Source organism: Metopolophium dirhodum, chromosome 1 (assembly GCF_019925205.1).
Source record: "Metopolophium dirhodum isolate CAU chromosome 1, ASM1992520v1, whole genome shotgun sequence".
NCBI classification, from domain to species: domain Eukaryota; kingdom Metazoa; phylum Arthropoda; class Insecta; order Hemiptera; family Aphididae; genus Metopolophium; species Metopolophium dirhodum.
Genome location: NC_083560.1, coordinates 37,332,081 through 37,404,169, shown reverse-complemented (window position 1 = coordinate 37,404,169; position 72,089 = coordinate 37,332,081). Strand labels below are relative to the sequence as shown.

Below are 72,089 nucleotides of genomic sequence, written 5' to 3'. Positions count from 1 at the left end.
GGTGTCGCGGAAGAATGCGAAAGCAGTCCCCGCGGCGTCGTCGGTTCAAACAGGAAAAAAAAAAAGATAATATAATTTATATTTTCTAGCCTAACCTAGCCGGGACTCGTGACTATATCATACATATTATATGATATATAATTATATAAATATATAACGACGTATAACTTTTGATAATAAATTCCGGTAAGTTCTTTAACTATTGATATTGCATGTCTGCTGTCAGTAGACAACTATAGACAGTATACTCCCCTGAAGTTTCCCGAGGCTCGCCACGGTTTTTTACCGCACGTAACCGCTTTTACAACAACAACAACAACGGACAACACTTAAGTAGGTATTTAATACTATAGTAATATACCTATGTAAGTAAAATATATTGTATACGGTCTTTTCTCAAATTGTAATTGTCTATATTTTGTCTGTATAAAAACCATTTTCGTGGCTCACGACTCGCCACTGTATACCGAGGAACTTCGCAGTGGTTGCGCATATCGTTATGACGAGCCACGAGCCGCGAGCCATGAGCCACGAGCCGCAAGCCACGAGCCACGAGCCGCGCCACGCGCCGTGGGAAGCAGGCCTTCAAAATGCGGTTTGTCGTTTGCTGTTCAATATTTTGAACGGCGCTATCTACATAATATTGTCGTATACGACATTGAACGTTTTTTTATTATTTCCAATTCTTCAATTTCACGACACGGGTCATAACGCATATAATATTGTCGGTTACGACGTCTATTGCGTAAGACTACTCCGACAAAACGGACTCCGGGTACCAGGGCCGCACGCGCTAGTCGCTACTCGTTCGTCAGTTTCCGCGGCGGCGGCGGCGGCGGCGGCACTCTAATGCACTTGTATAATATTATTATCATTATGCTCGTTCGACAACCGCCGCGAAAACAGCATACGCTCCTGTTACATTATATTCAGTTTTCCCGAATATTTTTCCAATAACCCAATAAAAAATTTAAACCTAACCTACAAAAACCTTCCTAAAATGTTCCTACCACAGAGTAATAATAATCCTACTCGTAAGATAGTATTATCAGCTATAGCCGTGACTCGACCTAAGTGTCCACATGATTTTACAACGTCGCACGCGATCCAAACAGTTCCGCGGCTATAATTTCCAATTTTGAAGGGTCTTAGGATTTTGGTTTCAAAAAAGTGGTAAGGTCGTTTTCAAGTAAACTTCATAATAAATTCAGATACGTATTCAGAAGTTTTATCCGATGACTAGGTAATATTAGGTATATTTTGGTAAAAACCGCAGACGGAAGAAATGTGCTTTTACCGTATTCCGTCTACCGATTCCGTGTGTACCATATGTGCCCGTGCACCGTGTGGACGTGTGGTTAATATTCAACTTTTCCAACGTTTTTACTTACTTTTCTATGTTTCCAACGTTGGTTAGGTGGTCATTATAATGATTTCTGAAATCGTTTTACCCGAACAATATTATTTAATTCGGTATTTATTGATTGATTCGGAACGAAAGAATTCTGATCACATCAGGCCACACCGTTTACACGGAGGCAGTGTAACCGTCGCTTTAGTCTTGGTTTTTACTTTAAAATTTAAATATATTTATTATTATTTTACTTACTTACCTATGCTAGTTAACTTATCTTTGTTTTGCTATTTTGAATAATTTTGGAGAGCTACAGCCGGAACCTGGTAAAAAACATTCTATTTTTATTTTTATTTTTTAAATAATATATACCTAGGTACTTAATAATTATTATAAATACGTTTTTTAAATTTAATTACATTCCTGGCTCCTTCGTCCTTCCGTCACCAATTAATTTGTTTGCAAATCGGTATATTGTCATCATTAGGTAGTCAATATTAAATATTTTATTGTGCTTCTATAATAATACAAGATAATATTATTATAATGGTAAAGTACATAATTAAAGACATTCGAAATTAAATTATATTAAATATAATAGGTATTAGGTATGGTGAAAATATGTTTCTGGTTGTTATTAATAATTAATAATTATATTTGAATACATTTCTTCACACGAATCGGGCATTTAGGCTCTATATTTAAAAATAACAAATATTTATGTATATAATATAACAAAAGCTAAGTTATATGTCTATATTCAATTCATAATGAAACTAAATAGGTAATAATTCATAGTACCACAGTGACACAGTTGCATTACACTATACGTTGATGTATAATATTTTATAATAATTTATATGTTGAAAGTAAATATTACTTACTTGCAAGTTCCAGCGTTTATTTTTTTTCCCAAGACGTCGACATCGACATAGTTTGTATTGGAATTTAATGATTTCATTTATCAAACGAAAATTGAAGAATATAACATTATATTATTATTATATACGATTTATAAATCATAATTAATTGTAATTTTAATATTTCGTAATCGAAAGGTATGTAATTATTATTAAGGCAGATAAGGTGACAAACATGGCCCAGTTACCTATCTACTAGTTGCCGTCCTACTTATCATTATTTCTATTTTCTATTGCTGAAATTTGTTGGTGTAAAAAATGTTATGACCTCATCATTTTTCTTACCTACGCGAAAATTATAGTTGGTGGAATAAGAGTTAAGTCCATTTAACAAGTTCTACACAACACAACTAAAAGTGGTATAATAAGTTTAGTCACTGTCATACCCTGTAACGCACGGATAGTCATGATTTATAGTATAATTTAAATAACACATTCACATACAAATTAGAATTTGGAAAATTGTATTTACTTTTTACAAACGGTTCATACTCACTAATGTTGTGTTGGAAATCATCTAGATAAAATTATTTTTTTAATTATCTTATCTAGATAAAAATAATTAAATCATCTAATATTATTTCATCTAGATAAATGTAATGATTATTTGTGGTAATTTATCTAGATAAATAATATAATAGTAAGAATATTTTTAAATACTGAAATAGCCAATAATTTACGAGAACCGAGTAGTGATTCCAAATTGCAATATTATTATAGTTAAAAAAGAAATGTTTACTGAAATATTGTCAGTTTTATTTTGTTATTTTATTTTTATTCAAGTTGTATTAAAAATTTTAATTGTATATTATTTTAGTTGAGAAATGACATTAAGGATTTATTAGTTAGGTAATAAATATTATCTAATTAGTAATTACTAATAAATTACATTATTTATAATATAATATTAAAAAAAATTATCTATTTTTTTATCTAGATAAATGTATGTGTATTTTTATCTTTATCTAGATAAAAAAATGATGTTATATTTTATTTAATCTAGATACATTTTGAATGAATTATCTGTTATCTTATCCAGATGATTTTTTGGTTATTAACTTTTATGGCTAAGGATTGAAAATTTAAAACAAGGCTCCACGTAAATAGGTTATATATAAATTACTTTATTCACAATAATATCATCAAATATACTTGGTAATATAATAGGCTGACTGACCGTTTTCGCTCAGAATCGTTTTTCTTATACAATGATACTATATCATAGAATTCAAATTTAACACCATCCATTACAGTGACCCACTTGTAACCTACTATACGGCAGAGCGACATCCACTTACTCACCTTTTTTTATGTTAATAACATCCTTTTCACAAGAACACACGCACTCGCGCATTCAATATGCAACGGAATTTGTGATACGTTTATGTGTATTATAATATCGTTGACAAGCATTCGAATTTTAAGGGTTCTGTACAGGCAAATTGTTTAGTCGATGTCATAATTTTTGTATACTTAATGCGTAGTAATAGGCAGTAGTTGGTGTGTGTCGTGTGTGACTGTACGTAAGACAATAAACCGTACGCACAAGTCAACACCGCAGCACAGCGTCTCGCGCACAATATAGATAATAATATGGTCACTTTCTATTAATTACTAAAAAAGTAGGTAAGGTAGGTAAATTCTGATTTCACCAACACGTCGAGCATAACAATTGTAAATTTTTTTCAAAAAATAAAGATCATTTTGAATTTTTTTTTACCATAACTTACAAATTAAGTTACATTAAGTTAATTAAGTACCATCAAATTAAGCTATATGAGAGTTAAAAACTTGTCAGTAGACGGACATCCACGTTCAAATTTAATGTACCTATAGGTATATTTTAACAAAAATGTAAAAAGCGTAAAACCTGCATAATATATAAATAAATATCGATTTCTCATGTGGCGATTTTCTTATTTTGTTGTAATTCCCATTGAAAAAAAATACAAATCACGATTCTAAATTTACTTAATATATAGGAATTATTACAGTAAACAAGACAATATAATAGGAATATGTGACATCTTAAATTATTGAACCAATTAAATAATGTATTTAATATTTATTAATAATTTTAGGTATATATTTTTGATAAACTTACCACAATGTTAATATACTGCAATAAAATACTTGTAAAGTAATATGAATACCTACTTTTAAATTGTATTTGTAATATACTAATAATAGTAACGTAATATAGTTTTGAAAGAATAATATTAAATACATATTTAAAATACTAATGACACCAAGTATTTAAATACATACGTATTCTGAATACATTAGAAAAGTATTATTAAAACAAGACCGAGTATATATAACTATATCGCTATATGGTACGCCAATTAAATAAAATAACTATGGCTTATAGGTATTATGCGTTTATGCAGTAATTTAATATCAATATGACAATTATTAAGTATAGGTACTTTCATGGCTAAATGTGTGTATCTACACTTTTATCTATCTACTCAGAAAACTATAAAACATTATTATTACGTATTATTTGTAGAATAAAAAGTATTTTTTTACTTTTTTTTTGCTAGGTGTATAGGTCCTGTACAATTTTAGATTCTGAGCGGAGGGTTGAATGTATCGATTTTACAATGTGTTACAAATGTTACAATACTTTTTTTGTGTACGCGATAGCGATAGTCAAAATAATGCTTAAATTTTCAAGTTCAGTTTTATGTTCGATGGGAAAGTGAAACTAGTTGATGCAATGGGGGGGGGGGGGGAATGCATTTAAAATTCCCAGTAGATTTGAAAGGTGCAGGGAAAAACAAAAAAAAAAAAAATTAAGGAAAAACTATAATTTTTAAGCAAAATAAGTTTTTGACAATATTGATTTTTGTTTTTGGTGTAACTCTAAAACAAATGACCAAAGATACATGAAATTTTCACTGGTGGTTTATATTAGAATTTTCAATACACGATAAATTTTTTAAAAAATATTGATATGTTTTGAACTGTTTACGGACATTTTCAGTTTCCATTTTTTTTAGTTTTTTTTTTCTATAAATATCAATAACATTTTATTTGTTGGGTAAAAAACTCTAGAAAATTGAATAGAAGGCTCCTAGGTTATTGTTTCAAAGGCAGATGAAAAAAAAAAAATCTTTAGTCACAGTTTTTGTTTATAAGCGTTAAAGTTCAAATCTTGACAAAATACGGAAAAATCACGAAAATTAGCAAATTATTTTGAGTTGAGAATTCATAAAAATTTTTCTTTTTAAATCTAAGATTTGAAAATGTAATAGAAGATTATCCATAAGTTTGTCAACCTTTATCAAAAAAAAAAAATGTCTACAAGAAAATTAAATTAAATTTTTATGATTGTTTGAAATTCGTATTTTTACAACATTTGATATTTACTCGATATCTATGCAACGGATTTTCTTATTTTATAGTAAATAAAAAACGTATGATTGTAGATACTTGATAATTTCACTGAATGTTTATATTAGCATTTTCTATACACGATAAAATTTTGAAAATAATTTGATTCTTTTTGAGCTGTTGACGGACATTGTCAGTTTTCAATTATTTTAGTTTTTTTTCTATAAATATCAATAAAATTTTATTTGTTGGGTAAAAAAGCGTGAAAGGCTCCTGATATATCGTTACAATAGCAGTTATGAAATATTGAAAATACATACGCACAATTTTTTTTTATAAGCATTTAAAGTTCAAATTTTGACAAAATTTATCAAATTTAAAATATAATAATTATTTTGTAGTTAAAAATGTATAAATTGTTCAACTTTTGTAGCTAAGGATTGAAAATGTAAAACAAGATTCCACGTAAATAAGGAAATATATAAATTACTTTATTCACAGTTATATCATCAAATATACCTACTTGGTAATATCATAGGCAAACTGGCCGTTTTCGCTCAGAATCGTTTTTCTTATACAATGATACTATATCATTGAATTCAAATTTAACACCATCCATTACAGTGACCCACTTTTAACCTACTGTACAGCAGAGCGACATTCACTTAACCACCTTTTTTTCTATGAATGTCAATAAAATTTTATTTGTTAGATCAAAAAGCTTGATAATTTAATACATTATTAGGCTCCTGATATAATATTACAATAGCAGTTAAAAAATATTGAAAATACATAGGCATAATTAAACATTTAAAAATGATTATTTAGCTAACTTTTATAAAATATTTAACTTGTGTAGCTAAGGATTGAAAATTTAAATCAAGATTGTGTAACCAAAAAATCTAAAAAATATAAAAACAGTCTTTTTGTATAGTTATTTAATTATTTTATGTTCAAATTTGGACGAAATTAGATATTTAAACTAAGCAGAACGATTTTAGTTTTGTATTATATTCCTAAATATTATTCATGGGCACTTGAAATATAACAAATATGATAATAAACAAATAATAATAATTCAACTTATAACCAGCTACCGTATTAATAATAACAATATAAATATAATATCCAATTTACTAGATCCCTATATTATGTATATTATATTTTAAGTTTTAACAAGAATATAATTCTGACTACTGATTCAACTCTAGAAATGTTCATAGAAAAAAAAATTTGGTTTAAATATTTTGATTAAAAAACTTTGTTTCACATAATGTTTGTGCCATTATTAGATTCTGAGCGAAGCGATTTTACAATGCGTATGTTTTGTTTCAATTTTATAATTTATTATTTATTTCATGATATAATATAATTTAGGATATATATAACCACCATAATATGTATAATCACATACGACATACTCACATGAATATAACTTATAAGTACATTTTTATAGTTTTGGTGTTAATAGATGAATAACCTAAATTCTAAAATATGTACACTTAGACTTAACTGATTTAACTATAAATACTTATCATTAAATAGAAGTTCTTAATAAAAAGGTATAACCGGTATACATTCATTGAGACCGAAATGTTATATTTTTAAAACCCAAACCCAAACCTAAACCTATATAATCATAAAGGTTTTAGTCCCTGTATATTATATCAGTAGTTCTTAATCTTTTTAGAATAACGGAACACTATTATTATAGTTTTAAACGAGTTTTGCGGATGACAGCTAGCCGCAAAATAAAACAGTACATAATATTATACATTATAGTATTGTATATTTTAAATTGCATCATATAATATGTATTTAAAATTGCACACATAAAAGCTAATATAGCACTTAATACTACGTTTGTCTATATTATACTGTAGTACTGTGCGCTGTAACGTATAAAATATACATTGGCATAATAAGAATAATTCGATGTATGCGTATAATATCGACTATATCGACACACGAAAGTCAAATTGTATTCGGGTGTTCTAATGCCGGAATAAAAATTAGAGTTTTCAAAACCGCTATTATTCGGGTTAATATTGGTTAATACGGGTGTTGAGTAGCCTAGAAAAATATAGCTTTTATAGGTCCCCCTACCTACCCCCCCCCCCCCAAAAAAAAAATTGTTTATACAATGACTTATTATGTTATGTATAATGAAAATAGCTATTGGTTATATTTGGATTTGTTTTATATACTAATAAAATGATAAATTGTATTATATTATATATGAGGTATAATAAGATTTTATTTTCAAGAAAATAATTATTGAATTTTAATGTGATTGATTGTAAGATTGTTCCTGTTAATTTATTATTATTATTAAACGCAATTAACATCAGAATCGAACTCACCACAAGGAATACATACAAAATTATATATCACAATATGAAGAGTTTGTAAAAGACAAAATTATTCGGGTTTCGGGTTAACCTGAATGATTTATTCGGATTTTGGTTAATACGGATGTTTTGAAAACAGAATCATTCGGGTTATATGGGTTTCAGGTGTTTGATTTTTAAAGGTGTTTAGGGGTGTTAGGGGTTTGGGTTAATTCGCGTGCAAGGCCCTGTCAAAAACGAAAAACCGTAGATACTTGAATTAAAAATATTTATTGTATCATTTAAGATTTCCAATATTAATATTATTTCCAAAATATTTAAACTCGTTTTGAGCCATTCTCAAACATTTGAAATTTTAATTTTTTTTAGTTAGCTAATTTTTTTTAAAAGTCAATAATTTACTTTTTGTTGGGTACATATGCTTGTAAATTTAATACAAGGTTAATTATTTTCATAAATAGTACAAACTATAATATAGTTTGGACCAAAAAATCTAAAAAATATATATAAATAGGTAAAATTATTTTTTATAGACATTCTAAGTTTAAATTTAGACGAAATTAGATAATTAATTAAATAAATTATCTAAACGAAGATTTACGTTTTAGTTAGGTACTTTGTTATAATTTAAAAATATTATCTGTGGGTAGGTAGGTACTTGAAACTTTTAAAGTATAATATTATTTTATTGTATACATATAAATAACGTTTTTAAATGCAATTTTACCGCAAACATTAATCTAACCTGCTAGAGTAGTGAGTACTAATGTTTAATAGTAAAACAAATTACTTTAATAGCAATAATTACCTACCTGAAATATACTTGGTAATATTATAGAGTGTCAGAAAGTCTTCAATCAGAATAATTGTTTTTCGTTTCCAATGATCCTACCTATATAATATAGGCAATATTTTAACACATAACTACATTACAGTGACCCATCACCCACTTGACACAATATTATACTATATATATCATTACGTTTAAAATGTATACTAGGGAGTTGATTAATAATATGTAAAATGTATGCGTGACACCAATCACTGCACCTTAACTCATTGTACAATATATTTATATTCATAAAATACATAATATGGGTATTGTATATTACCTAATATTTAAAAAATATTGTATCCACCCTTCGCGTGCGTACCCATACCTAATAAATAATATTTGATTTTGTTTCTCTTAATATAATAATATCTAAAACGATCATTTATAGATCTCGTGACTGTACAGCGTATCATTAACAGGAAAATAATATAATACACTGCCAACAAAAAAAGACGATAAATATTTATTTTATTTTTCTAACCGACAATCGCACGCCAACGCTTTATTTTGCTAAATAGTCGTTGACAGTTCTGTCGTGACTCCCATTGATCGCGTACCTACCCACTTACCGAACACAACTGTCGAATGATTAATTCAATTAGGCCTTAATACCTATTGATATTTGAATATTAATTTGATGTGTGTAATTACCATCTCAAAGACCAAAGTATTCAAACTTTAACAAATAAAAAAATAAAATTGGCGACTCGCCTTTGTTTCTTATCAATGGACATTGATAAGTCATTATAGATATATATGTTGTATGATTTTGTATAATATGATCTAGGATTATTTTGTATGATAATAATATGGTTATTCTCATATAGTAGACCTATAAACTAATGGACAGCGCATTCCTCTCCGCGCTGCCGTCAATGCACGGGAATCATATAAGAGAAAGAAAGAAGAAAGAACGAAAAGAGAAAAGAGAGAGAGAACATAAAGGGGGTAATCATTGACGTATGAAACTAATACTATATTTCCCCCACGTTCTCTTTTCTCTTTTACTCTATATCGTTACCCCCGACCACTCTGTCACTCACTCTCTCTCTAAGCGCTGTCCGTTGGTTTATAGGCCTATGGTTTTTCTCATATCTATAGCTGATAATTTGATTATCAGCAGCTGCTGCAGCTATGCTCATTGCTCGAAAACAAGATTGCACACGGACACAATAGTACGACGTTTTCGACTTTCGTTGTTGTTACTTGTTGCTATAATACTATTGCGATGTGTTTGTTGTATTAAGTCTATGATTATATTGAATTATATTTTCGTTGTAAGAGACAAGTAGTGTTTTTATTATTATTGTATCTTAGGTACGCTCAAATCGCGACGTCATTTTTCGTTTACCCGTACGTAAGCGCGGATCGCAGCAGGAAATATTTAGAAATAATATTTAGAAGGTTAGTCATTTGATTTTGTAGTATTTGTAACAGCTCTAATAGTTGAGATTCCATCTATTATTTACGAGTGTATTATTTAACGTGTTATAGGTCAGAGACAGCTAGCCAGTCTGCTCACCGACAAATCCGTGAGTTATTGTTTATTATTATTATTTTACGACCGCATCAAGCGATCACTGCTGAAGAACCCACATGTGCCATCACTTATATATTATCGCTTAACATAGTTTCTATTTAGCTACCTACATTTACTAAAATGTACTGACTAAGACTTAACTACTAAATTTTGTTACACATTACCTAAATGTTTATATATGTATTATTGTATGAAGAGGACATCGCACCCGCATGCGTTGTCTCCGTCTTACAAATGTACAATATAGCAGAAACTGTTTGCGGAAAAGAACCAATAGAACTTGTGTTTTTCAAACTTTAATAACTTTTTATGAAATTCCGATATCGAAAAAATTAAAACGATATTGCACAGCAATAGTTACATGCAAAGTTCTCCTTTTTATGTGGTGAAAATGTTGGTCCTTACTTATGACTGTAGCCTTCTCTGTTCTTTCCCGTGTCAAAACAGTTTTTGCTATGCTGTACATGTATAAGTTTCAGACAACATGCGGGTGCGACGTCCTCTTAACATAATATTATGCATGATACAACAACTTATATTATTATTATTACTTATCGGTTTATTTACTTATTCACTCACACACAATAATTAGCACAATCAAACATTCCTACAATTATTATCATAGGTATATACATAGTACACACTAAGCATTACGCGGCTTGTCAGTTTTGCCTGGTGACCCCTAAGTAAAATCATCAAGGTATAGGATAGTCAGGTAGCATTAGGCTTTTCCTCCAAACCATTATATACAGTCCACTCAAGTAGAGGTAAGCTAACTATTGTTAATTAGCGATCAGCCCCCGGATAAAACAATATCATTTTTTATTTAAACTTAACACATCCATTACAGTAACCCACACAACATATACAGTACAGCAGAGTGGTTCCCACTAGCCTACCTGTTTTATTCATTATTTTAAGCTAACATGTTTTATATTTTTATGGACATTTAGGTAGTATGGTTATAAAAATGAGTTTTTTATTAATTTAAATATCCAATTTACATTATTACTATATTAACTTTAATCTATGAGCGAATGGCAAGATCTTAATTTGCATGTCCAGTAACGCGTCATTAAACATGGCTATAAAACGCTAAAAAGACTAATGGAATAACCTATCATCAATGAACAATATTAATGACCTAATGGGTTTTGTTGAATTGTAAATTTTATTATTTTTTTTTAAATTAAATATTAATAGATATTCAATATTATTATAAGAAAAGCTGATATTGATATTATTTTTAATTTCATAGAAGAATATTATTAATTAATTTTTTCGATTCTTAAAGTTGACATTTAAATTGATTTCATGCACATTTTTTAGTCTCAAGTATTCCAAGGACCAGACCTAATTTATATACAATTGGCAATGCAAAATACAAAGCAAATTCCGGAACCCAGGCGATGTGAATCAGCTAAATATGAGTATAAAAAATCGTCTTATGTGGAGATATTTCAAGTACTAAAATCCTTATGCAAATAAGTAGTAATAGTGATTTAAGCTGTTAGATAAATATTAGTAAACCTTTATGTTTTTAGAGATGAGATGTTTTGTGATTTTAAACTAGAAACCAATGATGGTAAAATTATATGTGGTCATAAAGTGGTTTTAGCATCAGCTAGTCCATATTTCCATGCAATGTTTAAAAATTGTGAAGAAAAAAATCAATATCTTGTTATTATGAAACAGTTAGATTCAACCGCCTTACAGCTGTTAGTAAACTTTATTTATTCCGGGGAAATCACGGTCACTGAAAATAATTTACAGGTAATAACTAATAATATATGAAGTTTGATTTTATTATAGACAAAAAATAGTTTAAATTGTGTACCTAATGTTTATTTCTCAAGGTTTTGTTGCAAGCTTCAAATCTCTTGCAGTTACAAGAAGTAAAAGAGGCATGTTGTAATTTTTTACAGGCACAAATGTGTCCTAAAAACTGTATTGCTATAAATGCTGATTTACATAGCTGTACAAAATTTTTAACAAGTTCAGAATTATATATTCAGCAAAACTTTTTGTATGAAATATTATTTGTTATTATGTTTCTATAAGACAATTTAATTAATAATGTTATATTTTGATACTTAGAGACGTGGTAGAAGGAGAACAATTCCTATCCTTATCATCCGAACAAATGGTTAAGTTGATCGCCTGTGATGAGTTGAAAGTTCCATTTGAAGAAAAAGTAGGTAATCTACAATTTATTATTGTTTTTTTTTAGAATAATGGAAGGAAAAATGATTTAACCTACTTCCATAAATATAGTATAATTAATTTATAAGAATATTGATTGTTGTAGGTATTTGAATCTGTAATTTGATGGGTAAAATATGATTTGGGTTCCAGAAAATGTATCTTGCTCCAATTAATGAAGCATGTACGTTTACCATTAACATCCAAAGACTACATATTAAAAAAAATAGTTGAGGAACCTCTTGTTAATAATTCTCTTAAATGTAAGTTTTTTCTATAAATATCCGTTTTTGTGAGTAATTAATTTATATTTATATATTTTTTAAGCTAAAGATTACGTAATTGAAGCACTACATTTTCATTTACTTAAGTCAGATGAGCTTGTCACCATTCTACATCACATCCGGGCAAAACCTGGACAACCTGGTGGTTCGGTGGGAGGTATGAATCTTAGTATCAATATGTTCATCTGCTATATTTATCTTCAGAATCACCTTATTGGAAACCATCTGTTGACATGTTAGTTAAATGTCGACATTTAGGAGTTGGCGAGATAAATAACTATCTATATGCCGTAAGTTATAATGAAATATTACTCATTAATTTCTTAGTAATCTCTGTTATAAAGTAGATACATAACATTTTTTATAATAAATTCAAGGTTGGCGGTTCTGATGGTAATAGTTGTTTTAATAGTGCAGAAGTTTTTAACTGCATAACTCAAGAATGGCGTATGGTATCTAGTATGACTACTAGAAGAAGTAGTGCTGGGATTGGAGTACTATATAATCTTTTATTTGTGGTAAGCTAATATTGTCTTTTATGAATTAAAATTTGTAATACCTACTATTTGTCATAAATGAAATCTGAATAAATAAATTCATCCAAATAAAATCATGGAATATATACCCAAAATAAAATATTTCACTAAATTAAATTTTTAAATTTACATATAAATATCGTACATACTCAAATATTTGTTTAAATACCTATGTATCATGTATCAATGTAAATCATAATGAGAAAATGATTATTATCATTGGCTGACTAAATAAAAGTATTAAAAGTCTTATATTTTTTATCCAGTTTATACATAATAACTGGAGCTTGGATTTTAATGACCAAAATGTCATTAAAATATGCATTTAAAAATTTCAAAATATGCTAATATTATATGCCTTTAAATATATCAAAAATATACCTATTTTTCAACAAATATATGCAAAAATGAAAAAATATACACAAAAAAGGTGTTAATATTAATTCTGAATAAATTATGAACACTATTAAATGTATACTACATTTTATATCTATTTTAAACAATTACAAAAAATAGGATGATAGTGATTCAGAATAAATTTTGTTTTAAATGATTTTAAAATAACTTCATTGCAAAATACATAAAAGAAATAAAATACTATAAATATAAATATATAAACTAAAATACATATTAGGTAGTAAAAAGTGTTGTGTTTATATTATATTTAAATATTTTAAATGCCACTAAATCTAGAAATTAGTAATATATGCATTTATATCTTAAATATGCAAAAATATTCAAAAAAAGTTTGCCTACTTCAAGAATCAAATTTATATCTCACTCCGGTGTAATTCTGGTAGCGCGAAAAAAATGTGCCAAGTCATAAACATTTGAGCTCTAATAATTACAAATTATCTTCTTAATGTCATTACTAATTAATATTAATTATGTAAGAAATGTTTGAAAATGACAGGGCTTTGCGCCAAAATCATTTTTTCGGGTGTTGAAAGAAAATTCAGACTATTGAAGTGTTACGAGTTAATACACTTTTCTGGTTATGGGGTTATGGTTAAATGCAAATTTATTCGGTTTAATTATGGTGGTTAAATTTGGTAAACCCAAATGGAAATTCAGGTTTCGGATTATTTCGGATGTTAATTTTTTTAATCGGTTTTGTACACACGGGTTTTGGGTTATGTTCGGGTGCAAAGCCCTGGAAAATAATAATACAAAATGTATAAAAGTAAATTGAATTTTATTCAGTGTCAAGTTATATTCAACATATTTTTATCTTAATTTTTTAATTTTCATTAAATATTGATCATTCATACTTGATCAAGTATGATTTTTAATTTCTAATAATTGTTAAACATATACAATTGTTAAATTTGCTAAATTAACTATAAATAAATAATATATGTTTGTAATTAAAAAAACAATGTATTTATTAAACGTTTCATAAATATGTATTCTAAAATTGAAAAATTGAAAAATCAATTGAAATTGAAGTGACTTTTTCCGCAAGTTGTATTAATTCAGTTCACTATCGTGTAGGTAGGAGGTGTTGATGGTTTATCAAAGCAGAGATTAAACTCTGTTGAATGTTATCATCCCAGTCTTGATAAATGGACGCCTGTCACTAAAATACGTGTACGTCGCAGTGCTGTAGGTGTTGGTGATGGTGGTACTGATGGATTTAAAGTTCACAAAAGTGTTGAAGCATACAGTCTAAGTACAGGAGTTTGGACTTCCATTCCAGATATGCATTTGTGTCGACAATTTCCAGGTAATTAATCTTTTAAAAATTCTAAATGATTTTATAAAACAATTTTTTTTTAAAAATATATCTACTTATTTAATTAAGATTCATTTTTTAATATAGGAGTTGCTGTATTAGATGGATTATTGTATGTCGTTGGTGGAGATGACGGAACTTCTACTTTTGATTCTGTAGAATTTTACAACCCCAAGACTAAAACCTGGACCATGGTCACAACATCTTGTATCTGATGCACGGACTGCAGCAGGAGTCTTAGCAATTGATAGGCCACAAAGTTTTAAAACTTATTAGTATTCACAATTTTATAAAAACCCATTGTTGAATGAGGATTATAATATGGATCGACAAAAGATTAAATATACAACACAATTAGTTATAATAAGAATACGTAAATTTCACTATAACTAATACACATAACTAAGTATGAAAAGTAAATTGTCTTCTAACAATGTAAGTTCTATGCTTACGAGACATACATGACGTACACATAGATAATACTAAAATGCAGTCCTGTTCCGTACAATTAACTGTCTTATATACTAATGACCCCTTTGACCCATGGCTCACGCCACTTTGCTAGCTTGTCTATTGGCTAATAACTATATTACACAATGTGGTGTGATTTACCTGATTGTGCTAAAAAACTAGGTTGTTGTTATTACACAATATGATGCTACTTTTATACAATATTAAATTATATTCAACACACCCCTGTAATTAATATTTTATGTACCCAAGAAAATTAAAGTAATTTTAACAATGATAATTTCTGCCTTAATTTTTCAAACCTATCTTTCGGAAGTGGCTTAGTGAATATGTCTGCATATTGTTCTTCTGTATCTACGTACTGTAGTCGAAATAAGTTTTCTTCAAACTTTTCCCTAATGAAATGGTCCCTGACGTCAATGTGTTTAGTCCTCTTATGAAACTCTGGATTTTTCACAAGTCGAATTGAACTTTGATTGTCCACATATAATGTCGGTTGTCCACCCGTTGTATTAATGCAGATTTCTTTGACTAATCTGTCAATCCAAATCAAACCTTTGATTGTTTCACATGCCGAGATATATTCTGCTTCAGTTGAACTGAGAGTTACTATGGGTTGCCTTTGCGCTTGCCATGATACCGTAGATAATCCTAGCATGAACAGATGACCTGAGGTTGAACGTCTTGTTTCTAAATCTCCTGCATAATCTGAATCTGAATACACATTTAAACATAAATTTACGTTAGATATATAATATATACCAAATTTAGTTGTTCCTTTTACGTAACGAATTATTCGTTTTACCATGGTCCAATGTACCGTTGTTGGATTATTTAAAAACCTACTAACATAGTTTACAGCGAATGCTATATCTGGCCTCGTGACTTGAGATAAAAATAATAAATTTCCTACAGCCTGCCTGTATTATGTATAAATTGATTATCACTCGTCGTTAAATTTTGTTCTACACCATGCGACCTATCAATTGGTATTGATAACTCCTTCGCATCTAATAAATTAAATTTACTAATAATTGTATTAGCGTAATTTGTCTGATGTATATATTATATTGATCCATAAGTACATCTAGTTATTTCCATACCTAGAAAATAATCTAAATTACCCTGTGTTATCTCAAACTGTTGTTCAAGACCTTGCAACAATTTATCTGTTTTTATTTTGCTGCTCGACGCTATCAGACCATCATCAACGAAAATAGCTAAAATTAATGTTTCATTATTATAATGATTAAAATAAATACATGGATCCGATGTACTTTGTTCTAGCCTGAACTCTAATAGAAATTGCTTAAATCTATTATTCCAACATCTTGGCGATTGTTTTAGCCCATACAAACTTCTATTTAGTTTGCATACTCGTTCTGTTGAATCTTCGAACCCAATAGGTTGACTCATATAAATGTCTTCCTCTAGATTACCATATAAAAATGCCGTTTTTATATCAAACTGTTTTAAATCGTAATTTTCTGCTGCTGCAACGGCTAAAATTGTTCTGATTGATTCATACCTTACTACTTATGAAAATGTTTCCGTATAATCAATACCATATTTTTGTCTTGATCCGTTAATGACTAACCTAGCCTTAAAACGATTATTATGTTTTATTTTATAAACCCATGAGTTGTTTATAACATTTGCACCGACCGGCTTTGATACCAAAGTCCACGTTTCATTATCCACCTAATGATTTAATTTCATCGTTCATTGCATCTACCCAATTAGTTGCATTTTTGCATGAAAAGGCTTCTTTATATGTTAATGGCTCACTTTCCACATAATTGGTTATAAACGATTGTGCAACATACCTGTCTGGTGGTTTTAATCTAGTTCTATCACGTAGCTGCATTTGATGCTGTTCTTGTTGACTTTCTGTGTCGTTTTCCACTGGTTCTGATTTGATATCATGAATCTGTTGTTGATTTCCATCAAACACTGTTTCTTGTTGATTAATCTTGTTCTTAAAAATAATATCTCTAAATAAGCTTATATTATTTGTACCTGGAAACCATACTCTGTATCCTTTAGTATTATTGCTATACCCAACAAAAATACCCTTTTTGCTTTTAGCATCCCACTTTTGCCTTTTCTCTTTTGGAATGTGAGTGAATACTTCTGTTCCAAATATTCTTAAATGACTTATTTTCGGATCTTTGTTAAAATAAATTTCATACGGTGTTTTACCTTTAATTGAAGATGTACCTGTTAAATTCAATGTATACACAACCGTATTAACACTTTCTGCCCACAATGATATATCCAAGTTCTTTGAATGAATAATTGTCCTTGCAGCTTCAACTATTGTCCGATTGTCACGTTCAATTTTTCCATTTTGTTCTGGAGTGTATGGGACTGTTGTCTGATGACTAATTCCGTATTTCTGCAAAATACTGGTCACCTCATTATTAACGAATTCTAAACCGTTATCCGTTCTTAATATTTGAACTTTGAAACCTGTATCAGTTTTTATTTTTTGTATAACCGTCCCGATTATATTTTTAACTTCATTTTTATGTTTCAAAAAGTACACCATTCTGTAATGCGTGTAATCGTCTTTTATTAATAAGAAATACTTTGACCCACCAATTGGGTCTTTTTGCATTGGTCCACACAAGTCTGCGTGTAATATTTCTCCTACTTTATTACTACTAGTCGTACTTGATTTTAATGATAATTTATGTTGTTTACCCAACATACACGAGTCACAAAAAAATGTATTGCCCTTATCAGAAATCGTAATATTATGTTTTTCTAAGCAATTAATTACATACTGTATATTCTGATGTCCTAATCGTCCATGCCATAACTGCAGCGAGTCTTTAATTGCAATATTAACATTATGCACAGTATTATCTAATACTTTAACTTTGAACTGCAATTGGAATAATTTTTTTTTCCGCTCAGCTATACACACAATATTATTGTTTCTAGTAAATACACATTTATGTTTATCATAATCATTTTCAGTCCTTTATCTAAGGCCAAACCGCACGAAAATAAATTATATTTTAATTCTGGCACGTGTAACACATTTAATAAATAATTCTTATTCCAATTACCTTTAACAAATGACCAAATTAATATTTTACCTGTACCGATTGCGTACATAACTATTGATTTTCGTAAACAATGATTTTATATGATTTAAATTCATATTTAACACATTCAATACAGTAACCCACTCAACACCTACTGTAGAGCAGACCAGTACCTACTTGCCCACCTTTTTATATTTAATAATGAATTTATTCAAATTCCAATATTTGGAATTTTTTAATATACATAAAGAGTAAAGACCAAAAAAAAATCTTTTATTGAAGTTTTTTTGGAGTTTTTTGTACTTCTTAAGTAGTATCCATTATAACAAAAAATTATATTATTCAAATAAAAATCCTCCTCTTTTACTGCAAATTATTCATTGAATAATTTTTTTTTTAAATTTGTTAGGTACTACTTTAACAATATTTTAACATTACAAATACTATAACATGTCTGATGATTTGAAGGTAAACACATGTTAAGGTATTTAAATATTTAATTCACATATTTTTTAACTTATATTGAAATAATTAAATAACAAAACAATAAATAAAAAGTGGTGATAACTATATTAGTATAGGATAATAACTTAATATGAAACTATTTTATACTGTTTTTATAAATTAAATATAATTTATGCAATGTTGTTTTTTTTAATAATTTTATTATAATTTAGCTCCTAGACAGTAAGATAGACATTTATTCATCTTTGATACTCGTGATATTAATAAACACGAAATTACATTTTTGGAGACTGGAGTAAATACTTATAAATTAGGCCAATGATGTACGTATTAAAATAATAATATCAACACTGTAAACGATGAAAAATATTCTAAACATTATCTATTATTGTATTAGTTAATAGTTATACAGAAAATTAATACTATAATAATAAGTAATAACTAGGGCTGAGAACTTCTAGTACCTACTTATAAACCTGAAAATATTTATGCACTTATGCACTAAAAAGACAACAAATATGCACTTAAAATATGCTCTAAAAAAATGTAAAATATGACTTTTGGTATTTTAATTATACAGTTAATATGAAAACAAAAATATAAATGATTATTTACTTTATAAAAACTTAAAAAAATACCAATTAGCAATTAACATTACTTGCTAGGTACATATTATGTTGCAGTGTTATCGACCAGGTAATAGACCGATATTATTCTGCGATTAGTGTAGTATTATTTTTAAATATTCAATTTTCCAAATGTATACACTATAATAATCACTACCATCATATCATAAAACCTATAGTAGTTATGTATATTAGAATTAAATAAATGTTTTTGTAATAAATTGGACAAAGCTGGGCACTAACTAGTTAGTTTTAATTCATATTAATTGTGTAATTTAACTAGTTACATTTTTTATTTTGTTGTATTCTAATGATTGATATTCCAAGAAATTAAGCTTATTGTATACCTATCTGATAAATTGATCAAATTATCAGTTGACAGTTGATTAATTTATATTATAATGTTTTACATTTAAAAAAATGGTTTTTTAAATTTATATTTTAAACTAAAAAAAAATATAATGAATACATTTTATGTACGGCCGATTTGTGATTTTTCTTATATTATTCTATGTTTTGTGTAAATCGGTAAATTATAATAATACCGCTTGAGAAGTTGGTTGGCAAATAATACTATACATAGGTATTAGTTATAAGCATTCATACTTATTAGTTATTACTGTTATTAGTATTTGGTATTTTGGTCACAACTGTCATCAAGTGTCGATACGTTTTTCAATTTTGTTGAGACCATGTCTATATTTTATATTGCTATTGGCCATATTTTGTTTTATTTTATATGCTAATAAAGTAGTAAATTATATCTATCTATATAAATATTCGGTATAAGAAATAATTTAGTATTTGTGGATTTGGTTTAATCAGAATCAATTAATGATATTATTGGGTTTTATTTTCAAGAAAATAGTTATTGAATTTACCTATAATCGATTGTACAATTGTCCCTGTTAATTTATTATTATCATTATAAAACAACTAACTACAGAATCAAACTCAACACAAGAAATACATACACAATTATATAATTTCACATGAAGATTGTAAAATACAAAATTATTCAGGATTTGGTAGATTCGAGTGTTTTGAATACAGAATTATTCGGGTTGTATGGGTTTCTGGTGTTTTAAGGGTTTTTAGGGGTTCCGGTTATTTCGGGTACAAAGCCTTGGTATCAAGTCTCCTTTATGATCACGGTAAGGGCATTGCGCTTTACTGAGGTGTGTGTGGTGTTCAGTCGAGAAAGCCAGTGGTGACTGTACGCCATTACCAGAGCGCGCTGTCTCCCGGGCGCAGACGTCTCCGCGGCTAAAGACAGTATATAGGTGGCTGGGTCTAACTAGCTATTACCAGTATCGATGTGTGGTGTATATATACAACCGAACTCGTATCGAACAGTGTGAGGCGCTCGTAGTAGGCGGCGTCAGACCAGCCGTACGGCAGACCTCTGGCTACTAGTCAGATTAGTGTTCTTCTTACCTTGCATGCATCGTATATATAAATCATTCATAATAACTTAATTGCTCCACTGTGCACTACGTGGTCGGTCACCGACCGCGCACCGGAGCAGTCTTAACGTCCGCCTAACCACAAATCCGCCTCACCAAATTTTTTTTTGATTTTCAAAGCATTTTTTTTTTTTTATTTCGTTTGTCATTCTTTATGATCTACAACCAGTCTTGTAAAAGATACTTTCAAAAAAATTCAAGTCAGGGCTTAAAACCGATTGAAATAATTTCGGTTTCGGTTTCAATTTTGTACACAGGTTTTGAATTTTTTCTATTTCGGTTTCAATTTTTCAATACCGGTATTAGGAAATTTCAGTTTCGGTTTCGATTTTGTACACCAATTTTGAAATTTTACGATTTCGGTTCAACTTAGCAATACCGGTATTAAGAAATATCGGTTTTATATACCGCTTTCCAATTTTCTTTTGCGAATAATGAAATGGTTATCAATATTTTAATCATGATCTCAATTTCATTATGAGTATTAGTTATGTGATTTAATGGAATTTACATATTTAAAAACACGTCAATTAAAAAAAAAATAACGGTTTCCAATTTTTACAGATTTCAGTTTTGAATTTAATACCGGTATCCAATTTTTCCCGGTTTTGGTTTTTATTTTAATACCGGTATCCTATTTTTTTCAGTTTCGTTTATGATTACGATTTCGGTTTGTACCGGTTTCTAAAATCAGTTTTTAAAACGGTTTCAAGGCCTGCTTATTTTAATTAATATACCTAATAGCATAAATATAATAATATTCTATTTTAGATTTGTGATTCAAAATTAAAAATACTCAATGTACACTCACTTGTATCCTTATTATTTTTTATTTTCATACAAATGTTAGGGACATTCTGGTTAGCCTTTGCGTCAATTAACACCTATAGCAAATCCTACTACTGACGCTAAGCCACTGAAGTATATTATAATATAAAACAAATGGCAACTAGAAGTATATTATTGGAGTGTTAAAAATGTAGGTAACACCTCTTATAAATTGAGTTGTCTAACATTGTTTTGACACCAAATATTTTGGTTTTAGATCCTTATGAGCATTTTATGATGCTTAGATGGATATGTTTTTCTAAAATTTCGAATTTCGAGATGAAATGCACAATATTGTAGCCATATTTAAATTGGTAATTTAGTTTCTCTATTAGTAGGTACTTAAAACGGTTGTTTAGTAAAATAGTTAACAATGAATAACAAATTAATAAATAAATAATACAATTTTCGATTTTAAAGGACCTTAAAATTTAAATGTTTTTCTCAAAAGTCCTATGAACCAGTTGCATTACATATTTTGTATTTAATTTGAGCACATCTGATTTTAAATTAAAAAAGTGATTTCTAAAGAGCAATAGTCCAGAAGCTTATAAAATCAACTATTTTTTCGAAATTACAATATAACTTTAGGAAGTGTGTTTAATTTACTATCACTTTTAGTAGTATGTAAATAAGAATATATTTCATTTTTCGTGAAGTATATTGACATGTGCACGTGCAAAAGTTGCATCAGGCACGGCATTACAGCGATTCTAGGAAGCACACACTAATGTTCATTTACTACTCACACATAGTCCATATGTTCATGTCATGTGATTTGCCTAAATATTACTACTTAAAACATGATACACTGGAGCCTCCTTAACAATATAATATTATTTACACAAAACATAAAATAATGATTCATATAATATTTGTGACGGATCTTATATTATTCTATGTTTTGTGTAAATTGGTACTAAATATTGGCTGTGTATCATTTTTGAATCATCTGTTTACCTGTGGCAAGATATTGTACATTGTTTGCGTATCGGTGGAAGATTATCGCTTGAGCACCGTCTGTTGAGCACTTGCACCAAATTATCGCACATCATATTATGCAAATCAACATTTTAAACAATAGGGTATAAAAATGATTTTTGATTGAAAATTCAATGATTATTATAAATCTTATGTAATAAATAGATACGAATAATTAAAAATAAATAGGATTAATTTAATTGAATTGTAGTCATAATTGCATAAATGTGCATAATACATACATATTATATAGATAATGAATAATTTAAGATTTTTAAGTTTAAAAATAATAATGATGCACAGGCACAAGTCCAATAAGCATTTAAAGTTCAATTTTTGACAAAATTCATCAAAATCTTAAAAATTTAAAAAAGTTAAAAATTTAACATTCAGTTTAATTAGACACATTATAGTTATAGTTATAATACAAATATACATATAACATATAGTTTGAGAAAAAATAAATTCGCGGACACATTGTACGACATAAATAAACTAGGAAATATATTTTACAAGATAAAATTAAATTGCGAAATGTGATTGCGATCAGTATGAGACATGAGTTGGTCACACAGTACACAACCCATACACTATAATACAATATGAACCAAAACCAATCTACTAAAATTAATACAAAATTTTTTAAATATGGACAGACATGAATATACTATTTTAAGAATAAATAATTATAATAATAAAATAATTATAAATACACAATTACTTAAAATAATTTGCCATACTTTTAATTTTTAATTTTATATATTAGGTATGACTTATAATGACAGATGACTTCTTAAAAATTCACGAAGCCTGTTGCCTGTACATAAGCATTTCAGCGTGGTAATAGTTTTACGATCAGTTCTCGTCCAAAATGTACATAAAATTTTAAAATTTATAATACAAAACATGATCAATGGTCACAGTTACAATTTTAAATTTGACTCTCCATATGAGAATACCAGGAAAAATATAAACGTACATTTCAGATTAAATGGTGCCAATGTGTAATTTTGTCCACAAAAATACAGTAAGGGAATGATCTTGTTCTTTGAATTCAACCGAACTAGATGATTATTTTAGAAATTGTCAACGTAGACTCGCTTTAAAACCATCTGGAATATCAAATATTATATTACAGATGGTTTTAATTAATATATTAATATTACATTAAAATATTCAAATATGCACTAAAAAATAATTAATAAAATTAATACTTTTCTTTAAAAAAAATCTGTATTTTGTAGGGAGTTTTAATCTATAAGAAAAATAGGAATCAATTGTCCACACGGACATTTGTTGTCTTTGTCCTACATGTGCGTAACATAGCAAAATTACGCACAGTAGATAACGTTTAGCTCTGTTAGTTTAAAAATTAGAGTGAATCGACCTATTACAAAACTTGATGGTAAGGACATTATTTGTGTAACCAACATACGAACACAGATAGTGTACTTATCATAGTTTACGATAGTTCAATTTTTAACAAGTGATGCGTACATAATATAACGTAAATTAAAAATGATCATAACTCACTTAAATACTGTAAAATCGTAAAAAAAAAACACGAACACAGATAATGTTCTTAACCTCAAGTATTATTATAGGTCGATTCACTATAATTTTTAAACTAACAGAGCTAAACTTTATCTGCTAAGCGTAAATTTGGTACTTTGACAACTTTAAGTTATGGAAAAATATATTTTAAAAATATTAATAGTTTTTCAAAGAACGAGTGTCTTATATTAGGACTTAGGATCCTCCAGTAGACTCACTTTGTTTTTAAAACTTTTAATAGTTCTTCTAAACTATTTTCAAAATACCGTATACATTGTTCAAAGACAAATCTACCCCTACCACAACATTTTTCAATACTATGAATTTTTTATAAAAGATCGTTTGACTCTTTCGTTGTTGTAATAGGCATTTTAAAGAAATTCAAAATAATGTTCTAGGAATTTTTTACATAGTACCTAGAACATTATTTTTATTTCTTGTAAAATAAACCCGTGTTCATCCATTGTAAAATCTTCAGTATTCCAAAACATTGTGAAGTTCTTTTTTCAATTGGTTCCAAAGTAATGGACAAGCTATTAGATGAATCATCAATTGTCATGGAAGTATTATCTGAAAGGTTATTAATTTTTTCAGTATTTGATTTTAATGTTGGATTTAAATTACAAGTTGAAATGTTTTTTAGTAAGAATTTTTTATATAGTACCTTTTACATTGTTGTGTTGTCTTCTGATGACTGTTCAGCAGCTTCATTTACTATTGGACTTATCAATTGATCTTCACATGTACTTAATACAGGCACCTCATTAATTGACACTGTCAGCAAAGCATTAGGTGCTAATGATTTGAAAAAAAGAATTTTATTTTAAATTATTATATGGATTTAAAATTTTACTATAAAACAGAAATATAACATCAGAGAAAGATTATTTAAAAGGACATTCCCAAGCAGGGACGGCCTGGCCCACCGGGATACCGGGAGGTTCCCGGTGGCCTGGCCTATTGAGATTTGTCATTGGCCTGACGGCCGTACCACATTATTTTTTAAAATAATTAGGTAGTTTCTTTATACTAAAAAAATATATTATTAATATTTGTAAACTACTATACTACAGTATATAAAAATCCCGATTCGAACACCCGTAGCCTGTATTCCCGTAAAGTAAATTGTAATATTATAAGTTATTAGTGGTTATTAGTTATTACTAATAAGACGTAATAGAGAATTCCTCATGTAATATGGGTATTTTGGGATGTATAAAAGCATTATTATTTATTATTATTATTATGTATTTTTCGTCAGAGAGTCGTAGGTACCTACTTTGCTGCTCACGCACACGAATGCGGGTGTGGGATTTCTATCTAAATAGTAATTTTATTCATAGCCCATACCACCTACTCTATTTTTAGTCCGATCCAACTATATCGATAACTGATAACAATTATTACAATAATATAATTCTATGAAAATGAAACATATTAACACATAAACTACTTCGTAACATTACTATTTTTGTATTATGGTAAATGGATTGTTTATCGTTAATCGTTATACTAGCTCAATAGCTGGAGACCTGGAGTGTATTAATAATGTATAGATACTTTTGTGCTCTGCATCGTGATAAAGTCCGCTGTAGTTGGAAACTCATTTTAAAAGTTATATTATATTATACAATCCTTTTTGTATAATCTTTTTATTTAAAATGAAACCAGTAAACAGAAAAGGAGGAGCTGCTCGAGAAAAAGAAAAAAAGAAAAAGCAGTTATTGGAAGTCAGTAAGAAATGTGTAAAATTAAATTCATTTTTTTCAATGAATACTTCAGGTAATTTATTTAACTATTATATTTATTATTTAGGAAGTACTCTAGTTGGTAGTTTGTAATCTAGTCATCCGAATTAATCTAAATTTAATTAATCCAAATTAAACAGTTAACTAAATAAATAGTAAACCTATAGCCAAGTGCCCAATTAAGCAGTGTGTAGATTATTTTCTATTTAGGAGTTTAAACAAAATATAATAATCTAACCATTCTAACCTAGTACAGTATACAGAACATAGAAGTACCTAAGTACTTTTATAATATTTATTTTTATTTTTGTACCTATGTATCATAGATGGCCAACGTTTGGATGAGGTCAAATGTGTTTCCAACGTCTTACCCAACCTGAATCCAATCAATGAAATTATTTTAGAGGAAAATAAAACAGAAGCAGAAGAAATAAATGAAAATGGTAATTACACAATTAATATTTAATTCAAATGTTTTTATTTGTTAAATTTTGATAGAATGCAAACAAAATATGTTAAATACTCTAATTGTCACTGTGGATATAAGTGCACTGTGCATTCTATAATTTGGTAGAATTTATTTTAGTTGATTATTAAAACTGAATTATAAACTTATAACATAATATTATCTGTAATACATCTTTACCTACATTATTGCAATATTGTATATTATTATGATAATGTAGGTAGGTATTAAGCACTTTTATATTTATTTTATTTATCTTTGTACCTATGTATCATAGATGGCCAACGTTTGAATGAGTTTGGATGTGTTTCCAACGTTTTACCCAACCTAAATCCAATCAATGAAATTATTTTAGTAGAAAATAAAACAGAAGCAGAAGAAATAGATGAAAATGGTAATTACAAAATTAATTCAAATGTTTTTATTTGTTAAATTTTGACTGAATGTAAATACGGTAATGCAAACAATTTTATGTTAAATACTCTTATTCCCATTGTAGTCTGTGGAGTGTGGATATAGGTGCATTCTATATTTAAGTAGAATTTATTTTACTTGAGACTCAACTAAACTAAAAAAATAAATACCTACTATACAATATTGTCAATTTTATGAAAATGTATCTAGGTAACTAGATCTAGTATCATAGTAGCATATTAATATAGTAATATACTATCTTGTAATACATTACTAATTATTATTGTATTAGTAGTCATAATAATTTCTGTAAAAATAATTATGACCAACATTCTGCATAATATGTATAATGTATACATAATGAATAAGCATATTATATCATCTAATAGTATAATTTCATAATTATCATATTTAATTTGATTAGAAAATAGTTTTGACCAGTGTGGCTATATGTTAAAATATGTAATTACTAATATTGATTTTTTTTTTCTATTATTGCAGTTTATCATGATGATGAACATATTACCATTTAGTTTATATTATGTTGTGTTTTTCCATATGTTCTAATTTTGTGTGTATTTGTATTATTATATTATTGTTATATCTAGTAAATTTAAACTTAATCTGTTAATTTAAAATTGCCGTTTGGCGTTTATATATTATAAATGAATAAATAAATAAATAACATAGTGAATCCGATAATAATGTCATTGATGTTTTTAAGAAACCAAACTCAAATAATATGTCATTATTTTTAAAAATGCACCCGATTCAACCTACAAACGATACTGATTTACAATTTGTATCAAAAAAAGCATTTTTTCGAAAAGATGGTGTCAAAAGATTATGGATAAGTTTTTGTAAATCAACTAATAAACTTTTCTGTTTTGTTTGTTTGGCGTTAACTTCTCAAGATTCTGTTTTCATAAAAGGATTTGATGATCGGAAACATGTGTACCAAAGAATAAATGAACATGAAAATAGTCGCATCCATAGCCACTCATCAGAAGTTTTTTTTCTTAAATCTCAGAAAAAAGACATTAAAATGTTGTTGACGATCAATCAAAACAATAAAAGAAAAGAAGATGTTAAAAAAAATAGACTTATTTTACAAAGGATCATAGATGTTTTAAAGCTGATTGGAAAGAGAGGGTTGAGCTATAGAGGAAACCGAAACGAAGGTACTCACTCTTTAAATAATAAAATATTAGATCAAGGGAACTTTTTAGAAATTATGATATTACTTAGTAAATATGACTCAGTTATAAATGAACACTTAAATACCATAATTTCTTAAAGCGAAACAAAGTTTCTTGCTGGTAAGAAGGGCCGTGGAAATTTACTAACGTTTTTATCAAAAAATACATTACAGTCTATTATAACAATAACTTCTTCTTTAAGAACTCATCAAATTGGAACAGAAATTAAAGAATCAAAAATGTTTTCTGTTCTTATAGATACAACCCAAGACATAACTGTAATTGACCAATGTTCAATTGTAATAAGATATATTTTACACGATAGAGTATGTGAAAAGTTAGTAGCTGTTAAACCATGTCATGATTCAAGTCGAAAAGGAATGTCAGAACTTCTTTTGAACACTCTTCAACAATTAGAAATTTATGTAGAAAATTGTATTGGAAATTCGACTGATGGGGCTGCTAATATGCAAGGACAGTATAAAGGAATGACAGCATTCTTATCAAAATCGTCCCCTAATCAAGTACATGTATGGTGTCATAGCCATATATTGAATCTAGTTCTATGTGATGCAACTAGAAATCCTCTTTTAGTTGCATCATTATTTGTATTACTTAGCAAATGTGCTCAGTTCTTTAGAGAATCCTATTTGAGAATGGATGTATGGCGTGAAATAAGCTTACAAGAATTTGGAAAGAAAAATCAAAAAAAATTACAATTAATTGGTAAAACTAGATGGTGGTCAAAACAAATTGCTCTTGAACACATTTTTGGTAAATATCAACAATCCAACATATTCCATGCCTCATTGTAGCATTTTCCAAAATAATTAATAACCAAAAATTCAATCCGGATGTCCGAATAAAGACAAAGAATTTGTTAAATTAACTGTTAAAGTATGATACCATCTTGACAGCACATATTTTTTCTAAAATTTTTTATACAACTGGCCCACTGTCAAAATATCTTCAATCTAGTGGCATAGATTTACTCAAATGCCAACAGTTAGTAAAGGCAGCATTAAAACAGTTAGAAACATTTAGGCGTGGAATGGAAGGCATAAAAATAACGAGTAATTCATTTATTGAGTGGGCAAATAATAAAATAGATCAAATTATGGATGATGAAGAAAATATGTTATGTACTCAAGAACAATTTGAAGTAACACGTTTCAGGAAAAAAAAAAAATGCCCGGAGAGAATTTGGATGATGATCCTATTTAAGATGCTGAAAAAAAATTTACAGTGGAAATACATAACTACGTAATGGATACAGTAATTGAAAGTATGACGTCAAGATTTTATAATAATGATGAATTGTTGACAGACTTGGCGCTTTTGTCACCTATACAATTTTTAGAACATAAGAAGAAATTACCACATCAAGCTTTTAAAACTTTATCAAAAAATATATTGAAATTTACCAACTGTAAAACTGAAGATGAAGTTTATAATCATATTCATGAAGAATTAATAAGTTTTTCAAATAACTGGGAATTTTTAAAAATGTCGATTGCAGATGAGTATGAAATAATGAATTGGGAGATTGAAAATGACGAGGATGATTTGGAAGTTGACTCTGAGAAAATAAGTCAAGTTATGTGTAATAGTTGTAGAAACTGTACACTGTGTTGTTACAAGTTATTGATAAAATACAATTTATACAGTAACGCTTATTAAGTATTAACAGTTGCTTATAAGTATTTATTGTGTCTTCCTGTTACCCAAGTTACCTGTGAATGATCATTTTCAACTTTAAAGTACATAAAAAATAGGTTGAGAAGTAAACTTAGTAATGAAAATACTGAAGCTTTTATGTTAATGTCAGTTGAAAAAGAAATGTTGATAAATATTGATAATGATCAAATAATTGATTTATTATCACAAAAAAGTAAGCTTCTTTCAATATGTCTTTAAAATGTCATAACTTATAATTTATATTTAAAATATAAAATTAATTATAAAAGCTTAATTTAATAAATATTCATTTTGATTTGTTAGTCAGCGTTTATAAAATATAATTTGTTATAAAAAATTCAAGCATATAGTGGCTAATTTAACTTTTTGTTCAATTGTTTAAAGATAATACATAGAGTCATAGAAATAGGTGTAACTAGGCCTTTAGGCTTCAAGGAAATTGAATTGAGATGAACAGTCTCACTAAAATATTGATACTGATTGAAGGTCAATTTTTTTTAATGCCCTCTTACATAATATAATAAGATAAATAAATAATTATAAAACAAATAGGTAGTGTTGGTGGGGAGGGGGTAAAACATAAGCTCAGCCATCCCCTACACCCCACCACCACTATAGTTATGCCTAAAGGATTTAAGGTAAACATTGATATGTGGCCTGGGTAATAAATTTTCCCGGCCTGAATTTTTCTCCCAGGCCGTCCCTGTTCCCAAGTCATTGTCTTGGGTTAACTGATTTAAGAGGAAAAATTACTATATTTAGTATGTTTATCCAACAAAAATAAGTAAGTTTCATATTTTCCGCGGTCATTACGGATAGATTGTTGAAAATTAATTTGGAATTAATTAAAAAATATATATATATTAATATAAAGAATAGGGAATTCTTGTTATGAACTAGTGTTTTTACTGCATGGGTTTGCTTTATTCTAATTTATTAATAAAACTTTCTTTCTTATATTAAATCGTGAGATGTTTATAATATTGTTCATTTATACTTTTTAAAAGAAAAAGTTCAAAGTTATTATATTATATAGCAAAATAAAACCTTGAATTTACCTAAACTATAATAATACAAAGCTAATTAATAATTAAAAAGTTAATATAAAATAAAATAACAAATAATTAATTTTTTTCTTACCGTTATCTAAAAATAATGATAGAACAGCGCCTGGTTTTAATCTGTTCTTTAGTATTTTTCAGTATTCCTGAAACAATAGAGTTTAAAATGAGTACTATAAACTCTTATACCACATTTTACTATTTTAGCAGGATCATTTTTAAATCCACATTTTTCTCAGTTTGATCCATAAAGTTGGGGAATAGCATTTGAAAATAAAAATCGCTTTATTCCTGGCTTATAGTTTTCTTCTAAAAAATTATCACTACATAATATACGTTGCCATTCATGACAACGATCAGTTACTAAAACTTTAAGCCATTCCCTTCCCATGTATTCATTTTTGGGAATTCTATATTAAAACAAATATCAATGAATACAATAAATTATTATATTAGGAAAATAAACACAAAGTAGAAATTATTAGGCTAAACCGGGTACAAAATAATTTTCAGTATCCCGCACCAGGATAATGAACCATGTCAATAATAATATGATTCAAAAATCAATGTGCGTTTTTTTTTCCACAACAGTTTGAGCAAGTAAATTTCTAGAACCAATTGATACTCATTACTCACCCATGATAAATAACTCTTTCACGATTGACATTGGTGTTATTAGATCTATTGCATGATATATGCAGTTGGAACTTAGAAAAATGAACCCGATCAATGGACGTGGGTAGTCTCGATCACTCAGGCTTGGAATGTATACGATACCTGGATCTAGGTCTCCTATAGACCGATGATTGTGTTTTGAGGTGTACTTTTTCTCGTGGTAGTTAACACGTTGAATGCGTACTGACGCTATTTGGCACAAAGTACATGAATGAAACCTAGAAATACGTAACTTTTTGATTTTATAGTCACAAATATATGAGATATTATTTGTATTATTAAAAATTAATGTTTGAAAAGCACGTATTTATTATTTTAGGTAGACAAACACACAGGGTAAAAAAAAATATTATTCTGTCACGAAAACTACGAAAACAGTAGACTACCGACTAGTGATAAGCGGAACTCCTGTAATCACGGTCTTGGATTATAAATCAGTAACGAATACTTTTGTTCGTTCCATCGGTACATAGTTACAAATTACCAAATGGTCCCCGACAGTAGACTTCTGTTTTATCGACCGGCAGTCACCACGTTCGCCGTACGATTCTACAATCTAAAACATTTCACGTTTACACGAGAAAAATTACACACGAACAATTATTACGCAGAAATGAATAAATCGCGAAAGTATTTAACGGGAATAAAAAAAATTCGGGATAGTACATAGGTAATAATCCGGAAATTATTGGTGATCGCGTTCGTTCCCTCCTGGAAGTTGATGCGGACCTAATTGGGGCCGCGTGGGTGAGGTGAGGTTGAGGTAACCAAAGGTTATACGACAACAGAAAAAAAAAAAACCAAAAAACACAACTTTTGCACTGCGATGGTTAACTTTATTGTTACGGTATTTGCCCGGTCGGTAACCGTTTTAACGCGAGTCCAAAACAAACAAAAAAAAATAAGAGAAAAGACGATTGGCCGGGGACGTGTCGGTGTCCGTCTCGTGCGGGTCGTCGATGATAAACTGGTGACTTTTCAATCCGGTTCACCCAACGGCCGGCCGACGGTTCACAGCGCGGGTGTCGCGCGCTGGCGTCGTCCGTCGTCGATTGGCGGTTTGTTTGAGAAGCGAAGCGCGGCTTTCCGCGTAAAAGGCTATTTGAATTCAAACAGCTATTACGCGGGACCGCGTCAAAGTCTTGCGATTCCGTGATCGCCGTCCCTCCCATAACATAAATATACGTAAATTAGGAAAAAAAGGCTGGAAAAATACTTCACTGGAATTAAATGCACCAAATTCATAATATATTTTGTAGGTACTCAATTAGGTGCCTAAATGGTAGGTAGTAACTTGAGAAAATCACTTATTACCTAACCAAAGTATTGAATAAATAATATACTATATTACTATGTGAATCATAATGGATATCACTTAATTAACATACAAATATACAATTTTTTTAATGTTAAAATTTTATTAGAATATTATATTATTATTACATATTACATGTATATTAATTTAGATACCTAATAGCATAAACATAATATTCTACTTTAGATTTGTAATTCAAAATTAAAAATACTCAATCTAAACTCAATTGTATTCTCATTATTTTTATTTTCATATAGTAGTATAATTTATAATGATTTTAAGTATCTACTTTTCTTTTTTGTTAAAAAATTAAAAAATAAGTCATTGACAAAATAATTTTTTTCACAAACATAACTCTAGAGTGTAATGGTATAGTTTTTTTTAGCTAAATAAAGCAACTAATTACTTTCTGATGGGTGGTGGGGTAAACATATAAAAAATAAGAACACAAATTAAAGGAAATAAGTAGGTACCTAACCTATATATCAGAATATTCCTAATTTTTTAAGTCTTCATCAATTATGACCATTGTTGATAATTGAGGAATTGTAATAAAAGCCACTGAAGCTATTTGGTAATTGCAAACCTATTCATTTTTCAAAGAAATTTGTCTTTCCTCGTTGTAAATGGGAACGTGTTTGACGACCAGTAAACTAATAATTTACATATTTTTTTCAATTTGATAACTAATATTACTATGATCAATTTTTATTAATCGTTACTATAAGCATAAGCTAAATATACAATTAAACATTTAATACATTTTTAACTACAAGATAATTTGGAAATTGTTAATGAATTTTGTCGAAACGTGAACTTTAAATGCTTATGACAAATGGTGGCTATGTATCTCTCATATTTGTGAACAGATATTATAGAAACTATAATAGGATCCCTGTATTACATTTTCAAATTCTTTGACATAGCAAAGAACTTTTTATTGACATTAATTTTAAAAACAATACTTATCGAAAAAAATTAAAATGTATTATCCCCATAACTAGTTAAAAAAGAGTAAAATTGTTTTAAAAACTGTATGGTGTATAGAAAATGATAATAGGAACATTCGGGGAACAAATCATGTATCTATACCTAGGTATTTATTTTAGTTACACTTATAAAACAAAATTAATTTTTGTCAAAAATATAATAATTTTTCCTTAATTATCTTTTTGTTTTTCCGGACGTATTTGAAAACAACTGGGAACATTCAATCTTTACCTGATTAATGCATCCAACTAGATGCACTTTCCCATCAGAAAAGATACCAATGTCTAAACTAGTTATGTGTTCCTTTACAATTTAAATATGTTGAGGCCCTCTGCGTTATTTAAATTGAATTCTTGCTCAGCAAAATTGTATCACCTAAAAATTAAAACTTTGTTAAAAATATGTCAGTGCACTATTTGTCTTCTCTCTTTGAACAACAATCAACATGCAAATGTGAGTACAGTAGATCCAGTTTTGTACCATTAGTTTTAATATATTAAATATTAGAGTGATAATACATAATGTTATAATCAAACTTATAGGCAAAAATATTTTTTAAGAAATCTTATGGGGAAGCACATATTATATTTATATTTTATTTTTAAAACGAGTTATGGATATTATATAATTGTAACATATAATTTATAACGTATTATTTATTTGTTAATTTATTTTGACTAAACGGGCTGAGCCCTTAGATAAATATATGTCCACGCACACAAATTAGATATTATACAATGTGTCCTGTGAACAGGTGGGTATGTTGGTTAATAGCACAGTAAAAAAGATTTAGAATATAAACCTATCAACAATATTCTCACCTTTAATTTTCATGATTCGCTCCAATATTGTATGGCTTCATCTGAGTCTGTAGAATTATCTTCAAGAAAGTCAACGTCTGAAAAATTGTCAATACATTAGCTAGTTCCTTGTATATGGTACATCATATATTTCAGTTTTGAAAACGGTAATAAGTATAATCCATTGTATGAACTAAAAACGATAAGCTATTAAGTGACTTTTGGTTTTGGAAAATGTTTAAAATTGGATACTTGAGTGATATACTTACATAAGTGTGTGTGAATTATACATTATTAAGTATCTAAGGCTTTTCAGGGCGAATTAAATTCATCAACTGTAAGGCCTCCAAATCCTTTATTCGTCTGTTCATTTTGGAGAAACAAAGTTTTCTGAAAATGTCAAGTTGTAAAAAATATATAAATACCTAATTTATAATTTATGTTAAATGTTTTTATACCTCTTAGATGCAATTTCCTAGTCATGCTCGGAGTAGTACCAATGTTGCAGTAAATTACTAAAATGTATTTTACTTCTCTATCCCAGACAAGGGGTTTGGATTATGTTTTGACTTTTTGAGACAGCCTCTGACCATGTTTACTAATTTACTGAGGATTGTTTGCAATCGCTAATTATGAAATGATTACTGCAGATTATAAATTGGGATAATCATTTAATTCGAAGATTTTTAGCCATTATTTCCTTCTATTTCATTGATTTTTTGGAAATATATATCTGTGAACAAATTAGCAAATTAGACTGACTATTATTAAGAAATATAATCAGTACAACTAGAAAATAATACTTACAAATAAAAATTAACGTAATGTGACGAGGCGATACTTTAGATGTTTTACTAAAAAGAATACATTTATCCATCAGAATTTTTTACTAAAATGTATGAATAGAACTGTACGAATGTAGTCTGTAGTCTGTATTTTTTATGTCTGTGAAGATAGTTCCGTCCTAGTTAGCTCCTTTACCACTGATAAGATAATGCTTGATACCAGTTATATAAAGTTGCTACTAAATTTATTAGGGGCAACTAAAATTAAATTATTATAAGCAAAATTATATGTTATTAAAACATGTTATATAATTCTAGTATTATTACTCTATATAGTTAAAAAGACAAGAATAAGAAAGAATAATTACTATAAAAATATCAATTCAAATAGTTTCCATAACTATAATCTATATATAAAATATGTTAATTATAAAACAAGACAGTTATTAATTTATAATCTGTATATTATTATATTATAGTGTTTGTGTCCATAATATAAATTAATTAGATGTTGTAGTCAATATAACTGCATTATATTTTTGATTATTTGAAAATATTACATTACGTGTAGTTATATATTTTAATTTATACCATGTTAACGATAGGATAGTTACATAATATTTCAAAATCAATCTTTCATCTCCTTTACAAACCATACTGTCCAAAGATAAACCATTCCTTAAACTTATTTAAACCATTAGTTTAGGAGGCCTAGCTAACTTCAATTTTCTTTTATAAATAAATTGTATAATGTGTTATTATAATTAATCTGTAATTAATTTGTAATAACACAAAGTTACAATAAAATATATATTAAATTAAATACAATTGCATGAAAGTATATTTACGGACAAATTACCTAAAGATGGAATGGAATATTATCACAAAAAAAGTTCCCAATTAATCAAGCAATAGGTAGTAGGTACACAATGTGTTCAAATTTAAAATAATCGCGATTCGCAAGTGATTCAAATTTAAAGTCGGCAAAGTTGTTTTTTATTTGATAACAATTATTACTATCATAATTCGTGGTACATAGCGATAAGACAGAATGGTGGCGGGCTCGAAAATAAACGATTGGATCATCGCAGGAAAAAATTTTTTGTGATCCATGATGACAAAAATGTCCACCAGAGTGAGTCACGTCTAATCCCTATCATTTTATCATTGATGATAATCACGATTCATGATAACGCATAGCAGTATCATTGAACTATATGATAACCATGAACTAAGATAGTATGGACCACGGTTTAAGATATACAGGTTGCGTATCGGACACCCATATTTTGACCGGTGAACTAACTATCTGAAACAGCTGTTCCCTCTACTACTAGCGCACCGTGTGGACAAGTTTATAGCTTCTATTCCATACCATATTATAGCAAATAACTGTGGTAAGTGGTTGCTGGTTACTGTTTGTCTTTTATTAATACGGGCCCGCGTAAAACTCAATACAACAATAAACGGGATCCATACTATTTTATTAGTGAGTACAATTTACAAATACAAATTACAATATTACAATCTCCATTTTCAATAAATTAAATTAAAGTAACAATATATTATTTTATATAAAGTATTCAAATACAATACAATATAAATACATAAACATAACAATGGTAAATAGTAAATACTGTTAATAAATGTACATACATGATACAATAAGTATGCAATATAATTTATAAATAATAATAAAATATTGTATTTAAGAAAATTACATAATACCTCGTTAAAAACAATATTGTTAAGTCGAAACTAGCTTGGACAATTTTTTTTTGGTTCTGTTTTGTTTTTTATTGTTTTGATTATCCATGTAAGTAAATTGTCTCATTCTCATAATTATGTAATAAGAAAATATATTAGTAAGAATATCATTTTTATGTAAATAGCAAGGAAAATATATGGTAGAATAACTTTTGAAAAATTCGTTGTATGTTTCTTCAAATACATCATTTGACCTACAATACTTACCAAAACATAGTTCTAGTCTTTTCAAAATGATGTATAAATTATGATCTGGGTGTGTTAAATATCCCTTACTTTTTGCTTGGACTAAATCAGCTTCTGGTCCAAATGTAGAATTTAAATTTTTTAATCCTTCTATACATTCTTGACATTTAGTTCTAGCAACCAAACGTTTCCCTATATACCTATATCATCATACATCATACATTATTTACTTAGGTACCTAAGTATCTAAAACTGTTAATTTAGTTAGATATCATAATTAATATTGTAAATGTTCAAAATAATTATTTTAATATTGATTACTAACCCTGCTAAAAAGTATACTACACAATCAAACACAGTTGAGTCTGAGTAGTTATGTTCTAACAATATGTCGTCTAAATCCCAACAACCATCCTCAATAATTGTGTCCAGTTTTTGTCTTAAATTATTAATTTTTTCAGTTCTTTGGGATATATTTTCTGGATCATTAATCAATTCCTTCAAGTCAGCAACAGAAATTACTGGAATACATTCTGTAAGTAGATAATCACAATTCACGAAGACAATCGGGTATTAATTAATTTTATATTGTTTTGGACCTTCTGATACTGTGCAATTCCCAGATTTTGGTGGTTTTACAACTGAATATACTGTCAACATTCTATACAATTGTAAAAAAGTAGGGGTTGAGGGATGGTCATTAGGCCCCGCTACCTGTCTAAGGATTCCAAAAAACTTCTGTAAGTTAATAAGGTTATGTTTTAAGAAAATAAATAATTAATATTTTAGAAATAATCTTACCTCTAGACTATCTTGGTTAAATTTTGCTGTTAAAACATAAATAAATAATGGATTTGCCTCAAATAAAGTGGAAGATACCTGTTTAAATATTGTCTTATGTTTAGTTTATTTTTATTTTAAATTTGACACTGAATAATCTACTTACATTTATGTTTGTTAATGGTGTCTCAAGTTCAGAAGTAATGGCTGATGATAATAAATGCTCATAATTACTAATATTGGCTTCAAATATAGATGTACTATTATTTGAACTTTTACTATCATTTATGGTACTATAAGAATGGTCATTCAATACATTATACGTCATACTATTTTCATCATGAATCTTAAAAATATGCGTAATTATTAATTTGGTGCTATATCCGATACAGCTTAAAATTAATGAAAGTACAATGTACATGGTAACAACCTAACAATATAATATTGTAATTGTTTAATAGTATACAATACTATACGGCATATATAATATTATATATAAATAAATGCAAATTCACCTTTCTCTTTTTAGGTGGAGAAATATCTAAGACTGCATTTTGTAAAACCTTATTAATAGTTTCATTTACCACTGTAAGTTTAGGAATAGCACCAGGTCTAAGTTTTGGTATTTTCAAACATATCTAAACAAATTTCAGAAATAATTTTAAGAACCAAAATTTTGTCTAAAATAATATAATTGTCTAAAATGTATATTATAATTTTTGAAGATTATTGTAATAGTACAGTACCGTATACTTGCTGAATCCTTTCCCAGATTCCCATGTTTTTATAACATCATTTACATCAAAATGTTTCTCACAAACTTTCGAAGTTGGTTTCAATTTTAAATTCAAAGATTTTTCCCATAAACTTTTTAGCTCGTTGTTTTTTGGAATACAAAATTTACTTTTACTAATCTCGTTACAATAAGGAACACAACACATTTTAACCATTTTGTAAGTTATAGCTATTTTAAAAAGCTAGACTTTTAAATAACAAATAACTAAATTAATAATGATTATGCATTATGAATGTAACATATGTTATGTAGAATAGAATCAGGATTTAAGATATCTCATAATTCATATCGCCATGAATTAAATTAGTATAATATATCTATATAATAATGAAATATTATATTTTAATTTTTAATTCATGTTTAGCATATCATGAAAGAAATGCAAAAAAAAGCGGTAAATTTTACCCGGGGTCTAGTACGCTAAACTGTGATTAAGATAATGATATTAAGATATTTAAACCACTACGAGCGCTAGTGATTCTGGGCTCTCAGCTGTTTCAGATAGTTGGTTCTCCAGTCATCATAAAGCACTATTCATTATAGGCCGATGTTTAACCTGTATATCTTAAATCGTGGTATGGACTGGCGACGGTGTTAATATTTGCGGTCAAGTTATTCAACGGTATTTCTGTAGTGGGAGAAATTTAGCGACTGAAACGCTATCTATTTGAAAGAGTTGACACTATTTCAAATTATATAAATAAATACAACATATTAAAATGGTTTGAAATTGTAAGCCACAGATTCTCGATTTCTTATTGAAACTTTGTTATTTTATTTACCTGTGAAATGCAAGTATCCATGGATCTAAAACCGTTATAATTCAATATATTATGTACTTTTCAAATAAATATATTTACATATTATACATATTACATTGTGATTTTATTTTTTATAACTATACCACAATTTCTTTCCTTGAATTTTTATTTTATCCTTTTTAAAAATGTCTAGGAAGTGTAGTATAAAAAATTGTAAAAGTTTTGATGGTGAATGTTCTTTCTTTGGTGTCCCAAAAGATTCTTTAAATTCTTGGACAAATATTATAGAAAAAATAAATGGACGTGTAAGCAAAATAAAATTTGTGTGTGAAAAACATTTTTTACCTAAAGATATTATACAAACGTATGCAGAAGATAATACATTTTTAGATGTGAAGTTTCCTAAGCCAGTCCGATTGAGACTAGTAAAAGATGCTGTTCCTAAAATTTTTGATGATGATCAAACTGAATTAGCAAAGGTTGGTTGGTTGGTTGTAGACATCTTGTAGTATAACCTTTTGGTAAGCTTAATAATTAAAAGGTGGGTAAGTGTATGTCACTCTGCTGTACAGTAGGTTTCAAGTGGGACACTGTATAATGGATGGTATTAAATTTGAATTCAATGATATAATATTGTATAAGAAAAACAATCCTGAGTGAAATGGTTATTCAGCCTATGATAAAATAAATCACATTACATTATTTTATACAATCCTTAGGCATCTAGTAAGAGGATTCTTGATGACAGCCCTAATAGTAATGGAAAGGTTATTAAATGTAGGAGACAATTGTCATGGTCGACTAATAAGGACGACAAATACTCGACTATTATGAATAACTCATTTGGTGTAAGTAACCAATAATTTATTTTACAGTTAGCACTTGATTACGTTTTGATTAGTATTATTTGTTATAAAATGTAGATTATATTAAATGCATTATTTATAGAATATTCATATATCTTGTTGAATAGGTTTTAAATACATCAATTGAAAGTTCATTTAGTTTAAAAAATATTCAAAATAATGTAACATTACCAAATAGTTGGCACTCCCATGGTGATTGTGACGACTTGACATTTTTTAATGCTGTACATGATAAAACTAATGATATTGTTAAAATTATCATTGAGAAACGAATTGTTGTGACTAATGACCAACAAGTGAGATGTTACTTATTTGATAGAATGTTTAGTGAAGAAGAGTTAACATTGCCTAAAATTACAACTTATTCAACCCTGGAAATTGAAAAATTAATTAAATTATTCAATACTAAAAATATATGTGCAGGTGGTCCAAATGCGTTGAATTATCCAGGTACATAGGCTCATCATATTTATGTTTAAATAAAATTATTTGATTGGCGTATGATTATAAATATGATCAGGCTCTTTCCTTCTTTAGGTATTTCAGTTAAATATGGTACTAAAAACACCAATAATATTTGGAGACACGAGAAATGCTCTTTTATTCTACACAACCCAAATATAAAAAGGTGTAATTGGTGTGATAGAATTTGTACAGCATTTCGCAGTAAAAAACATGACAGTTTAACAAAAAATAGAACAAAAAGATTAGGCGGCACATTAACTCCAAATCGTGCAAAAACATTGTTTATATTAAAGAAAAAAAAACATAATATACAAAAATTGAATTTAAGGTTGGATATTTTTTTTTTTAAATACTATTATAAAATTCTGTATAAATAATCTATGTTTAAACATTAATCATCAGGTACAAAAATAAAGTAGCAAAAATTCAAAATAAATTAGTTGGTTTGCAAAATGAAATGGAAAAGTTTTCAGAAAATTCTGTTGTTGACATTTTAAAAAACAATAATGTTAATGAATCACAGCAAATTTTAATTAGAGAAATTTTTAACAGTAGTAAGGTAAAACCAAATAATAGAAGGTACTCAGAGAACTGGATATTACTTTGTATTTTATTTCACATCAGGTACCTAACCTAACCTTTTATTCTCAATTATATTAAATTAAATCACTCATCAATCATGAATTATGCATTTAACAGGTCTTCGTCCACATACAAATTTCTAAGAGAACAAGGTATTTTGCCTTTACCTTGCTCTCGAACAATTCGTGAATATTTAACTATGGTTAAATCAGATTGTGGCTTTGATGACAAATTTTTTAAATTGTTTAAGACCAAAATAAGTTTTTTAAAAGATACCGAAAAACACGGAGTACTGCTTTTTGATGAGATTTTTTTACGTGAGAGTATTAATGTTGACACTAAAACATTGTCTTATACTGGTTTGGAAGATTATGGTAAAGATAATTCTTCCTTAAATTCTGGTCAAAAAGCTGATCACGGACTAGTACTGATGTTCCAAAGTTTGGGTTCTAATATTACTCAGCCAATTGCAGTATTTGCATCAAAAGGATCAGTCAAAGGTGACTAAAATAAAATAAACCTGTAAAAATTCACAGTAATAAAAATCATTAAAATATTTTAGGAGTTGTACTCACTCAGTTGGTTGTTAAAGCAATAGCCCTTCTTGAAAATGCTGGAGCAAAGATAGATGGTGTAGTGAGTGATGCGAGTTCAACCAACAGGAGGCTATGGAATGAATTTGGAATATGTGGTAAACTTGGCAGTTTGAACAATTATATAACACATCCAATGGACAAAAATCGTAAAATTTATTTTTTCTCTGACGCACCACATTTAGTTAAGACTGTTAGAAACAGATTGTACAATAGTAAAACATTAAGGGTAAATAGTAATTTCTAATTAATTTTTAGTTCTACTATTGAAACTATAAAATAGAACAAAATAATCAGTATTAAGTATTACGTAATATTTATTTAACAATAATTAGGTGTCTAATGAAAAAAATTACATAAAGTGGGAACATTATGTACAACTGCACCAAGAAGACTTAAAACAAATGTCCAAAAGAGTTTGTCCAAAAATTACAAACAGACATTTAGTTTTGGACAGTTTTTCAAAAATGAATGTTAAGTTAGCCACCCAGGTATAAATAAACATCAATGTAGGTATGCAATTATTAACTACTTTTATTGAAAACTTTTTTTAATATTTCAGATGTTAAGTAATTCTGTATCAATAGGATTAAAATATTACAGAGATTATGTAAAAGTTCCAGAATTAAAAGACTCCCAAGAAACTGAAAATTTTTCAAAAATGTTTAATGATATTTTTGATTCGTTGAACAGAAAATTTCCAGCAGAGGGCATAAGAAAAAATTCAAAAGATTTTAAGGTAATGAAGAGTAGTTTTTAAATACCTACACATTGGTAAAATAAAATATAAACTACTTATACCTATATTAGGTTTTAGAAGACGCTCTAAAATTTATTGATGAATGGGAATTAAATGTAGTAAATAAAAAAATTCATGAGTACAATTTTTTAACAAAACCAACTGCTGAAGGACTTAGGGTTACAATAAAGTCTACAATGGAACTATCAAAATACTTGTTAGAAGAAATTGGATTTAAATATGTACTGACTTATAAGATGAATCAGGATAAATTAGAAGTAAGTAACTTCTATGATTCACATTTAGTTATATCTTAAATGGCTAAATGTTATGCAGGAGGCTTGATAACATTCATGGTCTGCAGGTTCTATGGTAGTACTTCCTATTTCATCTTAACTTACTTGCTTCCATTAGCCTATTAAAATAAAAATATTTTGTTGTAATATTTTCTTACCTATTTGTTTTGTTTTAACATTATAGCAATTTTTTGGTGTAGTTCGTCAAGCTACTGGTCCAAATGACCACCCAAGTACACCAACCTTCTTGCAGGTCTACAAAATATTATCCGCTTATTCAATTTTAAAACCTCCAAGAACAGGAAACTGCACAATTTTGGAAACTACAGCTCCTAAAATTAATTTGCACGACATTAAAGAAGTTTTTAATACTGAAGAATCTGTGAGATCAATAAAAATTCAAAATCTAGCTCGTAGATTAGATGAAATTTTAGATACTGATGTGTGGGAAGCTGATGATATTTTTGATCATAGTTATTATAAATCAACAGTAAAAGATTGTATTACTTATTATATATGTGGATATGTCAGTAGAAAATTATTAAATCATGTAAAATGCATTACTTGTAAAATGGCTATTCAAACAAGTTAGTACTAATTAATTTAATAAAAATTTACTTAATTAAATTAACTGTACTATATTTAGCTGGAAACTCTTCTAATATTCCTGAGGCAACATTAACCAACATGAAATCCAGGGGAGGTTTACAACATCCAAATCAAGGATTTTTCAAACTCATCTCAGCAATTGAGGATTCTTTTGAAATACATTGCAATAGTGAAAATATTTTTCAAAACTGTGTTGACGAGCTTCTGTCCAAAAGTGGACACTTGACAGTATTCCCGTGTTCTGAACATAAAACTGATATAATGACATATATTATCAGTTATTATATTACAATGCGGATGAGGCAACACACCGCATTACAAAATAAAGATCTAAAAAAGAAAAGTAGTCAACTGAAAAAAAAATCTAAATTAGTTAAGTATTAAGCTAATGTATAATACCTGTTATTTAAAAGTAGTGAAAAAAAAATAATATCCCTACCTATCTTAGTAATTAATAATGTATTTGTATCATGGAACAACATTATGTTTGTATGCAAGCATAACGATTGATCTCTGGTACCTACCTACTCCTGTTTTCAATAAAAAGTTTAAAATATTTTAATTTATTGTATAATTATTATTATTATTGTGTTTGTTAATGTTTGTTGTTTAAGTATGCATTTAGAACAAATATAAAAAGAAAATATTAGTGTATATTTAAAGATTTTAATAGCAATAGCATTTTAATTTTAAGAAAAATTTCGATACTATTTTTTTATAAATAGAAACATAATATTATACAACTAAATTTTACTTACCTCCGTAACTTTTAATAAATAACACCATAAAATATATTATTTAAATTGAAATAGCAATAACTGCAGTAGCGAAATGTGGGTTCAGATCTTCAGTCTTAGGCTGATTAGCGTATAAAAATTAAAAATATTTTTTAATTAAATAGTTATATACACAGTCAAAACATTCACGATTCACTAACCGTTCTCTTAAAGTGTTACATTTTACAAGTTAAAATTTTACATGCTTGATGCTTGCACAAGAATCAAGTACCCACGGTCACTTTCAAGCGCAATACGCCCAGCCAAGTGTGCACCGGCCAAAACGGCCTGACTGAAAAACTGTCGGGCGTATAACAGTTAAAAAAAAATATTAATAAGGTTACAATCATTTATATATATGTAAAACTGTATAAGTATATTACGGTATATTATATTATAGACGTATAGGTATTAGCATTTAGCATGAACTAATACTAATAATAAATAATAAACACAATTTATTATTTATATTATTTAAGAATTTACGAGGGAAAATAAGTAAAAATAATAGATAACAAAGAAGAGTACAACCCACCGCACGCCCACTGTGCAGCGCGCGCCCGCCGACCAGCGAACGAACGGAACAGTTGAATAGTTGATACTTGGTAGTTCATGAAAATAACACTACGATCGCTTCGGCTGCAAGATTTCCCCCTCTACGGAAACTACGTTTTAAAACATGACCGCACCACTACCACCCGCCCATCTTGTCGCCACCAGTCCATAATATCTTAGTTCATGATGATAACTCAGACCTGGAACGCTCACCACCCATATGACTAGTGTAAATAAAACCGAGCGAGTGTGTTAGAAAAAGATAGCGAATACTTTAGGCACAGATGTCTATATTATACATTATAATATAGACATCTGTGACTTTAGGTATTTCTATCTCTGTCTTTATTGATAATACGTCGTACCGTATTCATTTTAAATGTTTACCGGCATAAATATTGTGAATATTGTGATCGACGTCCGTCAATTTCAGCTTTTTGCTCTTTCTGCTTGAATTGACGTGTTTGTTAATATTTTATATTCTAGTCTACAGGTACAATTAGAAAATGGTGAATTTTTGTAGTGCATTTAACTGTTCCAGTTCAAGTGATGTTAAAAATGAATTAATATTTCACAAGTTAGTATTAATGTTAATTGTGGTTGATTATTTAGTTATTATATTTTTTGTACTATTAATTTAAGTTATAGATCCCTATATAATTATATAAATTATTTAACTTTGTATATTTATGTCTCTAAGGTTTCCACTTAATGATAGTGAGATTAAAAAAATGGATACATGCTGTCAGACGGACCAATTTTAAACCAAACGGTAGTTCATTTTTATGTAGTCTACATTTCAATGAGAATGACTATAATAAAGCTGTTGTAAGTGGAAAATTGGTTTTGAAAAAATGTGCTGTGCCAACTATCTTTGATTTCCCTGATCATTTAATGCCAAAGGTGAAAGAAAGACAAATTCTGCAGCGATCGGTGGAAATTCAAGTAAGAATTGTTTTTAATTTACTTGATATGATAATAATAGTTTTTTATTGGATAATAAAAAACAATACATTATTAATAATTATTAAATAATATAAACAATATAAAACAAATTACATTGATATTATAAAATCTCATTGAACATTTGTTATTTTTTCTTCATAAATAATAAATATTATTATATATTAATTCTAGGGATGATTTAGACCTTCAAGTAATAAACATAAAATAATATTATTTAAAATTCCAAATTAAAAAAAATTAACAAATTTATTTAAATTTTTAAACAATATAATTTATGTTGCTATTTACATATTTACTAAAATTTCTTTTCATAATATAAAATATTATATTGATAAATATTTGTATAGGATGAATTAGAACAAGCTCAGAGTAGCACAAATGCTTCAGTTGTTTCCAAAAGTATGTTTGTTGATGTTGGGGTCCAAACAAAACTAACTGGCGAAGAATTAGATAAAACAATACAGGATTTACGTAGAGAAAAGAAAATTCTCCAACAAAAACTTATAAGAAGAAATAATCGAGTAAGTAATATGGGAGAAATGATACATTTATTAAGAAAAAATAATTTAATTGAAGACATTGTAGAAGATATTTTTAAAAACCAATTTAATTCTTCACTACCGTTCATATTATTTCAAAATGAAATTGCCAATGTTAAGAATCAAATAAACCACAAGTCATACTCCGAGGAAATTCGTGAATTTTGCTTAACGTTACATTTTTATTCTCCCCGAGCTTATGATTTTATACGCTAGAGGAGTACACTACCTGATTTAATTTTAAATCAAGATATTTTTCAAAAATACCACAATTATTCCTTATCACCAATAACTCATTGTTTAACTTTAACAAATTTTAAGACACGTGGCAATCTGAAGTTTGTTTCAACATTTATTTTTGATATTATATTATTTATTGAAACATATTATCAAACATATTCTGCAAATATGAAAGAATATAATTTTAAAAAAGAAATTATAGTAAAAGTTCAACGACATTTTATATCTAAAATAAGAAATTTGAAGCCTGAACATCCAATTACTGTTACTTTTTCATTAGAGTCACATGAAATGAAAATTATTAAATTTATATCATCATATTATTGTACCTAAAGAGTTAATACACAGTGTAAACAGTTGACACAAAAAAACCATGGTCCAAAGTCATCTATAAGACATAAATTAATGAAACTAATTTTATTTAATCACGTTTAAAGCTTAAGTTTATACAATATATTATGTAAATTACAGTAGCAATTATTTTATATTTTTAATCATTATGATATATCAATAATCAATGTATAATAAATAATTTTAAGTGTTAATTTTTTAACTTGAATTATAATAAAGATGTTAGATATTTTACTATTTGTTATATAATAATTTTAAATAAAGTTTTATTGTAAATAAATGTAGTAGGAAAGATGGATGAGGAAGAGAGAGAGTAAAATATGGACGAGATAATGGCAAGAAAATAGCAAGTGTGAGTAAAGGAAAGATTAGGACAGGGCTATTTGGAGGTGTAGGACCCCAAATAGTTGGGAGAGTAGGGCGATAAACAAGAAATTAATTGTTATTTTGTTTCAATCAAATTTAAATTGTTTATTATTTCACAGGAAAAATGTCAGGATGAAGATACAAATCCTTAGAGGCAGTGCTAAACCTAGAAATCAGGAGAGAAGGGAAGAAGTAATGTGTTATTTTGTTTCAATCAAATTTAAATTGTATTTTATGTTACAGGAAATACATCAGAAGAATATACAAATCCTTCCAGGCAGTGTGGAACATAGAATACAATTTTGGGGAGGTTTTGTATCATATATACCAGTGACAAAACAAGGGGGGCTTGTGACTCCCTGACATTTTTATATATGAGCCTAAATTATTTTCTAACATGCATAGGGTTACCATACGTACCGTATAATCCCGTTTTTCTCTTTATTGTTAATTTATAATTTTTTTTTTTTATTCTACGATCTTTTTAGTATCACAGTATTCAATAGAACATATTTTAAATCTATACTCGAACCGCCAGTAGAACGCTACTTGCTCGCGCATCCAAATGATCAAGCTCCGTGATTTTGTAGCCAAATTTCTCGCACTCTACCACCTAAAAATTCAGCTAAAGTAGAAGTTAAGTGGTGTGAAATATTTGAATACACTAAAGCTCATGACATTGATACAACTAACATATCAAAAATTGTAGAATATTCTTTGGAAATTCCGGGTACAAATGCTGCAGTAGAACGGATTTTTTCAACCATTAATGTGTTGTGGACAGATGAAAAAAAATCGATTTTTGGTTGAAACTATCAAATCAATTAGCAGTAGGAACCAGGCAGGGTAAGTTGAAGTTATATTCATTATGGTTGTGTGTGAATAGGACGTCTATACATGTATAGGCTATCAATGGTAATACCTAATCTAAAAGTTGTAATTTATCGTGTGTGACCAGTGTTTGACTTCAACAAGTTACATAACGTTGACATCAGGTTTTATTTTATAATTTACTAAAGTAGAGCTAGGTAACGTTATTTCTACTTCTACTATAGTTATTGCTAAAGTTAAATTGACAACACATTCATAGAAATAACTCAACAACTACATTGTATCAATGGAACAATGGCAAAAAAATGGTAAATTCCTAAATGTATAGGTTCCTGTAGGTACCCGTGAGCTGTACCACCGTTGTCCGTCATAATTGGTTTATTCTGTGTATCTGCGCCTATAGTAATAATTGTTAAATTTCATTTGCAGACATTCGCAAACTTGTTGTTGAAATTGGATATATATCTTGGCTCTAGTTGGTTTCTTCACCATGATATCTTTAAAGTACAACATCACATTCACTGAATGCAGGTGAGTTGTAAACATCACTATACATAATAAATTTTATGTGTCAAGAATTAATCGTAAAATATATTGATATTTTCAAAAAACTTATTGAACACACCTTCAATATCACCAATACATGGTCAATAATATTATATTCTTTGTAAATTGGGCTATTATTCCTTAAACCTTAATACATCAATATAATATAAATATATCATGGAATACTAATTTATCATTATTATTATTATTACTGAAACTGTTGACAAAATGATAGGTGTACACAATACACGTCATAATACACAACAAACAATTTATTGTATAGATAGACCTAAATAGTTATAAAAAAATGTCAATATTCAAATTTGTAAGTAAAATGGTTTGGTTTACTTTAATTGTCATAATAATAATAAATAATAATTAGGTAAAATAATTTAATTCAAATAAAAAATACTTAATAGTTTATAAACTTGCTATAAAGAATAGCCATTTACCTTTTTTTTATAATTTGACTCTTGTCTCAGGAATCTTAATTCTTTTTTGTTCATCAACAATAAGGATGCATTTATATTATTCTTTTTGATTTTGTCTGATTCTAAAATACTAGAAGTTTTTGTGTTTTTTTGTCTTTTTAGTAGAAAAAAATTGACCCTGACGTATAAATTTTTTATTTTTTGGTGAAATATTTAATGAGATTTTTTAAAAGGCTTTTTATTAATATTATTTCTTAATGCTAATAATGTAGGTTGTGCAGACGACAAACATTTCTTCAATACATCAAGTTCTTATAAACTTGAAACAGTATGTAACATTGTATCAAATATGTTTTTAAATTTTGTTTTTCATTTCAGATAGGTAAACCAAATGGATATGTTTTAAAAAATTCCATTTAATTGCGCTGTACATAAAAAACAATGAAAACAAGTTTTGCATTCATCACACACAATTTGGCAATCATAGGAGTTTTTCAATTTATTTACAGTTGTACATATCATCATAACCACTTGCCATCACATTTCAACAATCTTCTCCATTTTTAATCACATTATTAGTTGACATTTCTAGACTATTTTTGTGCCTTTTTCTTAGTTTTTTAATTTTCAGAAGTAAGTTTTCATTTATGAAGTACAATAAGCCTGTCTATAGATTTGTTTCTAATAAATTTCAATAATGCATGTATCAACTTATCAAGTCGTTTAACTTTTTTACCTTCTAAATAAATATGTTTCAGAGTCCGGTGCATTCTTTCGTTATGCATATTAGTATTTATTCCTGCATAAAGACGATAACAGTCAGCCCAAGATTCAACACATGTACCATAATTATTAACAAAATAATTAGCAAAATCAACAGCGTCATCAATCGCCAACAGTTGGTATATAGCTTCTACAAAAATTATTTCAAAACATTTTGGGTATTCTTCATGAAGTTAAGTCCTCAAAAGTTTGTATGTTTCACATTGCTTATCTTTAGATTTGATTTTAACTAAATTTTTTCTCCAGGTACGATCAACATGCCAAGTGAAGTATACTCTATGTTTTGGATGTTTCATCTCAACAATTCATGCATCGAAAAAACTTTCAGCCTTATCGGACATGAATACATTGGGCTGCGATTGTCTTGATAATATTTTATTTTAGAATAAAATATTGTCAGTACTGCCTTATCAATACAATTACTAATCATAACGGCACATGGAAAACCTTCTCTCATATCGTCAAGTACTAAGAGTGTTGTTAAATTGAATGATAGGAATTCATACTATGAGTTTCATCTATAAAAATTACATCATGTCCATATTTTTCCAACATAGACTGTTAATAATAAATTATTCATTATAATTAACAAGAAATCATCTTTTTTTTAATTTTAAATTTGTTGATCTAACTAATCTTTTTGCTTATACGGCTAAATTTGTCAGTTTTATTTTTAATTTTTAACCCAACTTTCAATATTTATTGCACTATTTGCATGTAATATAGCTTATAATTTAGATTATAAGATATTTGAATATTATGGAAATCTTTCTTTGTTAAGAGAGTTATTCTTTCTCATGAATTATTTGAAATATTATCATGGCCTGTATGATTTTCTATAAGCTTAACTGTACATTTTTTACTGAATGTACATATAGTAACATCAATTATTATCAGTTACACAAATTATGTTGTTTCTCTCTCAGTTATATGGTTATAATATGATACTTCTTAAAATCTTTAAATGTATACAAATATTATGATTCTGCTCCTAATTTAAATAGTTGTCTGGTAGAGTGGAGTATTATTTTCTATTGATCATAGAAAACTTTTAAAACAGGTTTAATAAATATTGCATGTATTATTATATGATTAGTTATATTATTTATATTATAATATTATTCAATAATAGTTATCTTATAAACATAAAACTAATTTTGAAAAATTGTTTAGTTTTTTTGGTGTTTTCTTGGTTTTAGCAACTTTTTTGTAAGTGAATATCATTCTTGTTTTGACATTATGCATTATAATATATTTGGTTATTGTTTGACCGTGTCAAAAATTCAGTTTATATATTATTTCTTCAATAACAACAAATTATGTTTGAAAAATAAACAGTAAAAATGTGTATGAAGTTTCTAAATTATATATTTTTTGAAGGGTATTTTTTTTTTTACGGTATTTACGCGATGATCACGTGCGTCAGTGGGGTAGTCCTTAAAAGAACTGTTTTTGTCGAATGAGCCAGGAGATCCGTGGATGTTTGGCTGTCGGTTCGATGCTATTTGGTTTCGTGTATTCATTGTTTGATCCGTGGAAAAATCTTTGAGAGATTCGGAAAGCAGACCAGGAATACACTACTCACAGGGGAGACCTCGAGAAGGTATAGCATCACCTCCCCCGTTTCTAAATTGAAATGCAACATTACAAACATGATCTTTTACAGGGACAGCTAGTTATATATATTTAGATATTCTACAGTATAATCTAGTGCTTCTAAATTTTTTTTTTCTTAAGGATTCCCAAATTTTATGTAAAACAGGCAAGGCTTCCTTACTCAAAATTGTAATTGTTTTTTTATAAATTAGCTATATACTAAAATTACAATTACTATTTCACACAGATAAATTATTAAAATGTGTAATTATCTAATTTAATTATAATTGTAAAATATTAATAGTAGTATTAAAATTTAACTCTTTAAACTTGTTTCATACATAAGTGCTTAGAGTCTAAAAAAATAAGCACTGATCAAGGATGACAATATCAATCATTTAGCATATAGATATGTTTCTATACCCAGGATCTCGGTTAATATATAATAATATATAGGTAATAACATTAATTTTAAAATATAATATAATAATTCCTAGTATAATTATATTATAAAATCAATCGTGATAGTTGCAAGCGAATAATAAATGATTATAAAAGGGTATTAAAAATATATACAGTTTGGTAGCACATAGGTAATATGAATACTAGTATTAGCCTCAGTATCAACATATTATGAATCGTATTTAAAATCAATATAATGATTAATAATTAATAATTATTATTTGTTAATTCTAACACTTTGAAAGCATTATATATGCTTATTTAGTGAATTATTTCCTACATATATTTATTTTTGTAATCAGAAATTTAAACATGAAATTATTTAATAAAATTACTAAAAATATTATTTTGAAAAAAGGAAATATTTAAATACTTGTAGACAAATAATTTAGAACATAAATGTCACTAAAATAATATTACATTTTGAATTTTATTCCTTAAATCTTAATATATTTTCAGTTTTCTATGGATTTAACGTACAATAGTGTTCAATTATCGGCTTCCATAGGAGCCTTAATATGACTGCAGTAAAATTTTCAAAGAAGTGACGACACCTTATCAATACACATTGATCGGCACGTACTTACGCCCCGTAGAAGATAAGGTATTTAAATAATTTTATCCATGACAAATCTATCGATAGGAACCTTAGACTCATAGATGGAGCATGGTAGTAGTCAGAGTAAGGTGCGCTGAACTTGTCTTTCCATTAGTTGTGCGCATGCGCGAGATAAACCAGGTTGTGTTCATATAGTACAATTTATTGTATCGTATTATAGTATGTATCATAGACATTAATATGCGATGTATAATACTTATAGTTGTCTACCTAACTGTTATAACAGTTTAACTGTGTTCAGATTTTGATAAATTGTGAAATAATACTGCAATATATCTATAGTATAATTTATAGAGTTGTATAATATTATAATATTGTGAGTGTTAAAAACAAATGTTTTTGTCGCAAGGAATGGCATCACTGTTGAAACGTTACCAACGTTTACGACCGTCGAGCAACAACAAGATTCTTCATTCATTCGATTCGTGTATGTTGAAGTGCATTTTGGAATAACTTTGTGTCACCTACAACTCCTAATACACCCACGGACAACTGCGAATCAGGTAAGGCATTTAATTTAACATTTTATACTGATCGCGGATATTAAATCATATGTGTATTTTTCATACAATTATATTGTACGGTGTGTTTGATCCAATTCTCAAATACACGATCTCACGAGCCCTCCGAACACCTGCAGCCAATAGCGTAATTTTATTATTTTAATACCCGATTTCAATATAACTATAGACAGGAGTCGTTTTTATATTTTTTGTATTTTTTTTACGTAATTACAGTATCTTTTTAGTTTCGCGTCTTTGTTATGTGAGGCATATATATGTACTATGGTGAACAAACTATTGAAACCATTAATAAAACAATGCAAGATTTAAGAACCAATCGAAGGGTATTTCATTATAGCCAGTTAGATTCTTTAGACTGGATGTTATTTTATAATATTTTTTTCATTTTTTAAATTTTCATTAAAGACTCGAATTACATGAGGTTTTTCGTGAATTGTAGATAATTTTCAAATTAGAACAGGGTTTACATAGTTACTTACAACTAACTCTTCTGTTGATCCCAGAAAACTTGACTGTAAAATAGAAATACCACTGAACTCTATACATGGAAGGTGCGTTGTATATAATTCATGAAGTGTTGAAAGTGTACCTATATCGAGGGCCGCCATTTTTATTCCGAGAGTGTCCTTATCAATGATTTGTCATGGATAGAATTAATTATCTACCAAATATCAATGATATACCCATGGTATCCACGGTTAATATCTTTTAACCGAGGTTGGTGTCTTTACTTGTTATGTATTATCCCAGATAATTTTTACTGTATATTCCACGAGATAAATCAAAATGGCAGTCTACTAGGGTAGGAGTGTGGCACAGTTTTTTTTCCCAATGCGGTTTCCATAATATACAGTTCAGCCGTGGGAGCAATTAGCAATTTGTAATCCAAGACCCATCCAAGGTGGATTTTCATAATAAGTCGAACGGTGTTTTCTATTTTAATAGTCCAACCGAGCGCAGCGAGTAAGTAACTATGCCGCGTGTATATAAAAGTTTTCAGTTAGGTATAACTTTACAATTAAGCCTGACTGCGAAATTCTGACTTCGTCGTCATTACGAGGTACGTTTTACGATAAACATTATATCGAGTTTTTTAATTTTATAAATATAATCAAATAAAGTACAGAAAAATCTTAACATTTTTTTATTTTTATAAACTAAATTGAAATGTAGCATTTTCCCGTCCCTGTTGTGAACCAATCCTAGTATAGGTATTGAAAAAAATAAATAAGATTGATTATTATTATTACTTTCTTGTACAATTTTTCAGATATTTGTCACCCTTTACAGGAATTGGATCTAGTTAGGTTATTTACCACAATTTAAATTTATTATGAATCTAAAAAGGTTACATGTTATACAATTTATATTACAATTTATACATATTATTATATTTTAAAAATGATAAAATATATTTATTTTTTTTATGTGATAATTATAACTATTTACTCAGTAAAAATTATTATTATTTTTATTTATTTTTTTAGTGACTGATGGCCAACCAAGATTATCAAATTATGCTGGACAGTTTCCAAACTAACCACTTGAAAATATTATTGGGAGCTTTTGGTCGAAGTATAGCAGGACGAAAATTTGAATTAAAATATCGGGTCTTAGAATTATTAAGAAGTAAATCACCTGGCTTTAACCGCGCGGAATTTATATCAAAAATACATGAAATATTTCGTTCCATGGTAATAGTAATGCCTAAAAATAATGCTATTATGAAGCAAGGCTTATTACAAACCCAACAGAGACAAATGACAGGGCAGATACAGGCCCCACAACAAAGAATGTACCAACCTGCCCCACTATATCCTCAACAGCCAATGAATATGACCCGAGGTGAATCACCACAGGTTATGCCCCAAATTCAAAGAGGCATTTACTGTAATCCAGTTAGAGCAAATACTATAGCTAACAATAACATTCAATATACATCGGGCAGTTATCAGCCTTCTGGACCTCGTTCTATTACGTCATCTAATTTGTCCTCAAGTCAACAAATGAATGTGGTGTCACAAGATCCATTGGGATATGATATGCGCGGAATGACAGTTGGAAATAATTCTTATACTCCATCTCCTGAAACTGTTGCCCAAATCAAGTTCAAAAAATTACCATTTTATGAGGTAATTGACGTTGTTCTTAAGCCAACTTTTCTAGCTGGCACGAACAAATGTTCATTCCAAAACGTTCCTAAAGGTAGCTATATATTTTATTATGTATCTTAAGTTAATTATATTTATAATAAGTATCTTATTTAATTAGGTATGAAAGAAGCGGAATTCAAACTTTTTGTGCCAACCGAGGCCATCAATATTGTTGCCATGAATCGTGATATTTCTTCGGGGAAACAGGATTACCCTTATCAGTTCCAGATTCGAATTAGTCAGTTAGTGGAACCTATGAGTAACGAGGTAACAGATTTTATGCCTCTTGGACTACACATTCGGCTTGATGGAAAAACATGTCCATTACCACCTAAGACTGATACTCGGCCAGGAGCTGAATCCAGACGATCTCCAAGACCTATAAATTGCACTCAACTGGTCAAACTTTCTCCAATCACTCCCAACATAATAAAAATAAACTGGGTAGATACCCTAAATTATGTTATGTCTATGTATCTAGTAAAAAGAATAAGTTCAGAAACATTGATACAAAGACTTCAAGATAAAGGAGGTAGGAATTCAGAAGAAACCAAAAAATATATAATTGAAAAGTTAGCAGATGTCGATCCAGATTTGGCCACTACATCTTATCGATTTTCCTTGGTGTGTCCATTGAGTAAAACTAGAATGAAGATACCTGCAAAATCTATCCATTGTGATCATTTACAATGTTTTGATGCCAGTACATTTATTTTGATGAATGAGAAAAAACCAACATGGATGTGTCCAACATGTAATAAAGCTTGTATGTATGATGACTTACAAATTGAAAATTATTTTTTGGAAGTTGTTTCAAGTCCAAAACTCAAAGAAAGCAGTAAGGAAATTGAATTTTTAGCTGATGGCACATGGATAGTTTTTAAAGAAAAGAAAAAGACAAAAACCACAAATAGTACTTTTAATGCAAATTTAAAACCTATCAATTTTGTGAATTTAGATAGTGATGAAGACATATCCGTTGATTTAAAAGTAGAACATAGCTCTGAAACTGTCAAACACCAAGAAAATGTAAACTTAAATGTTGTTGATTTGACATTAAGTGACGATGAAGAAGAACCACCAAAGCAAAAAATTAAACAGGAAAATGAGGCACAGGCTTCTGATGCTATACAACCAGTTGCCATAGTTGATTCAAAACCACAAGCTCAAGTACAGCCACAACAAGCTACCAGTTCTGAGCAAGGTGTAGTAATTGAAATAGACAGTCCATCCCCTCCTTCAAGTCCTATCTCTACAACTGAAGCCTCCTAATTTTTATTATTATTGTAATTAAATTAATTTTAAGAATCATTAATTTTTAACATTTTTATGATGTACAAGTTTTACCCATATAGCATATGGTATGATAGAGTATTCTATAAGATAACATTAATTTTTAAAATGTTATATTTAATAAATATAAAAATAATAATATAATAATATTATTCTTTTTTTTATATTATTTAATTATTTATTATTTTAACACAATTTTAATTCAATATAGTGAGAAAACATACGCTCTTTAAAATACTACTTATGTCAGAGGTCTCAAACTTAAATTACCAACGGGCCTATATATTAATTATACATCAAAGGTATGAGGGCAAATCACTTTTTTACTCATATGAATATTAAATCCAAAATCAACAACATAAAAGAAGACCACATTTATTTATTTTATTTATTTATCATAGTTATTTTTTTTTAATTAATCTTATTATAATATTTATTTCTTTAAAAATCTAAAAAAAAAAAAATGTGATTTGTTAAACGTAGTATTAAATACAGTTAGAGTCAGATAATATTATTATGATATAACTGTATATAATACTAGGCATTAAAAATCACATATTTATTTTTATTTTAAAAAAAAATTTAATTTTTGAAGATATAAATGTTTATTGTGGGCCATATTTTTAAGACCACTGACCTACGTAATGTTTTGCCAGGCCGGATATAATATATTCAAGATAGAATACTTCGAACAGCGACTTGTTTCTGTTCCGCAGTATATACCTTTCTCATGATGGCATAATTTGTGACCTGTGAAATTGGAAAACAATTGCAGAACCGGTATTTTCTACTTTGAGACAAAGATAAATTACAATATTATTCTTATGACCATAGTATTTTACTAAAATGAACAAGTACTTTTTTCACTTAAAATTCTTTCATTCGTTTTTACTTTACCTATTCTAAAAGATATTATAAATATGAAATAACTAATAATAGGCGATAGTGAAATAGTTTGTCAGGTTAAATAATAAGTGTTTTTTAGGATCAAATTGCATAATATTCCTTGACATTTAAGTTCTATATGCTTATCATCATACTTTAATATATTATGGGTGACAATTTGACCTAGATTTCTTACCAAAACTTATAATTTATTTGCTTGATATATTTTCATTTATATAGTGAATTTAATGACTTATTTTGTAGACATCTATCACCTATATACATATATTTTGTTTGATACTAATTTCTCAGTAGACAATAGTCATTGAATATTGTTTTATTGTCCATGCAATGATTAATCAGTATTTTTATGGAGTAGATACCAATTTATCTCCTGTAAGAGAAGAGTGAAAAATTTACTATTATATCAAGTGAACAAAAAAAACATTTGATTTTGTATAACAATAGTAAATATTATAAAAAAGATTACGTGAAATATTTAGATGCTTTTAAATGGCAATGCATACATATAAGTGTACTGCGAAAATATATGTAGATCAAACAGTTAAGAACATTGTGAAAGATGAAAATACACAAAATGTCAACTATCACCAAGAATTCAAATTACCAATGGGCTTATATATTAATTATACGTTAAAAGTATGAGTTCACAACACTTTTTTTACTCATCTGAATACTAAAATCCAAAATTAACAAAATAAAGAAAGACAACATTTGTTTATTTTATTTGTTATAGTTATTTTTTTTAATTAATCTTTTTATAATGTTTATTTCTTCAAGAATCAAAAAGTATGTGATTTGTTATACCTAGTATTAAATACGGTTAGTGTCAGATAATATTATTATGATATAACTGTTTATAATACTAGGTATTGCAAATCACATATTTATTTTTAATTATAAAGATAAATTACAATATTATTCTTATACCGAAAATGTTAATAAATAAATTTCTTTTTGGCAGTCCAGTTACTTCCCCTCTGCGGGCCGGATTTGGCCATATAATAATTGTTATTGTATGTATTCTATGTAATTTACTTTCATGCATCTTTAAAATAGTATCCCTATCTGTACCATGAAAATATCAGTGAAGTTATGATGTTGGGACTGGTTAAAGTGTAACGTGTTTCATTAAAATGATTATATTAAAAATATTAATTTTATTTACAAAGACTTTTGGTTATAATGACGCATTTTTAACAATCCCTTGGTCATCATGATGATACCGACTGTATATTTTTATTTTATTGCATTTTAACAACAATACTATCCAAACTCTTATTTTTTGTTTTAACTAAAATATAATTTATTTTTAAACTGAAATGTTAATATATACATTATTTTGACTTTATTTTTTAGGTAGAAAAACCTTTGAAAAACTATACAACATATAAATTGGTAAAATATTCATCTGAACACATTAATCCATACCTTAAGTTTAAAATCACAATTATTTAAAATCATTAAAAGAATAATAAGTAAATTCAATCATGGCAACTAAGTTATTATAAAATATTAGTACTATAACTTGTTTCTGGACTTGAATTGCTTAAGTTACTGTCTTTGTATGAGTAAATCTTTAATGTCGATTTTATCTTTTATTGAATTTTTTTGAATTGTTTGAGATTGAATTGAATTTCAATTTGTTTAAGGTTTAAAGCTAATAAATATGACTGAAATTATAGTGTACCTTTCCATATTTAATTGGTTACTAGATATGAATAATTATATGATATATATATATATATATATAAATACAACATTTAAAAATGTATGTGTATTGATTGTGAAATAATAATTGCAATTCTGTTAAAAATAATTCTTCGATTTTCAACTTTAGCAACTTTTCGGATGGAAAAGTGGATTTTTTTAAAAATTGTTTTCGATAAAAATGTTTTCGCTCGATGAAAATATTTAAGTTAAAAAATATTAAAGATACGTTGTCACGATTTTTCTTGATAAGTATTTAAAGTTGAAAATTTGACAAAATTCGTCAAAATCCCGAAAATTACCAAATTTTTTCGTCGTAAATAACTTATAAAATATACAATTTTTATAGCTATAAAGTAATTTAAATATATTATTATTATATTTTTACCTGTAAGGTTGTACAATTTAGAATTTTTACTCTTTTAGTGCCATAAGTTCACAGACCTGGTAATGATAAATAATTGTTATAATAAATAATATAAAAAATGCAAACCTATAAAGCTTGACATGCATTTACAACTGTTTTATTGTTTCATTATGTCTTATGCTTACAAAATAAAAAAAACAAAGACACAATAGCAGTTTACTAGTATAAGAGGGACTGGGATTTCGATGCATTTCCCATTGTTTTCCTAGATACGTCAAGCTCGTTTTATACAGAAATGTTTCATGTATTTTTGAATCAGAATAAAAAGTTTTGAAATAATTTCGGTTTCGGTTACCTTATATACCGGTTTTTAATTTTTTCGATTTCGGTTTCAACTTAGCAATACTGGTGTTAAGAATTGTCGGTTTCGGTTTTGGTTCTGAATACCGATACCCAATTATTTTCTGTTTCGTTTTTGATTACGGTTTCGGTTTTGGTTTTAAAACGGTTTATACCGATTTCTAAAATAGGTTTATACCAGTTTCTGAAATCGGTTTTGAAAACGGTTTCAAGCCCTGCTAAAAAGTAACTTAGTAACGCGCTAAAAAGGATTATTAATAATATTATTCTTCTTTTTGAGCTGTTTATAACAATGACAAATTTTCGATTTTTAAGTTTTTTTGATCAATAATGTATGATAAATATTTTATTGCCGGTTCATAAAAATTAAAAATTGAATCGAAGAGTCTTTATAAATTGTTATAAAAATGTAATGAGTAAAAAATTTGAGCGTAAATCTTCAATAATTTAAAAGAGAGTAGAAGTTACAATTGTTATAATTTCGTAAAAATCGTGAAAGGTTGCAAATTATTTTATAGTTAGAAATTTAGAACAAATTTTCTTTTCATAGCTAACGTTAGAATATTCAATATAGGCACCCTCATAAGTTTTTCTAAAAAAAAGTTTACCGGAAATCAAATTAGCCTATGAAGTTCAAATTATTACGACAATTAACTATTTTATTGTAATTCAAAAAGGAATAATAGTAGATACTAGACATTTTCACAAAATGTTTACTCTATTATTTTTATGCATGTTAAAATTTTTAATTCAATTTACAAATTTTTTTTAGTTTTATACTCACATTGTATTATCATTTGAAGATATATCAATGATATTTGTAATTATTATTTCAGCTGCCTCTTCCGAATGTTCCTGTTCATTGTATATTGAATTAATCCTGTAATTTACTATGGATTGCACAATACATAAATAACAATAAAATTGTATATTTGTATACCTATCTACGTATTGGACATTTAGAAAAATTACTTCTTTTTTTGCACGAATTGCTTTCATTCTAGCTGAAATTGCTTTTAATTTACATACATAACGCGTACTTGTATAATAGTAGTGTGATTTTTTTGAGCCTCCCATTACAATTTAATTTGAAAAAAACAATATTGTTCAATATAGAGAATGGTTTTAAATAACAGAACACAAAATTATAGTACCTTCTTCAGGAACACTTGGAAAGTAAATGATAAAACTATTTAAAATATGTCATTGATGACTCAACGTCTAAATTGGGGCTATATTACTTATTTTTGGTACTGAAAACGCTGTCTATATAGTAAAGTGCTTTAATAGTTTCATACATGTCTTATTTTATTTTACCCGGAATATTATAATATTATTATTTTACCGGTCGCAGACCATAATTGTAATTAGTTATTGGAAACTCAAATAACAACAGGTCGTCGTCCGTATTGCTGAAATTAGAATATAATATAGTGACGTCAGTTCGTCGTCGACCGTCCTGTAAAATAATGATATATTCTGTCCGCTGTATTTCTGTGGCAGCACATACGTTATTTTGCGTGCGTTTTATGTTCTGTTGGGTACCGAATGCACAGGCAAAGTTTTAAGTCGAGTTTGACACCGTCACTTCAACGTTACCAGCACCACGGAGCAGCAACCTCGCCGCCGTACCCGTTCCGGTTTTTATAAACTTATTAGTTATTATACTTATTATTATTGTTACTCTATTAAGAGCCCTACATTTGTGCCCCAGATTTAATTGTTTCTTATTCTACAAATAGTAAGCTGTTACTCGGCATAGCACTGACCACATTAGTTTTTATTTCAATGTTACCTAACTTAATATACAGTCCACAGCTACCGTAAGTTAAAATAATGACGGTGTATACAGTTTTTAGAAACCATCAGACTGTTTTTTTTATATTACCTTGAAACGTAATTGATGAATTTTTCTAAATCTCGTTTAACTAAATGGAAAACTAAAAATGGATCAGCAAACGTCAAATACCGAATTGTTTATACATTTATTATTTAAGTATACATAATATTATCTACTTGTTTCACTCCACAAAATTTTTTTTATCGGATAATTTTAATTGTTTTTTGGCTCGTACTGCAGCTTGCGTATCTGTGTACTAGTTCGTGTGTTTCATGAAACAACAAAAATGTTATTGGTTTTGTAAGAACAATAAAATAGTTGAGAAATAATAAAGTGACTCATAGAAATTGCATTGTACTGAAGCTGAAGTATGGTGCCCGGTTGGTGTGATTTGTTAAGTTAAATGAACAATGAAATAGTGAAGCTTTTTTTCACTTGAATATCACGAAAATAAAAAACAATTTTATTCGTCCAGTTTATAATAATTTAATAATAATAATTTATTTTGTAAAAAAAGAATACAATACATTTCAATATAAGACAATAGACAGTATGCAACACTCCAAAAGCATAGCTTGTTTAATAGTTCTTTATTATTTTATTGTTATCATTATTATCATAACTGTACAACTATTTGGTTTGTTTTTTCACATTACCTATCTAATATTTGTATATTAATGAACGTAGGAAGATATTATATAATATTATATTGTAATTATTGTATTATTGTTAGTTACTATTATTATATACCACTGCATTGTTGATGCCCTAGCCAGCGATCTAATCAATATTATCGGATAATAAACAAGTCATATTTCCATCACTTGAAACGTACCTATAATAAAATGGTGGAGAACACAATGCGTACCAATGGTTAAACAAAATAATATCTGAAGTGGATATTTGATAAAAAAATATTAGTACATTTTGGTAAACATTAAAAAATTTTAAAAAAATATCTAATATTATAATTTTTTTTATATAGCTTGCATAAAAAAAGTTATACCATGCGGTGTTTGTGCGGTGTTTGTGTGCTGTAGCACTGTCATTTACGGTACTCAAAATGTCCTGTTTTGACCAAATAGTTGTTGGATTTGAAATAATCTCTTATATTGGGTAATGACACTCCGTAACAAAGTAGCTTTTATTATACATACATACTGTAATATTGTTTTCAAGAATTCAATATTGACATAATTAATCTGGTTTCTTATCAAAATAATTTTGAAAGAAAATTGATTTTATGGATAGTGGAGTTAAGTGGTAAAAATGCTCAAGATGACAGAATAAAATGGAAACATTTCGAATTCTTACCAAATGTATTATATAAATCAGTATAGACTCGAAAAAAAATTTAAAACTGGAGCAATAATAGGCAAGTTTATATAACAGTACATGAACAAAGCTGTTGTACCCAACAAATAAAATTTAAACCTTTATTTAAACTTAATAAGTTAATTTTTAGATTCTGAACGAAGCGATGAATTTATTGATTTTACAATGATGTGTGTTTTTTTTTTATTTTTATTTTTGTCTGTCATCACCTTTTAGGATAGTAAAAATGCTTGGATTTTCTTCAACAGTAACTTTTCTGATAGGAAAGTGAATCATCTTGGTACTTTGGGGGGGGGGGGGATCAAAAGTAAAAATTTCCCAGTAGTTTAATTATCACCTAAGTAAAACTTCTGCCAACACCACATAAATTAAAGGAAACGCAACCTTTAATGAACCACTTGATGATTCATTTAAAGTAAGTACAGTATTGTTATTATGTTATTAAATTGTATATTTTCTCTTGAAGTAAGTTTAGTTATTATAATTATTAAATCATCTATGAAGTCATATAGATTTATTGTTGAACAAATTGCAAATATGAGATATCAGATACCTACCTGGTTCATACAGAGTACCTACATACTGTCGTATATTGCAGACAGTCGTCAAAATAATATTATTTAATATATATGTAATAAAGGTGGGAATATTTCAAATTGTAAATTATTGACATAGGTCAGGCCAGCGAAGCAATAATATGTGCTGAGGCGACAATAATATTTTCTATATAACACCGCCGTACGCGCAGGCACGGCCCCCCGTTGTCGCTGAGTGATTCGGCGTGTAGCTACGACGTGTGTGTGAAACGCCGATCGTAGTACGGGCTAGGCGATCTGAATTTGCTAAGTGTTTTATTTATGTTTGTTTTAAATACAATAAAAGTGTTTCCGACCTGAAAACCCGAGTTAAACATTATTTTAGTCATTCTTACGTTCTTACCTTTTATAGAAACAGCGCCGGCATATACGTACTATGTGTCAATGAAGTTTTATTAAACTGAATAGTGCCAAGGTATATGTAATCTTTGAGTCATTTCAACTAGATAGGAACGAACTAAGAATTGACAAGCGCCTACCATCGTACCTCAACGAGTTAACAGTGCCAATATATAAATAAGAATAATATCAATATCAATATAATTTTAGATTCTGAGCGAAGCGATAATTGTATTAATTTTACAATGATGTGTGTTTTTTTCATTTTCTTTTTTGTCCGTTCGTCACCTTTTAGGACAGTAAAATAGCTTGGATTTTCTTCAACATTAACTTTCTGATAGGAAAGTGAATCTAGTTGGTATTTTGGGGGGATCAAAGTAAAAATGTCCTAGTAGTTTTCAAAAGCGACGTGAAAAACAAAAGAAAAATTAAGGAAAAACGGAAAATTTTACGCAAAATCTGTTTTTGAGAAAATCGATTTTGGTTTTTGGTGCAACTCTAAACCAAATGACCGTAAGTACATGACATTTTGACTGAATGTTTATATTAGCATTTTCTATACACCATAACATTTTCCAAATATTTTGACTTATTTTGAACTGTTTACAGACATTTTCAGTTTCCATTTTTTTTAGTTTTTTTTTCTATAAATATCAATAAAATTGGTTGGTTAAAAAAGCTTGAAATTTAATAGAATTTAATAGGTTATTGTTTGAAAGGCAGATTAAAAAAATTAAAAATCCTTAGTCACAGTTTTTATTTATATTTATAAGCATTTAAAGTTCAAATCTTGACAAAATACGAAAAAAATTACGAAAATTATCAAATTATTTTGAGTTGAGAATTTATAAAAATGTTTCTTTTTAAATCTAAGAAAAAATTTATTAAAAAAAATGTCTACAAGAAAGTCAAATTAAATTTCTATGAGCGTTTGAAATTCGTATTTTTACAACATTTGATATTCACTCGATTTCTCATATTGTAACAATATTCTTATTTTGTTGTAATTAAAAAACATATTATGACTGTAAATACTTGAAAATTTCACTGAATGTTTATATTAGCATTTTCTATACACCATAACATTTTCCAAATATTTTGACTTATTTTGAGCTGTTGACGGACATTGTCAGTTTTTAATTATTTTAGTTTTTTTTCTATAAATATCAATAAAATTTTATTTGTTGGGTAAAAAAGCGTGAAAGGCTCCTGATATATCGTTACAATAGCAGTTAAAAAATATTGAAAATACATACGTACAATTTTTTTTATAAGCATTTAAAGTTCAAATTTTGACAAAATTTATCAAATTTAAAATGTAATTATTATTTTGTAGTTAAAAATGTATAAATTGTTCAACTTTTGTAGCTAAGGATTGAAAATTTAAGACAAGATTCCACGTAAATAAAGAAATATATAAATTACTTTATTCACAATTATATCATCAAATATACTCAGTAATATCATAGACTGACTGACCGTTTTCGTTCAGAATCGTTTTTCTTATACAATTATATTATATCATTGAATTTAAATTTAACACCATCCATTACAGTAAACCACTTGTAACCTACTGTACAGCAGAGCGATGTCCACTTACTCATCTTTTTTTTGTTTCAAATATAAATTTATAAAACTATTTTGTCAAATGTTTTATGTCAAACTTACTTGAATTATTGGTGATGAATGAAAAATTAAATTAATAAACTGATAATTTGATCGAATTTCTCAAATAGGTAGACAATAACCTTAATTTCTTGGAATATCAATTATTAGAATACAACAAAATAATAAATTGAAACATTTTTTTTAAATTAAAAAATAAACTACAAAAATAACTAGTTACTTATTATTTTTAACGTGTCAGATTAGATTATTTTACACATTAAACTTAACTAGTTGAGTTACAAAATTAATATGAATTAAAACTAACTAGTTAGTACCCAGCTTACCTAATTAATCTGGTTACTTATCAAAATAATTTTGAAATTATGATTTTTTTTTTTATTGATTTTATGGATAGTGGAGTTAAGTGGTAAAAATGCTCAAGATGACAGAATAAAATGGAAACATTTCGAATTCTTGACAAATGTATTATATAAATCAGTATATAAATCGTAATACAAGTCTGGGTAAAAGTTGTATTTTTATTTATTATAATCTTTGGTTTTTGGTTTTTTAAATTGATATTAAATTATTGGTTTTGGTTAAACGCTTATGAGTTATTTAAATTGTTCATAATTAATTAAATACCGAACAAAAGTCACAGACCTGTTACAACCATTGGGACTTAGATTTATCGTATCTTCATAATATAATATTATATCAGCCTAACATTTTATAACCATGGGATAATGAAGAAACGGATACGCCATGTACCCGAATTGCCTATCCATATCGCCGTGTGACCATAATGTTACTAATAAGACGCGAAAACAATATATTATATAGAATTTATTATGATAGTAATGAAAAAAAACTATACCAACGTACAGTTTGTAGTTTTAAGAATGTTACGATGAATGATGAGTGAGTAAGTATTTAGCCTATACATAAATGGAAAATTAGTACATAAACGCAAAATTAGTACATATGTACTTATTATGATTAATTATTATGAACAACCAAGTATATGAACTGTTAAAAATGTTCACGCGAAGGATGAACAAACAACAGTCGATAACAGAAATATTATGGTTCTACGTGACCGGAATACACTTAACAGACGGGTACAATGTTCAGACTTGTATAGCTAACTGTGTCAATCCATCGAATTATAATGAGGCAGTTAGTGGGTCAAACAAAAACAAATGGGGAAAACGCTTCGATTGACGAAATTAATTCGTTGCATGATAGTCAGACTTGGACTCTAGTCGATTTGCCACAGGATAAAGTTGCATTACGGAATGCATGGGCATTCAAAACCAAATATAAAACTGACGATAGTGTAGATAAATTTAGGGCCAGGTTGGTCGTTAAAAGTTGTTCGCAGAAATATGGTATAGATTACCAGTATTACTAGTGGTCAGATACGAATCTATAAGGGCAGTTTTCGCAGTAGCCAGTAGCAGCTGTGGAAAAATTAATACTACGATAATTCGACATCAAGACAGCATTTCTGTACGGGGAAGCACAGGAAGAAATAAACATGATACAACCTGGTTACGAAGAAGGCTCGAATCAAGTATGTAAGCTTTAGCGAAGTTTGTATTGTACTCACTTACACGGACGCCGTCATACGGTGTGTACAATCACAGATAATTGTACAAGCTGTACGTTACATATTTAATATTATACTTATTGTTAATAAAACATTAAAACATAGGTATAATCATTTTGTTGTGTTATTAATTATTATATTAATACTAAAGTCATTAGTTCGTCAAGCTTCACTTTCAACAAGCTCAAAACAAATCAAATAATTTAAAATTTTATCAAGTATAGGAGATGATAAAATATACATATAAGATTTTAAAATATCATAAAATTTATTTTCTTGAAATATTTCATGAAAAATTTCGTGAAATATTTCCATCTCCATGAAAAATAAAAATAAAACGTTTAATGTATCTAAAAGTTTATAGTCATGAAATTCCAAGTGAAAATTTTTAAAAGTTTGTTTGTTGTATGAAACCAAGAAAATATGTAACAAATTTACATATAATTTATAAGTTGTTTAATAAATCTATAATATAACAAATTTAAACATTGCCTTTTAACTCTTAAGTTACAAACTCATAAACCAACTCAACATTATATTGTTGAGTTCCATGACTCTGCGAATCATATTATACTATATTATATTCACAATGTATTTAGACATAAACCACTCTTATAATAGTCGTGAATCGTGAGCTTTTACAATATACAAAATATGATCTAAGTATTCTATAAAAGAGTCCAGAGCATCTTCACATAATCACATCACTCAGTCACACACACACACACACACACACACACACACACACACACACACACACACACACACACACACACACACACACACACACACATATACGACTTTTGTACACTTAATAATTACTGAAAATACACACTAATATTTAATTTACTGGTTGAAATTGACTTAAACTTTATTTCAAACCATTATCTTACAACAATATTTTAAAACTCTTAAAAAAAATGTTTTTACTCTCAAAATAATGCTAGGAATATTTTTCAGCACTACATATAGAATATTATATACAAAAATGAAATGATAAATCAACAAAAATAATATGTTTCTCTTTATTTCTATGTGTGTAATCAAAATAATATTTGTAATCATCTATAACCAAACACTTTTAAAAGAAGAGAAAATATTTTTCATAATTTCATTGAAATATTTCAAGAAGAGTAAAATTTTCAATTTTGAAAAATTTCAAGTGAAATATTTCAAATTCAGAACCTTATATACATATGATATAAATCTCAAGTGTCTACTGTTATTTGTTTTTGAATTACAACAAAATAAGAAAATCACTACATGTAAAATAAGACATGCTCATTTAAATTTAAATTTTAACCTCCAAAATGCACCACCAATATTCACTTTCCCATCAAACAAGATACTGAAGTTGAAAATGGAATCATTATTTCGACTACTTATAGTGTAAACACACACAAAAAAAATAAAAAATATCAATATATATTGAATATATTTTACACAATATAGCAATTATTACATAAAAGTTCGAATCTACATTACCTATACATCACACATAAATAAATATATTTTTTTTTACATAGCTATTTTTTTAAACGGAGTTTACGAAGTGTACCTAGGATATTCACCTGGATATTCAATATAATACAATAAGTAAACCCATTTTACGGTATCAGGAATACAAGATACAACCACGTCTCATTTCACAGCCTTCGTACTAATAAAGTACAAAAAAAATTATTATTTGTTCGGAGGTTTTAATATTGTTATTACTATAACGATGTATCTAATGACAATAAAATAAAAAAAAAATATTTATATTCATTTTAAATAGTTATATATATTCATACTGACCTACGGTACGCCAGTATTGACTTATAAGCGAATAATAACTAAAAATATCATTTTTGAATTAGCATTATATTATTATATTCATTTATAGATACGATTTTGTTTTGACAAAAACTAGTTCAACATAATATTACCATAATATTACCAATTATGCTATAATACAATTAATTATGCTATTATACAATCAAATATACTGTATACCAATCATTCTCACACCAATTATGTCTTCACACAATTCAATGCATAAAATTAATATTCACTTAAAGTTGTGGTTAGAAGTGTTGGAATTTAAAACGCTCTACAGCACACAGTTTGTGAGTAATATAATATGCTTCCTGGAGGTGTATAGACGTATTGTAGACTGGAAGTACTTTTGGAAGAAAAAAAACAACATATGGGTCTTGGGTCTTATAATAGTCTGAGACAATACCAGGATTTTTGGTCTTCACCATTATTATCATATTTTGAAAACATATCGATCAGCATTTATCTGAAGTTAAAAAGTGTCCCAAGTGAACTCATTTTACGGTACTTTCGGAAGAAAAAAAAAGACCTATATCCGATGATCTTATTTTTTTCTTTCCTTAATTCAGTCATCGTTACAGTCTCTTTTCTGGATTTTGGTTTTTGGTGCAACTCTAAAATGAATGACGGTAGGTACATGAAAGTTTGACTGAATGTTTATATCAGCATTTTCCATACACCATAACATTTTGACATTTTCAGTTTCCATTTTGTTTAGTTTTTTTTTCTATAAATATCGTTAAAATTTTATTTGATGGTAAAAAAACTTAAATTTAATAGAAGGTTCCTAGTATAGGTATTGTTTTAAAGGCAGATAAAAAAATTATAAATCCACTGTCACAAATTTTTCTTATACTAAAGAATTTAAAGTTAAGTTATTGACAAAATTCATAAAATTCACGAAAATATGCAAATTCTTTTGAGAAAAAAATTCATTAAAATTTTTCTATTTAAACTTAAGATTAGAAAATGTAAATAATCTTAGTAATAGAGATCGCGAGATTTCATTGGCTGCAGTATGGCGTTTGTGATAACATTTTAAAATTATCAATATTTATTGTTTTTTCAAAAGTTTTTTTTTTACTATACTCACAACACATCTTGTGTTTTTAAATTAATTCTATACAGTTACCTAAGAAATAAATAGTTATACTATTATAGTACTGCAGCAGTTCATGTTTTGTACTTTATGGTATAGACATCTAAAGTTCACCAAATTGCATTTAATCCTATCAAACTTATTTCTATAGTTCTAAATATAATACAATTTTTTTTCCTGTAGATCTCATTCTATTTATTTTTACTTGTTAGGTACTTTTATTACAATTTTCAAAAGTACATCAATAGTGTATGAGTCATGAAAGTGAATTTTGCTGTCTTGTTAACCATTACCTAGTCAGTAATTAACATTGTTAATTATAGCAATACTTTATGTAAGTATTTTTTTAAAAATTTGTTTATTAAAAGTACCTATAAACTGAAGTCAGAATAACAAAGTTGAGTATAAGATAAGGTTAGGACACTGTGTAAATTGGGCAAATCCAGTGACTATAACACTATAACTATAATAACATGAGAATAGTAAACGTTTCCGTAACTTAGGTAAACAAACGTATAAACTCAGTTTGGTGTTCTGGTTGGTTTCAATATTTTTCAGTCGTTCAGACTACAGACCATAGGTAAACAATAACCTGATCAGGTGATTGAATGTCACTTCTATATTGTTCTGTGCTATCAGTCTAAAACAAACAAAACAAACCTTTGTTATTAAAATAATATTATACTTGCACCTTATTAATTTATTAACTTTATTAAAATGTAATGAATATAACTGTATGTTTAAAATATAATTAACTTATCTAATATAGGTACTTACCTAATATTATGTTTATTTTCATTATTATTATTTAATGACATTTGAACAAGAAATATTACTTTTAATATGTAATGTTAATAATACTAATGTTGTATTCATTTTAAATTGTCATAATAGCAAGCTAACAAAACATGTATTATAGTTTAACTTATGTTTAGTTACTTGTATTTTAATGATTTATGGATAATCAACTCATCTAGCATGTACATTACTTAATATAATATGATTTTATATGTAAAGTTGCAACCTCAAGTGACTATACTAGAATCGTATGTTTTATAAAATAACATAAATAAGTAATGGGGACAATAATATATATTACACAGTTGTAGGAAACTAGACTTTACAGATATAGCTATAACAATTAATGTTAATCTTTAACTTTTAGGTATTAAATCTCTTATTAATTATAAAGCCACCGTGGTATACTGTGTACCTATAAAATATTTTTATTTCAAACAATTAATCACAATAACCAATTTTTTGTAGATATAAATGACAAATAATAAGTTAAATATAATTTAACTACAGTCTACCTGCCTATAGTAAATATAATC

At 27.9% G+C, this 72,089-nt stretch overlaps 3 protein-coding genes, 2 long non-coding RNA genes and 2 pseudogenes across 8 annotated transcripts; 3 read left to right on the top strand and 4 right to left on the bottom strand.

Moving 5' to 3' along the window:
- Positions 1–11,668: 11,668 nt before the first annotated feature.
- Positions 11,669–15,522, top strand: LOC132934820 (kelch-like protein 2; annotated as a pseudogene).
- Positions 15,523–23,207: 7,685 nt separating this feature from the next.
- LOC132934832 (uncharacterized) lies at positions 23,208–33,053 on the bottom strand. Of its 2 annotated transcripts, none has more exons than XR_009663090.1 (4): positions 31,766–33,053; positions 31,209–31,275; positions 25,208–25,338; positions 23,208–25,113 (listed from the first exon to the last, which is right to left on the bottom strand). It is a non-coding gene; the product is annotated as an uncharacterized LOC132934832 (long non-coding RNA). The 2 variants fall into 2 exon arrangements; XR_009663091.1 differs by having other exon boundaries at positions 31,907–33,053.
- A 604-nt stretch (positions 33,054–33,657) lies between these two features.
- On the bottom strand, positions 33,658–36,210 carry LOC132937026 (uncharacterized). Its single transcript, XR_009663587.1, has 4 exons — positions 35,368–36,210; positions 35,179–35,299; positions 34,931–35,102; positions 33,658–34,484 (listed from the first exon to the last, which is right to left on the bottom strand). It is a non-coding gene; the product is annotated as an uncharacterized LOC132937026 (long non-coding RNA).
- A 1,231-nt stretch (positions 36,211–37,441) lies between these two features.
- LOC132933595 (uncharacterized) lies at positions 37,442–38,344 on the bottom strand. Its single transcript, XM_060999861.1, has 3 exons — positions 38,247–38,344; positions 37,973–38,180; positions 37,442–37,847 (listed from the first exon to the last, which is right to left on the bottom strand). The coding sequence occupies exons 1-3, from the start codon at positions 38,305–38,307 to the stop codon at positions 37,442–37,444; spliced, it is 675 nt and encodes a 224-aa protein (XP_060855844.1). The 5' UTR covers positions 38,308–38,344.
- Positions 38,345–38,347: 3 nt separating this feature from the next.
- Positions 38,348–39,368, bottom strand: LOC132937715 (uncharacterized). The gene is made up of 5 exons (XM_061004399.1): positions 39,174–39,368; positions 38,943–39,065; positions 38,576–38,773; positions 38,449–38,526; positions 38,348–38,365 (listed from the first exon to the last, which is right to left on the bottom strand). Exons 1-5 carry the CDS (start codon positions 39,366–39,368, stop codon positions 38,348–38,350), a joined length of 612 nt encoding a protein of 203 aa, XP_060860382.1.
- Positions 39,369–45,715: 6,347 nt separating this feature from the next.
- LOC132935494 (THAP domain-containing protein 2-like) lies at positions 45,716–51,570 on the top strand (annotated as a pseudogene).
- Positions 51,571–51,875: 305 nt separating this feature from the next.
- LOC132935417 (E3 SUMO-protein ligase PIAS2-like) lies at positions 51,876–57,226 on the top strand. Of its 3 annotated transcripts, XM_061001960.1 has the most exons (5): positions 51,876–52,121; positions 53,036–53,180; positions 53,545–53,698; positions 55,207–55,924; positions 55,991–57,226. In XM_061001960.1, exons 4-5 carry the CDS (start codon positions 55,213–55,215, stop codon positions 57,142–57,144), a joined length of 1,866 nt encoding a protein of 621 aa, XP_060857943.1. In that variant the 5' UTR covers positions 51,876–52,121; positions 53,036–53,180; positions 53,545–53,698; positions 55,207–55,212; the 3' UTR covers positions 57,145–57,226. The 3 variants fall into 3 exon arrangements, with proteins under 3 accessions (XP_060857943.1, XP_060857944.1, XP_060857945.1); XM_061001961.1 differs by lacking the exon at positions 53,036–53,180; XM_061001962.1 differs by lacking the exons at positions 51,876–52,121; positions 53,036–53,180; positions 53,545–53,698 and having other exon boundaries at positions 55,144–55,924.
- Positions 57,227–72,089: the final 14,863 nt, after the last annotated feature.

What these genes read in the sequence shown, in the direction of transcription:
- LOC132933595 (XM_060999861.1), bottom strand. Translation starts at nt 38,307, where the DNA reads ATGTTGACAGTATATTCAGTTGTAAAACCACCAAAATCTGGGAATTGC. An exon ending in GAATTGCACAGTATCAGAAG is followed by an intron (nt 38,181 to 38,246) that starts GTCCAAAACAAT and finishes ATCTACTTACAG; the next exon opens with AATGTATTCCAGTAATTTCT. An exon ending in GTAGTATACTTTTTAGCAGG is followed by an intron (nt 37,848 to 37,972) that starts GTTAGTAATCAA and finishes ATGATGATATAG; the next exon opens with GTATATAGGGAAACGTTTGG.
- LOC132935417 (XM_061001961.1), top strand. Translation starts at nt 55,213, where the DNA reads ATGGCCAACCAAGATTATCAAATTATGCTGGACAGTTTCCAAACTAAC. An exon ending in ATTCCAAAACGTTCCTAAAG is followed by an intron (nt 55,925 to 55,990) that starts GTAGCTATATAT and finishes TTATTTAATTAG; the next exon opens with GTATGAAAGAAGCGGAATTC.
- LOC132937715 (XM_061004399.1), bottom strand. Translation starts at nt 39,368, where the DNA reads ATGTGTTGTGTTCCTTATTGTAACGAGATTAGTAAAAGTAAATTTTGT. An exon ending in AAGGATTCAGCAAGTATACG is followed by an intron (nt 39,066 to 39,173) that starts GTACTGTACTAT and finishes AAATTTGTTTAG; the next exon opens with ATATGTTTGAAAATACCAAA. An exon ending in CTCCACCTAAAAAGAGAAAG is followed by an intron (nt 38,774 to 38,942) that starts GTGAATTTGCAT and finishes CATATTTTTAAG; the next exon opens with ATTCATGATGAAAATAGTAT.